Source organism: Glycine max, chromosome 15 (assembly GCF_000004515.6).
Source record: "Glycine max cultivar Williams 82 chromosome 15, Glycine_max_v4.0, whole genome shotgun sequence".
Lineage (NCBI taxonomy): Eukaryota > Viridiplantae > Streptophyta > Magnoliopsida > Fabales > Fabaceae > Glycine > Glycine max.
Window position 1 is genome coordinate 52,916,148 of NC_038251.2, and position 72,089 is coordinate 52,988,236.

Below are 72,089 nucleotides of genomic sequence, written 5' to 3' on the forward strand. Positions count from 1 at the left end.
CTAAACACGTGCATACTAGTGCATCTGATCATAGGTTGATTTTATCATCTTTCATTACTGTTCTTTCGCATTATTTGTTTGTCAGGCGAAGGTGTTAACTAAAGAGAGTTAACTACTAGTATCATTTTTGTTTTGTCATCCCTCTCGTTCCCCCAATTAACTTTATGTACCTCTCCAACTATTATACAAAATTATAAATTGGAAATTTAAGTTTCAAACTTATTTGTTTAGTGTCCTGTACATCAATTAATCCATCTTCAACACTAATTAATAGAAGACCCTTTTAACTTATCAAGTAATCTCCAATTCAAATCTTAGAAATTCAACAGCGTTTTAATGCTGTAGACTTTTGCCACACTCAATAATCATATTCCACTTAAATCAAAACACCTGTTGCAGTTTCTCCCGAAAGGCCTTCCTAAATTGCCTAATCACTTGTTTTTTTATTTATCATCTTGTATTACATTTGATAAAACATCTTAATCATAATCGTCAAATAATCATAATCGTCAAACAATAAAGCCAAGTTCCCCATTTATTATCAATATCCAAGACTAGGTTTCCCGGATTAAACAAACCATATACACCATAATATCCCTGTACCACTTCATAATATGCTTGCGATACAAAAAACATGTTCCAAAAGCTCTGACAAGTAAAAATAACCAAAAACCCATTATTCTTTGGCGGATAAAAATGCGATTGAAGTGAACATTACCCCTTCCCCCTCTTTTCTCCCCCAAATCTTAGTTTCAAAAGACTACAAGCACTGCAGCACACAATAAAAACCCTACTATCAACACACCAGTTCATCCCACTTTGTAAAAGTTAACTTTTCCTGAAGAGTTGCACAAAGCACCCAATGTCAAGTTCAGTAATAAGCCTTGCGAGGATTGTTCTGCAGAAACAAAAAACCAAGGCTTATCAAAACTAAGAAACCATGAAAGCCATCGAAACTCCAACATGATTTAAAAAAAAAACATTATAAACATCATTGTTTACCAGGGGATTGGGTCTGTAACGGTAGCCAAGCATCATCCGCTTTTTGTACTGCTCATATATGTCATCCTCAGCACTCACCTCTCCAGGTTCCTGAGCCCCAACCCCCAGGTTATTCTTCTTAACATTACCGGCCATGATAGGATCCGCAATACCCTTCCTGGATCCACCCAGACCCTCACCTGGGAACCAATGATTTGTTAGCACAAGGAATAATAATGTAAATTTAATATATAAATGTAATATTAAACAAAACTCTCCCAACATTAAATTTAGAAACAATTATGGTACTCAGACAAGACAAAAACTTGCAGCAGATTCCTAGTATTCATATGTTTTACATTGCACATCAAAGAAAACAACTAAAGCTCAAGGCTTGACTCAAATCCTTCAAGGCATGTTCAGGAAACCAGAAGAGACCGGCTGCTCAAAACAGAAAACTGGTATAGTAGTTTAAATAAACCACAAAACTAGCTTGGAGAAAAAACTGGTTCATGGCAAATAAATAAAAATTGTTTGATATAACATTTTGAATTTTTCAATAAAAAATAAAAAAAAGTAACCTAAAGCATTGTTGTGTATTTTTTAAACTTAGACCTACGTATTATGACATTTGGTTTAAACTTTTTGCATGTACTTTGAATGTTAAAAGCCTATAACCATGTTTTATAGTATTATAAAATTATGATATTATGTTTTTCTAATATAAACTCTATGAATTATTTAATTATTATTATTATTACTTTATTAATACTAGTTCGACTAGATTGAACCTTAAACCAGTTGCCTTGACTAGTTAAATGACCAGTCCGGTTTTTAAAAACAGCAAGAGCTTGAAAACAAGACTGGGAAAAAGCACAAAGCACCTTCTTTCCAACCCATTTTTGACAGGAGCCTGTGGCCTACATTATCAGCCTGAATCTTAGCCCTCTCTGCGGCCTCCATAGCAGCTTTCTGCGCTGCAGCATCATTACAGGTAGCCAAGAACTTTTCAAGTTCTTCTGGAGGAATGAAATCACCCATGTGATGGCCTTTTTTGCCTGGCAATGTGTCACCCAAAAGGAAGGAATCAAAATATTATTCCATTATGGGAGAAATGTATAAAAGGAACAGTTTTAACAAAATGAATATTATAACCAAGAAACAGCCAGTAAAAATCAATTTTAACCTAGAAGAGAAGCAGGAGGGGGCATCTCATCTTTTGAATGCTTAGGTTGTTTATACTTCTCTTCCCGTGCAGCTTTTTTCATGTAGAACTCCATTAGTGCCAAAGAATCAGCATTTGATGAACCACTGGGCTCTTCTGCAGCAGAAATACACAAAGCAAACAACAACAAAAAATGGTTGCACACGCAGTCCATGAGAAGAGCTAATAATAAATGATAGTTAATGTGTAGCTCAGATAGCTTATCTCCCCATTTTAGGAGTCAATGAAATACAATGGAAAAAAATTATGATTTGCTTCAAACACCTTGAACTTTATCAAATTCACAGACAAATGGAGATCAAACAGACAAACTGTCAAAACAATAAACATAGATACAACAATATAACAATTACCACTGCTTCCTACTGATGATGTTTGAATTGAAAATCCAGAAGCTCTTGGATTGTCAGCACTTTCATATAAAGCAGATGCAGGAATTTGGTATGTATGCTGCTGAGATGATCTCTGATGACCATTAGTCTGTTTGGAAGATGAAGTGCTTGTACCCCCTGAATAAAACCATCACATGCAAATTAAAATATAAAATAGGAGGTAGATGAGAAGGCATATTCCACACATCAGAGTGAACAAAACTTCTCCAATCCACAGGCTGGTTGATGAACTAAGCAACATTACTAAGAGACATATCACATATATGATTAATGCTTCAAACATCTATCATATAGATAAAATGCAAATCAAAATCAACATATATACTCCCAAAACCATTGCAGATATGGGTCTTTATCAGTTATCACGTGACCTCCAAAGAATTTAAAACTAATCTTAAGATATCATCCGCTACATCAATAACATCAATCAAATGACCCATAATTTACTGGGACCCACTATTAGATTGACTTTATAACAGACTGTTTAATCACTTATGGGTTGTAGTAAACAGGGAAAGCCAACAAATGTAACTCTGAAAGACTAGTTGTTTAGCCTCTCACTGCAGTGTAAAATACTTCTGAAAACATGGTTATCAGTCTTGTTGGCAACAAATAGTATTTTTCAAGCAACAGTGAGATTTCTTACCCATAATGAAACACAAATGCATGAAAAATATAATTCTTAAACCTTAACACTTTTCAGGGATGAATAACTTTATAAAATGGGAACACAATATAAAAATCCCACCCACTTATTAATCAATTACCTTTTTCCTTAACCATTATCAAAAGCAAAATCAATACCAAAACATTGAACTAAAAACAAACATATGCAAGGTAACTTAACATCAACTACAATGAACGTAACCAAAAACTTGAAATGGATTAAAACTTTGAATAAAAAAAACAAAAAAAGAAACAGGGTTTACAACTTCTAGACCAATAAAGCAGCTAAAACACCAAAAGAACTTGGTTTAAAAACATGCAAATATATTGAGATACGTTGAATACTTGAAAATATAACAATGAACATTAACCAAAAACTTGTATTTAAATGGATAAAAACTTCAGATGAATAAAACCAGGGTTTACAACTTCCAGACCAAAAAAGAAGCTAAAACACCTAAAAGAACTAGGTTTAAAACTATGAAAATATATTGAAATACTAACCATTACGAGGCACCTGTGATTCCCTTGATTGCACAAGAGCATTTTCTTCTTGAGCAAGCCGATATTCATAATACTTGTATTCAGCACATCTCTCATCAAACAAAAATCTGCAAGTTAAACATCCACCACATATAATCATAAATTGGGAAGTACGAACAAAGGATCAATAGACAAGGAGTTGACTCCATACTTACTTGAAAGGTGTATCCCCAGGATTTTTTTGACGTGTTACATCCTCAAATTGCCTTCCATTTTTAGCCACAAAACTTGCCAATTTGTCAGCAACTTTCTTCACTGTAGGATCACTTGGGGAATGAGGTGCTGCATATATCACTTATAAAACTGATTAATACCGAGAGCATGAACAAGGGAATGCAAAATAGTCTTGTAGCAGGCCTGCCAATACACCATTTCTTGATAGGTACTTGGGGAATAAGCTGCATTCATGAGACAAAAATATTCAAGACATTTTCTACTCTTGGCTGCATGCCACTTTAATGAGCAAAGGTATACACCGAGATGACCTCTTCAACAATGAAACCACACGTAATGTAGAGGATGACTCTATTTTCATGTGAAGGAAAAAAGGAAGGGGGAAATGGTGTAATCGCAACTGTATGCCAAAACTGGCATTTTCCTTCACCTAAATATCTGCAGGGGAAGTTCTGAACATACACACAAAGAAACCTGAGCTTAAACCATTCTTCCTTCTCCATTACTTCCTTTGTGTGACCCAAAGGATGAGTAAAAATGAAATGGTAAGTTCGAATTTCAATGCTATTAAATTATGTCCCCCTTTGTTCCATTCCCAAGAGAAGAGAATAAGGGCCTGTAGTTTATTTATGCTTTTAAAAAGCTGATTTTAAGAATGTATTGTATAAAATAGTGATTTTGTCTTTTATAAATCTTATGAAAAGCCAAAGATTATTACGTTTGGTTAAAATTATAAAAGCATTCTTTTATTTTAAAGGTTGTTATTATAATTTCAGTGCTTTTCTAGAAGCTACTCAAAAATAGTAAAAAAAAAAATGGACTTGGATTCTTTTTCAAAGGCTTAGACAAACACACTAAAAAAAAATTAAGTGATTTTTCATGAAAAAAGCTGAAACAACCTGGCTAAGTCACATTGAAAAAAGAGTTTATCAAAGTCATAAAAAATTAAGAAATTCTTAATGATGCAAACAATGTTGCATTCTTATTAAAGGCAGGAAAATAAATATTTAGTTTTCAGAGTTGAAAAACAGCAATGGAACTGTCAATAACCAACTCTCCTAAAAGCATGGGTAATGCTATAATGTTTTTTATATCTAATTCCCCCTCCAACAAGCCCTTGGGACCTGGTGATGAACAATGCAAAGGCCCACCTTACCATGTGTTGAAATGGAACTTTTAATTAGAATTGGCAAGAACTGATCTCGCAATCACTCGATTACTCTGATACAATGCCAAGGACCATAACTCCCAAAAGCTCAAGCTTCTAGGTAAAGCCTCATGAGTTGTTTTTGTATCTAATAGAAAGTTGTCATAATTTGGACACAGAACAAAATAACAAGAAATGTAGAGAAGGAAAGAGAATCAGAAGACAGGTTAGCATTATGACATACTAACATACATATATGCATTAATGAACTAAATTTTTTTATTAAGGAAATAATAAAGATAAAATAAGATCTTAACGAAAAATTAGCATGACATGTAAAGGCATGGCATAATATCACATGCTGAACATAAAAGAATTAATTATGCTACTACTTGATTACTCCGACTTAAAAGCTGTAATCAGCAAGAATAACAATCATGAGACAACACTGTCAGTAGAAACTAGAAAGTTTAAGAAGTAATTACCAACATCAAGTTGTCTTGATGATTGGTCAATGCCTTCCTCCTGGCCTAACTTTTGCCGTTTTAGTGGTGCATCGTTTGAAACATACCCAGCTTCTGTTTCTTCTTCATCCTCATCAGCACTCAACTTAACAGGGGGTGGCACCAGCTTTGACTTTTGTTTTAAACTGAAAGCTAGCTTTCCACTGGAACCACCCTGGGATATTTTCCTTGTGTCATTAACCTTCAAGTCCACAGGCGTTTTGGTAAAGGAAGGATTGGGAGACAAAGACCCTGAAATAACCTTAATTGGTTTAGAATCCTCCAATTTGACATTCTTCCCTTTATCCTGCTCTTGTTGAAGTTGCTTGAACCTCTCCATGAAAGAACCATCATTGACGAAGAGGCTAGGAGGCACCCCCTTGTCCATTAGCTAATGGCCAAATAATGCACTTTACAGCAATCCACTGTTTGACAAGCAAGCTTTAAAGCCTTTTAGATGATGCAGTTGACTTTTAAATCTGACTTTGTTATTTTTAATACATGGGATAATTCAAGAACATGTTTGGTTCAATTTATTTTAGAAAACTAATTACTTTCTTTTGTCAGCTTCCAAAGAGAGCTTTTGAATAATAAGCCATTTTTTTCCTCACAAAAAAGCTGTACCCAGCCATACTATAAATGAATAAAAGATTAATTTTAAATTCAATGTCAAACCTGATATCGTCAACAATAACACAACCATAAATCATTCAAAACAAGACAGACAAGCCCATAGAATGGCAAGGCAAGTAGCAGGTTTTACTGAATGTATAACAATAACAAATATATTCCATCAACCCCCAAACAAAACAAAGAGGGGCCCTTCCAATGAAAAACATTTGTTCATAAGAAAAAATACTGACCCACAACTTATCAATATTCCCTTTCAACAACATTCTTAACATCCTACATTTTTCAAATGTTCATTGACCTGAAGAACTGGCACAGATGACGAACCAGATGAAAGATGAGTGCGTGAGAGAAGCAAATCTCAACAATATAATTAAAAAGGATGGCTAAGATAAAAAAAAAAAAACCTTGACCATCCATCCATATACAATTATATGACCAAGATTTACTCTCCTCTTCATCTTACACTCTCACCATAATAGCTTCTCTCTTACATATGTTGAAATTTTTTGCAGAGTTTTCAGCATTTAACTAGGGTGACTAAAAGTGTGGACAGAACATATGAATCCCTATAACATAACAGAAGCAAAACCACTGCCACACCAATTACACAGTTGCCACCATATATGATCCACAGCAAACCTAAACTAAATCTCACATAACAGACTCGGGGAGAAAATAACAAAAAGAAGCAATTTTTGGGGTCCATTACATGTGAAAGACAAAAACGACGACGCAATGACACCATAATATAGAGGGGATCGATTTGATCGAAAACAATTCACGACAAGGAAAACGCACCGAATAAAAAAAGCCAACAACTCCGCCTAACAGAATCGATTCACACGAGACGATCCAAAAACACAAACCCTAATTTTGAGTCCAATTCCCGCAAACAACCCCCCTCAATCCTTTCAAATCGAACCGCATCTATTGAAGAGAATAACAATTCAGGAAAAGGAAACCCTAGATTGGATGCAGAAGCATAGAAGACTGACCAAATCACGTTGTTCTCTGTTGAAATTGATGCAAATCTGAAAAGGCTGAACTTTCGCCCCAAACCAAAAGATGTACAAACCTACGAAATTGATAGGTGTCTGTCCCCTGACTCGCTTCGTTTATATATGAGAAAAAAAAAAAGGCTACAGAGGACGAGTGGCGAATAAATATTAAGTAGTAAACTTATTTGTTTATTATAATAAATAAATACTTTTTTATTTAATAATTTCTTTAGTTAAAATTTTAACCTGACATTGTGATGAACATTTGGATATATAATTTAGCATTTGGACCTGTTTTAAGTATTTTTAATAATTTCGAAAAGGAGTAACTCTGTGATAGGACAAATTTAATTTTAAATAAAAAATAAATATTATTTGTACAAATTTGGGGTTTGGGAATTTTTATGATGTGACCGATATGATTTGAACCTTATCATAAAATTTGGCAATTCAATAAGTTAATTTAATATTTATGGAACCATTTGTTGATTAAATATGTTCTATTTAATGTTAATGATTGGTATGACCTTAAATGTAATTATTGTATTGTATCATAAATATTTTTAGATAATGAAATTCAATACAAAAGAGTCGACACTTGTCATTATGATGTGACAACAATATCATATTCATATTCCTAATTATAATATTTTTACCTAGGTATATTTAACTATCATCTAAGACCTAGAGAGTGAAACTCTAGGTATTGGATTCTATGTGTATGATCAATTAATTGTTTTGATTGATAGTGTGGGGGAACGAGAATCTAAAACTCATGGGTGCAAATAAACTTCATGAGAAAGACATTTGCATTTATTAGTAATAATGAGAAGGACATTTGTATTTATTATTAATAATCAATTGTTGAATTCATTGTGAAAGCAGTGAATCCACTAATTAAATAGAGTGAGAACCTTAGAATAATAATTTGGCTTAATTAATGAAGATGCTTAAGGAAAGATACATGGACTTAGAGACTTATTAGGACCTATGCATTAACGAACTTTTACATCATTGAACTTAAAACTTGAGCATTATAAGAATTGCATAAAACGAATAAAATGTGTAGTCACAAAGTGGGTTTGTTATGGGAAGTGTGCTAGAAGGCACTCATGTTTGTGGATGTTTGTGTTATCATACCTTTTGATTGTAAGAATAAGGAAAGGGAAACCTTCTGTGATGGGATTACACGTGATCTGAAAAGATGAACAATGTTGATACGATGAAGCATGTCGATCGAGGATCAAGGCATGTGCGACGTGTGATCACAAAGATGACGTGGATCATGTGGGATGTTTGACTGTATTCTTTACTTTGTGAGAGACGTGTTTGTGATGGGGAAATTGTACTTATGATTGGATAAGAGATTGTCATAAAAGGATCCTATAATATGTCGAAGCATTATCTCGTATTGTGGCAACAAAATATCATTGATCCATGGGACAATTCAAATAGGGTGTTGTCAGTCCTTAGAGTAAGGATAACCATAGCGTGGTACCTGGGAGATGATTGCATGGCTTGATCGTCCTGGGAGTGTGGTGTTGAGTCATGATGTTACATCACATAAGCCAACTCATCAACCCTTACATAGTATTCGAACCATCATCAGTTGGTGAGAGTCTGTCATATATCATGGCAAGGGTGTACTCCCAACCATCATTCAACTTAAAATAATGTAAGTCCACTAAATTTTGGAAGTTCTAGTGGCAGCAGGCCCGAGTATTAAAAGCATTTGAATTGGATTGAGTTATGATGAGGGTAACGAGTGGGACTAAGAAAGTGTCTCAACTACCACTTGGGGGGCACATGATGTTGTACCTCATCCCTTCTCACATATATAAATTAATTAGTATTTGAGGTTATTCATTAATAATGTTAGACTTTTATAATTAATTTTTTAATAAATGAACGTTTTTAAACATATAAATTATATTATAAATTTCAGATAAATAATTAATATTGTACTATAATATTATTTTTAATTGCTGAAAATTTATTTTAATTTTTTTTATTGAAATTCAATTAAAACTAAAGCTGATAAAGATAAATTGAAAGAAATAAGTTGTTGAGAAATTTAATTCTATTTTAAAAAGTAATTGTGAAACTATTTTCCTTTTACTTTTATCTATATACTTATTTTTTTTAATTGTTTAACTGTTTTAATTTAAATTTTTTATGTTTACTTTTAAGTTGAGTTTTAATAATTTCAATAATTTTTATAATAATTTGTTAATACTTGAAAATAATATGATATCACAATATAGATTATTTATTGTAAATAATATTATTTACATGTTTAAAATATTTATTATAAATTTTAATTATAACATAACTTATATTTTTAATAATATTCATTTATCTCCTTAAAAAATAATATTTATGTATGATAAATATATAATTTATACACACACATATGCTAACAAGAAAGTAATCCTACCAAATAGTATCAACTTCAAAGTTACATAGCATTTTGGATATAATTCTAACTCTTAATCCTATCCATTTAATATAGATTTAAAGGTTCATAATAGGTTGATTCGAAAGGGCTGAAGCAAGGTTATTAAACTCGAGAGTTTACACAAATTCGTGAGAGTTTCATAGACTCGACTCGTAAACTTATAAGAGTCTACTTCATATAAAAATAATAACAAAATATCTATAAATAACATACTAATTAAATATTTCAACAATATAATAAAGCAAAACAGTAAATCATAGAGTTTATAATATTTAAATAACCAAGTCTAGTAATAATACATCGCCACTAGACAATAACTTGTAAAGATTATAATAGTGGTAAATCATTCAAAAGATTATAATAATGGTAAATCATTCTCATCAAGAATTTGATGTTATTAGACAACAAGGGTTTGATATTATTAAAGATGAGAATTTTGTATTTGAGAATAACACACTAAATGATTGTATGTTGAATGCTAAACAAACAAAAAAGAATAAAAAATGACTTATATTTTGTTCTAATTTTTTTAACTCGCTAACTCGTTGACTCGGTGTTAAACTTAAGAGTCTACTGAGTTTACTTAGAGTTTATCCAAAATCTACTAAAAAAATAATTTACTCAAAAATCAATTCGTAGAAAACAAATGAACTCGTAAATTCATAAGAGTTAGTGAATTAACTCGAGAGTTTGATCATCATGGATAGAAGGAACGATATCTCTCTTAAAAATAGAATGTAGTGCATTTCTGCATGCCTTTACTCTACCAAGACATACCCTAAATTGGGTCCAATCATTTCCAAGAAGAAAAAAAAAAAAAAAAGAATTCTTGGACCCCACCTTTCCCTTCCCCTTCCCCACCCCACCCCTACTCTATGCATGTGAATTGATCCTGCACTTTCCAATGCCTGACCGATTGATTGAGGACAAGCCTATTAAGTAAGGATGATGATCCAATCAGCGTAAGCAATTACAACCATCCTCACTACCCACGCCAATGTTTACTAATGTTATTCCCCTTATACTATGTGTGCTTGGTTTTACGATTAAAAATTAATTTTAAAGAAATGTTTACATGTTTCATGTTAGAAAAGAGTTTGAAATTAATTAAAGGTTTAAAATTGATGTTAAATTAAAGTAACTTTAAATAATAATTTTTGTGTTAAATCTAAAATGTTATATTAAATTTTATATTAAAAACATTCTATATAAATCGTATTCAAAATTAATTTTACAACACTCATCTAAATATAGTTATATATGTGCTTTTTGTAAGAGGATAAGGGTGAAGCCGAGCAATAACACTGCGTTGTTTGAAATGCGATGGACATATATGCTACCTCTATTTAAATTAATAAAATTATGTTATTCTTTTTTTTTTTTACCATTAGTACAACATGTTAATAATTTTGTTCAAGACTAATTTTTTGAGTGGAAAATTTGGCAGGTATCTCTAAGTAGAATCTCCTTTGTGGAATCTCCTAATCTTGTTTAATGTTACTCTTTATGAGAAGATTAGGGTGAACATAAAATGTATAAAGGAGAAGGAAAGGATTTTGCAATATATATGATACACGATATAGAATTGCAGCAGCCCCTGCCCCATGGATACCTTTTACCAAAAAAAAAAAAAAACAATTAAAGGTAGTACAAAATAGTCTTTACACAAAGTTAGCACAAATCTACTTGTTTAAATATGTTTGGACAGATATTAAACTAAGAAAAACAATAATGAAAATTAGAGCTTTGACAGAAGCTAAAAAAACTAGGAATTGTTTTGGTATGGTTATTTAATTTCGTCCAACACGAATTCACACAGACAAGCATTTTTGAAGATAATATTGAAGTTTATTCTAGATCTATTAAAGGATCACCCACTATATTATTCACGTACCAAACTCAAAAGTGTTGGGTCTAAGAGTGTGTATTAAAAAAAATTCATGTCCCAAATCAACCAGAGGTAAGACAAAGATAAAATATATAAGTGTAAGACAACTATCTTTCTATAGATAAGACCAAACTCACATTCTAACATGGAGTCTTTAAGTATTTTAGATTCTTATATTTTATATTCAAATGTTCAAGTGAACCACCAAACATGCTTATTAGCTTTCTTAGAGTCACTATAATTCAAGTGACTTGTTTGATTTTTAGGTTCTAAACTTTTTAGTTTCATATAAAGTAGTTACACTTTGATGCATGGGAAGACCATCCATCAAAATGACCTTCAAAATCGGTGTGCCAAAGAACATGCCAAAAACTGGTTGAACCGATCAAGAACTTAGATTTGACTAGAGGGATTGGTTTGGCTATATAAACATCACTTTTTTCCTTTTTAAAAAAAATAAATTACAATTCTTTTGACTCAAATGGTATGCGGTTGTGCAAAGTCTATGGATACGGGAGATTGAGTTTGAGTGAACAATTTTGAATTTTTGACACATATTAGATATAAATATATAATAGTTAGAGTAACATTGTTTAGTTTAATGTCCCACAATTAAATGAATGGGAGAAGTGATGGCAAATGAAAAATAACTCAAAATAATTTAGTTATGATATTTTAAGTTAAGTTTAACTTCTAATATTTTGAAGATTTCAATATTATATTATTTTTTTAATATTATACTTAAAATAAAATAAAAATTATTTAATTATTACCGGTTCAATCACAATTAAATTATTAAACCTTAAATTAAAGTACCTTACCTTTTCTGGTTCAATGACTAAGCTAGTTTTAAAAATATTGGATTTTTCAACGAAAGAGTGGGTATATTTTTCTAAGGATTAGAGGGATGTTTTTCCTATTTTAAAAACTAGAAGGTGCTTATTAAACCAGAAAAAAATATTTTAAAAATTATTTTATCATTACCGGTTCAATCACAATTAAATTATTAAACCTTAAATTAAACTACCTTTTCTGGTTCAATGACTAAGCTAGTTTTAAAAATATTGGATTTTTCAACGAAAGAGTGGGTATATTTTTCTAACGATTAGAGGGATGTTTTTCCTATTTTAAGAATTAGAAGGTGCTTATTAAAAATTTGACTGTGAAGAAAATCAACCGTCTTAGAAATAAGAATAAATCACAATTGTCAATTTATAATTCTACGAAAGTAAAGTAATAGTAAGACATTGTTGGATGTTCTATAAGAACATCTACAGTTGAGTACTTACATGAAGTATTTAATTTTATGTAATGTTGTTTAATTTTTTTTCCATTTAAATACATAACATAAAAAATAACTATTGTTTAAAACATTTATTGTATAAATAATATATTTTTTAAGTATTATACGACCTATAAAAATAAAATTAGTCACTCATTTTAACATTCTTAATATTAGAGTGAATTTTTGTGTAAAATATTTAAATTTATGTAAAATTATAAGACCAATAAAATTAAATGCTAAAGCGAGTTATCTTTTTATACATTTCCTTAACTATTTTAATTATCATATAACTTTAGTCTATTTTTATCCCCATTTTCTTAACTATTTGATTATCTTATTCGATATTAATTATGTCAGTATATATTGAATTAATTAATCATATTACTAATGTATAGTGTGAGATGTTAGAGTTATTAATGTACAGAAAAGTAAAATAATAAATAAAAAGCCTTTTAATATCCTCGGAATCGAATTGTACATAAGTACTACACTTGGGATACAGTGTGATTTATACGTAAAATATAATACAGTAAAATAAACAAAATGAGAGTCAAAGCTTGAGGCCCATATGATTTATTGTAACATTTCAGCTGGGATCAAAGTAACATCAAAAGTTATTAGTTACCGCACGTTTGTTGGGGTCAGACGCACGTCACCAAATTAAAGCAACAAATAGTTCATTTTGGTGTTTTATAACGTGAAAATCTTGATTGAAACGAGGATCACAAATTAAGGAGAATCCAAACACACTTATAACTGTCTATACCTGACAGTTAGAAATTAGTGATGTGATGACCAGGTCCAGGTTTAGATCCTTGGTTATGCGACGGTGAAGGAGGTGGACTTGGCACGTCACCCAATTGAAAATGACAAGATGTTAAATGATGTACATGTTTCTACATTCATGGATGTTTAATTTTTATAAGTCATGACAATGGGACAAGATGAATACTAAGTTTTTAGATTCTGATTTATCAACATATATATTCCTCCTTGTCTCTCAACAGGTTAAAATTTATTTTTCCTTTCACATCCCATGTTTAAATTTGTACAAAAGTTTTTAAAAAAAATTATATTAAAAATTTGATTTAAAATAAATGATTGTTACATATTTATTATTTGTAATACATTTGTTTATAAAAATCATTAAAAATATATTAAATTATGTAAAAATTATAAATAAAAAATTAATAAGTAATTAATGAAAATTTAATAATTTGATCAGTGAGACGGATACATGAATACTATGTATGGTGACATTCCTATTTCCAATTAAAAAAAGTAAATTAGTCTCTGAACTCGAATATATACTTAGTCAACAATATTTTTCATCAAAATTGGGATGAATTTGAGCAAATCATAAACTTTCAAAAGAAACTAACATAATATATTAATTATTAATATTTATTGATAAAAAAAGATTTAAAAAACTGCATATTAAACCCTACATGGACTAAACCAAATAATAAATATAAGGGAGTGGAACTTCGAATAGTGATTGTGATTCTACAATTCTACACACATGCTTTTGTACATGTTTGAATGAGATAGATCACAAACCTGCACTAACTGGAGCAAGCTGTGCAAAGAAAGTAAAGGCAAATATCAGCAAAATAAAAAATGGTATTGATATAGAAGAAAGACTAGTCCGAGCCATCTCTTAAAGCAGAAACTGAAAGCCTCAAATCAAAATAATATACATGCATGCCCTGATTCATAGTCACCGAAATTAAATTTATAATGTCCCAAAAGCAATGGAGTCAACGTTAGTTTTATTTGAGCTTTCAGTGAAATTTCCCAAAGAAAACGACGCCATGTACTATCAAAAAACAAAAATAAAAAAAATCAGGTGGGAAATAAAATCCAGCTATTAATTGGAAAAGTAATCTACGAGCTAATATGTACATATATATGACTTCTCTAGAAATTTTGAGCTTCCAAGCAAACTTGTTTGACGGGAATCCTGATATGAATTAGTCATTTCTTAGACATTATATAAAAATAAAAAATATAAATATAAATGATTATTTTGATATTTAAATATGTAAAATAATGATAATTTAAGTTTTAAAAGAATAAATTTTTTAATGTAATCGTTAAACATGTAAAAGTGAGACAATTAACTTTGTTACAAGTAATATATTTTAAAATATTTAAACAAAAAAAATCCTAGCAGTGCTTGCGCTATTTTAATATAAAGACAAAAATACAATTTTGGTCCACCTTTTAAATAATTTAAAAATTGGACACTAAAATTTTATTAATTTTATAATTAGAAAAAAAATTGTATGATTTATATATTAAAATAAATTTACATAATTTGTATAAATTGCATAAAATAATTTATATAATTTTTATTTATATAATTGGAATAAAAATTAATTACTAAATAAATTTTTATACTTAAAAGTAAAACATGTAAGTTTTCTAAATAATTTAAATACAAAAAAAATTAAATTAACACACGCCGTTGGTCTAATTAAAACTGAGCTCTAATCTCTTGACGAAGGTCTTGAATATGATTCTTATATATAAGAAAAACATGATTGATAAAAAAGATCCACTGTCAGTACAAAAATTTATCATCGATATATAAATAGCTTTACATGAAAAAAAAAGAGAATTTCACTGTTTGTAATCTCGTCAAGTGCAAAAGCATTGATTCAAATGAAAAACAAAAATATTGATAGATACCTAAGTTTATGTAGTTGCAATTTTTAATTAAAAATGTAAATAACTATGGCTGAAGAGTTATTTTTTATAATTGCTACAACTAGTTAAGTGTATACGTAGTTATTAAGGATAAAATGAAAAAGAAAAATGTGGAGATCAAGAGTTATTTCTTTTATTTATAGTATAGAACTATAAATTAATGATCCTAATTGATTATCCTCCAGTTTGCCACCTTTGATTTGAATATATGACGTGATCACCGAGCAAAGGTGCCCTATATTTGTACTCCACTCCTCCCATATTAATATTGGGTCTCTCAATTAATTTTTCCTCTAAAAAATATAAAACTATAATCATTCGGTAAAGATTTTTAAACATTTTTTTATGTATTTCCAAATTTTAACGTTAAAATTTTTATACTTACAAATAATCATAAATATAACTTTGAAACAAATATTGTAAACTTCAATTATCTAATGACTACTTCAAAAAGGAATTTTATCTTATCATGACAATTAATTACAAGATAACAGGATTAGATAACAATGGACAAGATTTAATTGAAGATTCTTCGATAACAGTAACTAATAAGATATAGTAAATTGAGAATAAGATTATATTTTGTTGACATAGAGATATAAGATAAGATATTGTAATACAAAAAAATTGTGATAACCGATATTCTTTATCAAGTGAATTTTCAGACCTGTCGCACTTATATAAGGAAATTATTATCACAAGTTGTCTTAATTTACACGATTAAGTTTCTGATGAACAACATGAATGTTATTGTGACTTTTCAGCAGCATACCTTCCTCAAAGAATGAGAATTGTTTTGGATATTCGTGCCCAGCAGATGTGTATCAGTATATGATGGCTGATTCTATAGTTTTACTGTGTTTTTTCTTGTTTCTGTCGTCTTAATTCTGACGTATAAAAATTAAAGTGTTTCATGACCGGTTTTGAATTTTGAATTTAAACTTTATAAGAAAAAATAGACTCATTTGTATAGTCACTGACCATGAACACTTTCTTGTGAATAATATGAATAATGTGACATATTTTTAGGAATGACAAGTAATTCAAGACTTCATCTAGCCTTTGCCTGAGACTCTAGAATCCTAAAATTATATGCACTTGTCATGCTCATGTTCATCTGAAACAGATCCTATGTGTAATTCTGGTTTAAAGTGAGATCAACTAAAGAATGATGACCATTACAAGCGAAGCAAAATTGTCTCGTTCATAACTGATATCAAAACTTTCTTCAGGTACTTTGATAAGTGATAAAAAATTCATAATAGACAATTGGACCCCTTTAGAGCACATGGAGTGGTCTCCAAATTCACATGTACCAGTCCAAATAACTCAATTTGAGAAATGCAGCTAATTACCACATTCTGATGAGGGTGTTTACAGAAATGCAGCCTTTATCATTTGTGTCACAGTTCCATCAGAATCTATTCTATTCTAGTCTCTAGACCACATTCATATAAGTCAATCATGAAACGTTTATTTGGTCTAGACCTCAGGCATGGAAGTATAAAAATTTAAAAGGGATCTGAATTGCAAACCCCTACAACCAAACCTGTGTTTGCTGCAAGAAGAACAAAATCCCTCTTTCTTTTCTTAAAGAACTTGTCCAATGTACCTTCCTCCATTACATACACCTTTTTCTTGAACATATAAATCCTTAGTATCATTTTATCATGACACTGTTCTTCAAAACAAAGGTTATTGCCTCAATTGTTTAAGAGAAAAATATCATTTTCTAGATGTTTCAGATTTTTTAAAGTCATTCTTTGAGGAATGAACATTGTCAATGATGGAAGATACAATCATATACTTTCATCTAAATCATAATGTGTTTATTTGTAGATAATAAGAATTCATTCAAGCAATTGTATCATGAGAAGCCGACTATCAATCATCTTATGGTTATAAAAACAATTAACATGAAATTTCTTACATGTTGTGTCTCTTGTCACGTATATATGTTTATAAGAGTTTTGATATATATATCAAACAAAGTGTCACACATACCTTTTAAAATGTGTCCCATGCAAATATTGCCATAATTATCTCACTTGTTTTTTTCTAATAGGTTTTAACAATGATCTCATCTTCCATGTATAACACTAACCTTCATGTTTAGTTTGCCCCACCAATCTCTATATAAATTGGATGCAATATGGTGTCTTGGCAAATTCCCTTTAGATACAATGAAGTTCTTTGACATGATTTGCACACATCCCACATCAACTAGGGCATTTTACAAAATAACAACTTCCTTCTTTTTGCACACAAGGAAGAAAGGAAATGATTTTGTTTATGTACTCAAGTCTTTGTTTCTGCGGCGTGTAGATTGATTTTATATATAGATCATTTCATGTGTAAAAAGATTTAACCTTTCGAAGAAATATATATGTAGGTGAGAACTTACATTTCACATAATCCTATGTGAGAAGTCACATGTCATGTTTCTTGGTGAAGAATCAGATGACTTTAAGTGAAAAGTCATAATCTTTTGATTCAAAAATAACTCAGAGGAAGTCAAAAAAGTATGTACAAGGCTCTTATTCTCCTTTTTTTTTTTTTTTCAGTTCACCCCAATTTTTATAAAAATAAAATGATAAAAATACTCTTGGGTCTTGAGAATTAAGTTTTGATTATATATATATATATATATATATATATATATATATTGACAAAAGCAACCTCACGGCTGATTTTTGTTTGATTCTTTAATTTTCTAGTTATTTAATTTATTAATGAACCAATAAAAAGTTCTCATAGCCTCCTTTGAATTCGTGTAAATTCGTGCATGGTATTGCCATAACATAAAGCACTGCTCCAATAGAAATCTATGAAAAATTGCGTGGTACTCACCAATATATAGTTTTTTACAACACGTGACACAAGATTTGCATGAGACCAATATGTTTAGGTTGTTCCATGCAAAATTCATAGGTCCTAAGTTACATCCACAAAAAACTATAACGTTCCAACTCTTGTTCCCTCCCTTTAAATGTTGTTCCCTTCTCTTTGAAACCTCTCTTCAGTTTTATTTCATTTCATCATATCGTCGCGACCCTCTTCTTTCCACTCTACTCCTTGCTCTCAAATCTTCATCTTCTGTCTCCTGCTGCAGGGTCATTCATGCCCGAGTGATCAAATCACTGGATTACAGAGATGGGTTTATTGGTGATCAATTGGTTTCGTGTTACCTTAACATGGGGTCCACCCCAGATGCACAGAAGCTGTTTGATGAAATGCCCCACAAGGATTCTATCTCTTGGAACTCATTGGTTTCTGGGTTTTCAAGAATAGGAGACCTTGGTAATTGTTTGAGGGTGTTTTATACAATGAGGTATGAAATGGCATTTGAATGGAATGAGCTTACACTCTTATCTGTTATCTCGGCTTGTGCCTTTGCGAAAGCCCGGGATGAGGGCTGGTGTCTTCATTGTTGTGCAGTGAAATTGGGTATGGAGTTGGAGGTTAAGGTTGTTAATGCTTTTATTAACATGTATGGGAAGTTTGGCTGTGTTGACTCTGCTTTCAAGCTGTTCTGGGCACTGCCAGAGCAGAATATGGTGTCGTGGAATTCAATGTTGGCTGTTTGGACACAAAATGGAATCCCTAATGAAGCCGTTAATTATTTTAATATGATGAGAGTCAATGGACTTTTTCCCGATGAAGCCACCATTCTGAGCTTGCTTCAAGCCTGTGAAAAATTGCCTTTAGGAAGATTGGTAGAGGCCATACATGGAGTGATCTTCACCTGTGGTCTTAATGAAAATATAACGATTGCAACCACCCTTTTGAACTTGTATTCAAAGTTAGGGAGATTGAATGTGTCTCATAAGGTCTTTGCAGAGATAAGCAAGCCTGATAAAGTGGCATTGACTGCCATGCTTGCAGGGTATGCCATGCATGGGCATGGGAAAGAAGCAATAGAGTTCTTTAAATGGACTGTAAGGGAAGGTATGAAGCCTGATCATGTTACATTTACTCATTTGTTAAGTGCTTGTAGCCATTCAGGGCTTGTCATGGATGGAAAGTACTACTTTCAAATCATGTCTGATTTTTACAGAGTTCAACCCCAATTGGATCACTATTCATGTATGGTTGATCTTCTTGGCCGCTGTGGTATGCTCAATGATGCTTATCGTCTGATAAAGAGCATGCCATTAGAGCCAAATTCTGGAGTTTGGGGTGCCCTTCTTGGTGCTTGTAGGGTTTATCGTAACATCAATCTTGGGAAGGAAGCTGCAGAGAATTTGATTGCACTAAATCCTTCAGACCCTAGAAATTATATCATGCTTTCCAACATATATTCTGCTGCAGGTCTGTGGAGTGATGCATCAAAAGTGAGAGCTTTAATGAAGACTAAAGTTTTTATTAGAAACGCTGGATGCAGTTTTATTGAGCATGGGAATAAAATCCATCGTTTTGTGGTAGATGATTATTCTCACCCTGATTCAGACAAAATACACAGGAAGCTGGAAGAGATTATGAGAAAAATTAAAGAGGTTGGTTTCGTGTCTGAAACTGAATCCATTCTCCATGATGTTGATGAAGAGGTGAAAACAGATATGATTAACAAGCACAGTGAGAAGATAGCACTTGCATTTGGACTTTTGGTTAGTAATGCTGATATGCCATTAGTTATAATAAAAAATCTCAGAATATGCCTGGATTGCCACAACACCGCAAAATTTGTCTCACTGATAGAGAAGCGTACAATCATTATCCGAGATTCAAAGCGATTTCACCACTTTTCAGATGGATTATGCTCTTGTGCTGATTATTGGTAGTGATCTCTGAAGGAGTTTGGTGTTGCAGGAATGATACTGTCATTGACCATAACTTATACAAACACGTAGTAATAAACTTGATTCTATATCATGAGCATAATTCATTCTGTATATTCATATTCAGTTCTTCCTTCTAACCTAAATGTGCTCCCATTTTGTAAGTTGCTTACCCAATACTACATGAGAAACCAACTTGAAAGCTTTTAAATCAAATTCATTTTCTATTTGGTAAATTATAAATTAAAAACACTACGATTAATCATCACGTTCCCTTAGTTTTTCTTTTCTTTTCTCTATGACTGTTTTATGACCTTTTTATACGTTGTTATAATTTCAAATCTTTATTGAAGTTTCACATCTTTCAGAGAAAGTCATGGAAAAGGAAGTGATAAAATCTCAACTTTGTAATGAGTTATCCTTTGTAGACTATTTATGAGAAACAAACTTTGCCAAGGATATGACATTTCTTTGTCTGGAAAATGGCATACAAAAATCAATTTTCTTCCCTATTTATAAAGATTTATGATATTTTCCGGAGAGTTTCATGGTTTTCAGTCTTCGAAGACCATTGATTCTGGCGGAATTGTGAAGAATTAATGCATGTGCAGAGGTATTTCATTTTTTTTTAGTTGTGTGTTTCTATTTCCTCTTCTTTTTCTCTCCTTTCATCTACACATTCTCTCTTTATTCCCAGGAAATAAAAGGCTTGTGGTGGAAAAATGCAAAGCAGATGGAATAGTTCTAAATTCTAAATAGTGTAAATGACGAAAGATAAATTTCTTTTGACTATTTTGAGAAGTTGTAGTAGTTAATGTTAAATTTAATGAAATACATTGTTGTTGAGTTTGAGATACACATTACATTAGAGAAGTGTTGAGTTACTTTACTCAGCCACACATTGTATATATTTATATAAAACAGAAAGAGTACAATAAGAAAGAAGAAACGACACGTTCAGAATAGGGAACCTGCTCCTAGTTAGGCTTTTTAGAATACACACTAAAAACAGTCTTTTCTAAACCTTTCAAGACTATTCTTACAAAGATACAACTAGCTTATATTGTAACAAATGTAACCACAAACAGCTATAAAGCTTGAAGTTAATATGTAAAAAAAAATAGTTTAGAGAAGTGGAGAAACCAGTTTATACAACACCGTAGTGGCTAGAGTAAATTGAAAATTGATGATGTGTGAACTTCAGATATATTTTTTAAAATAGTAAGCTATATTCCCCATAAGGATAGGATTACTTACGAGTTTTGATAAGAAGCCTATTCGGTATTTGCTTGATCATCTGCCCACCTTCCCCAACTGGGGAATTAAAATGTGTGCATGCAGGATGTACCATCACTATTATGTATGAGACATTATTTGTAGCATAGTGCATATCTGGAACCTTTATACTTGCCTTTGTTTATGCTAATAGTATACTGCTGATATACCTTTATCTGTTATCTGGTCTTACTAAATATTTAAAATTACAAGCCACATTTATACGCAGTTCCAAACAAAACGGGAAGATGTCTGATGCTGTTTAGCCTACTGGACCTATCTTGTTAAAGCCTTGAGAACAATATTTTAAGTATCCTCATATTTTTGTACATCAAAAGTTATCTATGCTGGATGTACCATAAAAAAATTCTCTCTTGTGAGATTTTCATATGACAAGAACATGTGAAGAGATAAAAGCAGACACCATGTCAAAATTTATGGGACCTTATTTAAGTTTCTTGTATTTATCTTTTTCTTCAGTCTTCGCATGACCTTGTCATGTAAAAATGTCACATGAGAGGATTCATTTCCCTTTGTTATGCAGGTAATTGTTCTGTCTCGTTCTTGACAAACGAGCAATACTAAGCAGAAAAAAATTGACAGATGATGGTAGTTGGATATGTTAGAGTGGAGGGAGCCACTCACTTGCTTTGAATTGATAACAATGTCAACTCATTATGGCAAAAGAATTCTGGTTAATAATTGTTTTCCTCAGTAATTTTGCAGAATGCCAGTGCAGCAGTTGAACCACAAGCAGAAAGTACTCACAATCATCTTCAGTTTAGAACTCTGGAGGGCCAACAAACAGAATATCCATGTTAGTATGTTACAATTATTACAGCGTGATGAAAATTGGCAATGGTTAGTTAATGGTTCGTATCTAAAATGGAACGGACTCTGAGCTGTGGCCTTATGGCTACAAATATGAAGTTTGACTCAAAATACTGCTGTTTTTGGCTCTTTATTCCAAAGCATTCTCTTCCTTTCTTTCAATTTTTCCATTTGTATGAACTAGTAAAACATGAAAATGTTAGGATTGGTAGTCAAATTTGTACAGTAATTTACATCCTCCTTTACTTGGTCCTTGTAGGCCTCTTATTAGCAGTTAAGAATAGATAATTTGACTGTGCTATACAAGCAGATAACCAGAAGTATTGATGAAAAAAAATCAAATTTTTGGGACCTATGAATTTTGCATGGAACAACCTAAACATATTGGTCTCATGCAAATCTTGTATCACGTGTTGTAAAAAACTATATATCGGTGAGTACCACGCAATTTTTCATAGATTTCTATTGGAGCAGTGCTTTATGTTATGGTAATACCATGCAAGAATTTACACGAATTCAAAGGAGGCTATGAGAACTTTTTATTGGTTCATTAATAAATTAAAGAACTAGAAAAATTAAAGAATCAAACAAAAATCAGCCGTGAGGTTGCTTTTGTCAAAATATACAATCAAAACTTAATTCTCAAGACGCAAGAGTATTTTGTCATTTTATTTTTATAGAAGTTGGGGTGAACTTAAAAAAAAAAGGAGAGAATGTGAGCCTTGTACATACTTCTTGTGAGTTATTTTCACACATGAAATGGTCTATAAATAAAATCAATCTACACGCATAAACAAAAACCAGAGTACACAAACAAAATCATTTCCTTTATTCCGTGTGTGCAAAGAGAAGGAAGCTGTTATTTTGTAAAACGCTTCAGTTGATAACATCTGCTGGGCACGAATATCCAAAGCAATTCTCATTCTTTGAAGAAGGTATGCTGCTGAAAAGTCACAATAACATTCATGTTGTTCATCAGAAACTTAATCGTGTAAATTAAGACAGCTTGTGAGGATGAGTAGCCTCACAGCTTTTAGAGATCAGATCCAAGGCAATGTTATGGAGTCAGATTCTCATATCAATTTGTGTAGCAAATGGACTAAGCTAGATAGAACCATAATAATTTCCTTATATAGGTGCGACAGGTCTGAAAATTCACTTGATAAAGAATATCAGTTATAAGAAAAATTTTGTATTACAATATCTTATCTTATATCTCTATGTCAATAAAATATAATCTTATTCTCAATTTACTATATCTTATTAGTTACTGTACTGTTATCGAAAAATCTTCAATTAAATCTTGTCCATTGTTATCTAATCCTGTTATCTTGTAATTAATTGTCATGATAAGATAAAATTCCTTTTTGGAAGGAGTCATTAGATAATTGAAGTTTACAATATTTGTTTTAAAGTTATATTTATGATTATTTGTAAGTATAAAAATCTTAACGTTAAAATTTGAAAATATAAAAAAAATGTTTAAAAATCTTTACCGAATGATTATAGTTTTATATTTTTTAGAGGAAAAATTAATTGAGAGACCCAATATTAATATGGGAGGAGTGGAGTACAAATATAGGGCACCTTTACTCGGTGATCACGTCATATATTCAAATTAAAGGTGGCAAACTGGAGGATAATCAATTAGGATCATTAATTTATAGTTCTATACTATAAATAAAAGAAATAACTCTTGATCTCCACATTTTTCTTTTTCATTTTATCCTTAATAACTACGTATATACACTTAACTGGCTGTAGCAATTATAAAAAATAACTCTTCAGCCATAGTTATTTACATTTTTAATCCTTTTTAATTAAAAATTGCAACTACATAAACTTAGGTATCTATCAATATTTTTGTTTTTCATTTGAATCAATGCTTTTCCACTTGACGAGATTGCAAACAGTGAAAATCTTTTTTTCATGTAAAGGTATTTATTTATTTTATCGATGAGAAATTTTTATCGAAAAATTTGACGGTAAATCTTCTTTTTTAATCATATTTTTCTTATATATAAGAATCAAACTCAAGATCTTTGTCAAGAGATTGAAGCTCAGTTCTAAACGAAATGTGTTGGTTTAATTTATTTTTTTTGTATTTAAATCATTTAGAAAACTTACATGTTTTGCTTTTAACTATAAAAAATTATTTAGTAATTAATTTTTATACCAATTCTATAAATAAAAATTATTTTATGTAATTTATACAAATTATGTAGGTTTATTTTAATATATAAATTATACAATTTTTTATTCTAATTATATAATTAATAAAATTTTAGTATCCAATTTTTTAAACTATTTAAAAGGTGGACCAAAATTATATTTTTGCCTTTGTATTAACAATTTATATAAATAATTTACATATTAATTTATAAATAATTTACGTATTAATTAATTTATGAAATTTAATTTTAAATTGGTACATCTAACAGAGTAATTTATGGATTGATTGTGATTCCTATGTTGTTATCCAAGCCTTTAAGAGTCCCTGCATTGTTACTTGGAATTTGCCAATGGGCGTTAGCGCAAGCACTGCTAGGATTTTTTTTGTTTAAATATTTTAAAATATATTACTTGTAACAAAGTTAATTGTCTCACTTTTACATGTGTAAGGATTAGATTAAAATTTTATTCTTTTAAAAATTAAATTATCATTATTTTACATATTTAAAGATCAAAATAATTATTTATCTTTTAATTTTTTATTTTTTTTTTATTTTTATATAATGTCTAAGTAATGACTAATTCATATGAGGATTCCCGTCAAACAACCCATACTGAGATTAGGGGTTCACACTTATGACTTGATATTTTTTCTGAATTGTTTAATTCTTTTCTTATCCTTCTTACGTTCCTACACAAAATCTTTCAAATAAGTTTGCTTGGAAGCTCAAAATTTCTAGAGAATGATTTAGTCATATGTACATATTGGCTCGCAGATTACTTTTCCAGTTAATAGCTGGATTTTATTTCACACCTGATTTTTTTTTCTTTTTGTTTTTTGATAGTATATGGCGTCATTTTCTTTGGGAAATTTCACTGAAAGCTCAAATAAAACTAACATTGACTCCATTGCTTTTGGGACATTATAAATTTCATTTCGGTGACTATGAATCAGGGCATGCATGTATATTATTTTGATTTGAGGCTTTCAGTTTCTGCTTTAAGAGATGGCTCGGACTAGTCTTTCTTCTATATCAATACCTTTTCTTATTTTGCTGATATTTGCCTTTACTTTCTTTGCACAGCTTGCTCCAGTTAGTGCAGGTTTGTGATCTATCTCATTCAAATATGTACAAAAGCATGTGTGTAGAATTGTAGAATCACAATCACTATTCGAAGTTCCACTACCTTATATTTATTATTTGGTTTAGTCCATGTAGGGGTTTAATATGTAATTTTTTTATATCTTTTTTTTATCAATAAATATTAATAATTAATATATTATGTTAGTTTTTTTTGAAAGCTTAAGACTTTAGGCATGACAATCAAACTTGTACTCATGGGTATCCGTTCTAATTTTGATAGAGAATATCCAAGTTGATCAGGTGCGAGTTTAGGAATTATTTGACCTTTTTAATTGGGGTTGGAAACAGGGATGTCATTACCTGTTCCATACTCATTTTCGTACCCATCCACTGATGAAGTTATTAAAATTTTATTAATTACTTGTTAATTTTTTTTATAATTTTTACATAATTTAATATTTTTTTTCTTTATGCTTTTTGTAGATAAATGTGATGCAAGTACAAGTAGTTAAAAATAAATGTGTAACAATCATTTTTATAATTAGATTTTTAATATAATTAAAAAAAACTTTTGTACAAATCTAAACCGGGAACAAACGAGGAAGGAAATACCCAATACCGAACGAGTAGGGAGATGGGATAACAAATTTTAACTATATATTAGGGATGGACACGAATATAGGTTGGGAAGCCATGATCGGAAACGAGAGAGGCAATACCCGTCCCGATCCCCGCCGTTGCCACATCTATATGACTCCCAGCATATAAAAGTTAAACACTGATGAATGTAGAAACATGTACATCATGAACAGGTAACATTTAACATCTTGTTATTTTAAATTGCAGATCCGAGAATGAGAAAATTGGGTCCCGGGCCAAGTCCACCTCCTCCACCAGGGCGTAACCATGGACTTTCACCTTTTTTTCCAAATGCTCCTCCTCCTCCACTCATTTAAACTAATTTTTAACTGTCAGGTATAGACAGTTATGTGTGTGTTTGGATTCTCCTTAATTTCTGATCCACGTTTCAACCAAGATTTTACGTATAAATCGCACTGTATCCCAAGTGTAGTACTTATGTACAATTCGATTCCGAGAAAATTAAAAGGCTTTTTATTTATTATTTTACTTTTCTGTACATTAATAAGTCTAACATCTCACACTATACATTAGTAATATGATTAATTAATTCAATATATACTGACATAATTAGTATCGAATAAGATAGTCAAATAGTTAAGAAAATGGGGACAAAAATAGATTAAAGTTATATGATAATTAAATAGTTAAGGAAATGTATAAAAAGATAACCCGCTTCAGCATTTAATTTTATTGGTCTTATCATTTCACATAAATTTAAATACTTTACACAAAAATTCACTCTAATATTAAGAATGTTAAAATGAGTGATTAATTTTATTTTTGTAGGTCGTATAATACTTAAAAAATATATTATTTATACAATAAATGTTTTAGACAATAGTTTTTTTTTATGTCATCTATTTAAATGGAAAAAAATTAAACAACATTACATAAAATTAAATAATTCATGTAAGTACTCAACTATTGATGCTCTTATAGAACATCCAACAATGTCTTATTATTACTTTATTTTGGTAGAATTATAAATTGACAATCGTTGTTTATTCTTATTTCTAAGGCGATTGATGTTCTTCAGAGTCAAATAAAAAAGTTGTTGCATTATTCCGTGATGGACTATTTGCAAATAAAAAAGTTGTTGTGCGATGAGTTGATATTGCGAGTGTTAGTGTATGCTGGGCCATGAAGAAGGGTGGGACATTTTTGTCCATTGAGCTTTCTATGGGATGTGCAGGAAGCAAAATAAAGAGGTGCAGGAAGCAATTACCAATAATTGATTGAGATTTTGTATACAGAAGCCACATTTGTAATAACCCAAATTATTCACTCCTCTATGACTCACTAGAGCTTTGAGAGCGTTTTTTTTTTTTTTTTACAATTTCTCTTCATTTCTTATCTTTTTAAACTCTTTTGTAGTATCTTAAATTTTAATTTAAACTTCATTATATTTTTAAAAATATAAATAATTAAGAATACATTATATTATAATTAAATAAATAATTATATCATTTTATGTCACTATACATTTATCATACAATTTATCAAATACTTTCAATTTAATCAATTAACTTATAAGTTTTTAGTTTTTCAACTCACTTATCAGCTCTAAACAAGTTAGTTTTATCAAATACACTCCTAATTTATTTTTTAAAGAATTCAATGGCTTGATTCATTTAAATTTTTTTATCAAAAAATAACATATTAAAATTTTATTTTGAATCAAAATCACTCCATATTTACATAGAGTTTTAGTTAATCAACCAAGTTGTTGGTCCAAGTAGAGTTATTAGTCTTCTTAAGCAATGTCTCATAATGACATATATATATATATATATATAATTAAAAGAAGAAATTCTACTAAAAATAATTAGATAATTTTTTTTACCAAAGCTTAATTATTAACAAAAATAATAAATGCTCAACATTGATATTACAGTGACAAAAAAGTGTTTTTTTTTAATTAACTTTTGTTTGTTTTTGAAATTTTGGAAAGAGATTAAGCACATTTCTAATCCCGTAAAATAACACTTTTCTAATTTAATTTATTGTGATTAAATTAATTTATTCACTTGTTAACATAAAATCCTTCCATTATATCAGCCTATTATATTTATCTATTTACCTATTTATATTGTTTTATCATAAGTAAATTATAAAGATGATCAGTTAAATTCGAAAATGAAAATAATTAAGAGAAAAAAATTATGTATGATAAATTTGTTAACTTTTAAAATAATTATCTTAAAGCAATTTAAATAATGATTTATAATTATCTTAAAACATTAAACTTAATGAATAATTGTTAATCCTCCAACCATATTCTCCTACAAATTCCCCTACTATCTTTTATACTAAGTTTTAAATATATTTTATACTTCCATCATAATAAATGTTTTTACTTTTCATTTAATACTTATCATAAAAAATAATAAGACAATTTATAAGAAAATATAATCGAAAGATTAAGAATTAAAAAAATCATCGCAAAATTTAGCGCATGTAACGATTGAAGAACTCAAAATTAGGGAAAAGTTTACCAAGCTCTATAATAATAATACCGTAAGCAAAGCAAGGGAAGCATGCGTTTGCTCCCATTGAAGTGGCACATCCAATCACTACTGATTCCCACTTCCATCCATCTTCGCTTTCAAATTTTCCCGAAGCTGCAAGTTCCGTGATTGCATGTGGGATGTAGAAACCTTTTTTCTTTATTTCTCCACCGTCCTTTCTTTCTGAAAACTACATCCTCTTCCCACTTATGTTGTCCGCCTCTGTCATGTTTGTACCAACATCAATGCTGTCCTTCTTCATGGTATAACATTTATTGAATTTGCTACGGCTCATTTTCGCAACAATCATTTACTTATTTACAGAGTCTACCGTGCGAAAGTGAAACTACTTTCACACCGTAAGTTAATGAATTAAATGATTTTTTAATTTGGTGATGATTAATCTAAGTTGTACATTTGGTTTTTAAAAATATCAAGGGACATGATATGGTCACGGCTACCGGTTTGGTCAAGTCTCCTAGCCAAATTATTATCATCATGAAGGCGACAAAGGCCATGCTGGAGAGGAGCACTCGTAGCGAGACGAAGGGGCTCTTGTGAATGTGGCTGTTGACGTCGACGGCGGCGAGTGCAATGGCAAGGGCAAGGAGGATCCATGCATCAACATCGTTGAACGCTGCGACGGCCATGGCAGTGTCGCCGACGCGAGGAGTGAGGAGCTTGAGCTCGGTTAGGATGCATGCTAGGACGGGGAAGGGTATGATGGAAATCGTGACTCCCATGAAGATGAGGAACCGCGAGAAACCAAATTCGTTGATTCCGGCAACGGTCTTGCGAAGGATTAGGGCAAGGCCGATGCCGAAGATGTAAGGGAGGGACATTTTGCCGACAGCAGGGCTCAAAGCTCTTTTTCCGCTCCGGCGAATCGTGACCAAGTCGAGCTCGAGAATAGAAGAAGAAGAGAAGACATATGCTTGCCATTGATTCCAGCAACAATGTGCTCTGCGGTTCTAAAAAAAATAAAGCAGGTAACAAACCGGTAGCCGTGACCGTATCCTGACCCTTGATTTTTTTTAAAAACCAAACGTACGGCTCAGATTAATCATCACCAAATTAAAAAATTATTTAATTCACTAATGTACACTTTCGCACTGTAGACTTTGTCTTACTTATTGGGATTGACTTTTTTTCATTAGAAAAAGATTATTATAGTATTTTTGTTTTCTTCTTTATTTTGTGTATAAAGGCAATATAATGTTGTCCATGATTATTGAATGATGCTCAAGGACAAAGTGTTGAATGACTTGAGACGTGTGTTAGACACACCGGTCGAAAGGATTTATCTGCATAGAGCACAAATCCCTTAAGATATAACAGGTCATTTTCATAAGACAAGGAACAGAAACCAACAAGCAAAAATATAAAAAGAAAGAGAGCCCAAAGAGAGGAGAGAAAAGAGTTTTTGGTGTGTCGAAAGCTAATGCAAGGGGGAGGTATTTATAGGACTGGAATGAGTAAGAAAACGGTAAAGGAATCAAGAAATTAAATTACCATTAAAATGTTTTTAACTGTAAAGCAGTCACAAACTAAAAAATGATTAGTATAGATAAACGAAAAGCGTGGCATTTTTGAAATTAGGTCATACTAAAATCTGGGGCATTAAAATTGCCATATAAAATATTCCAACAATCCCTTTTACTCGTGTGCAAGGGGGGAACCAGACGATTTGCACTACATCGAACCAACATGGTCCGATCTCATGCACACAAGATTCATGCCTCTTGTTAGCTAGTTTAGACTTTCTCATCACATGTTGATATATATACTTTGTAGGAAAGGCTAAACTATACAATGTGGGACATGAAACCTTTTGAAATACCTCACAAAACCACAACAATCCCCCACATATTTCAAAATGTTTTTTTAAAAAGATTTTTAAAAGGAAAAGAATAGAAGAAATAAAGTTTTTGGGTTTTCATTAAGGATATAATGTGTCAGACCTAGTGTTGCAAGCTATATGAACCAGTCCTAGACTAGTAGGACTTAATACATAGTGTAGTTGGTGTAGCAAGTTATATGAACCAAAAATGTTTTATGTGTGTTAGCGGTCTACCAATCACATTACACCTCCACAATTCTTGTCGTTATTGTTGTTTTGCGCTAATAAGTCATGCACACGCCTAGTATTCATGAGTGCTCTAGAGTTTTTGTCACAATCTCATGCAAGCAACCCCACTTGACACTTATATAGTTGATTTCATCAAGTGTATATTGCAGATCATACACCACCCATAAAGGATATGAAAGTCATTAAAAGCTTCAAGGTTAGCCTCTCTCTAATACAATATCTAGCACTTTTCACACCATAGGAGTGGACTAAAATTAATTTAACTTTAGCCTTAGCAAAACTAACAAGTGACTTGTTCTTACCCATATGAACCTTCTTCATGGGATCTGCAATTACAAAGGTTGGGTTACCATCACTTGTTTGTTTCAAGTGGTCTAAGTCTCATTCCCCTCAATGTTTTCTATATCAATTTCTTCCCTAGGGGTTTCATCCAAGGATCTGCCAAATTTCCTTCTAACTTCACATAGTCAATGGAAATTGCTCCATCCTATAGCATCTGTTTTACCACATTATGTCTCAATTGTTTATGTCTATTTTTTCCATTAAAGGTTTTGTTTTTCACTATGGCTATCGCTAATTGGTTATAATTATGCATTGACACTAATGGGGTTGTTTCATTCTCAACGAAATTAAGGCTAAGAAGTTTTTCAAACACTCAACCCCATTACCAGCCAACTCCAAAGCTACGAACTCCAATTCCATAGTTAATCTTGCAATGATAGCTTGTTTGGCTAATCTCCGTGCACCGCACCACCACCAAGTGTAAACACATAACCACTAGTGAATTTTATCTCATATGAATCAGAGATCCAATTAGCATCACTGTACCATTCTAATAAAGCGAGAAATCCACTATACTTAATACCATATTCCATGGTACTTCTCAAGTATCTCATGAGTCTCACAAGAGCTTCCTGATGGTCTTGATTAGGACTATGATTATATCGACTCAGTCTGCTTATTGCATATGCAAAGTCTGGTCTAGAAAAGTTCATTAGATGCATAAGACTCCCAATAATTTAGGCATACTGAGTTTGATCAACAATGTTTCCTGTGTTTTTCTTCAACTGTGAGTTAGCATCATAAGGGGTATTCACTAGGTTAAGGTCATAGTAACCAAACTTATTAAGAAGTTTCTCAACGTATTGAGTGTCTTTGGAATAGGAGAATAATATCACCATTCCTTACAATTATGAAAGTTTTAGTCCTAAGGACTATATCAGTACAAGTACTAAAGATCAACATATCATCCACATATAAACAGATAATCACATAATCAATATTTTCATATTTTGTGTAGACACATTTATCAGCTTCACTATATAAAAAGTTATACTCAAGCAAACCAGGGTCATATTTATCTTGCCACTATTTTGGTGCTTGTTTTAGTCCATACAGGGATTTTAAGAGTTTTCACACTTTGTCCTCTTGACCAGGTATAACATAGTCTTTAGGTTGAGTCATATAGATCTCTTTCTCCAGATCATCATTTAAAAATGGAACTATTTTTTATTAACCTTGACCATGGCATTTTTTTTTTGGCTTACATCGGCTAAGGTTATTTTTGGTTAACCTTGACCATGACATTTTTTATCGACCTTCAATTAGGGTTAATTTTGGTTAACCTCTGCTAGGACTATTTTTGGTCGACTTGATAAGGTATTTGTCAACTTAACTTGACTAAGGTTAATTTTGGTGGAACTCGGCCATAACTGTTTTTGGCCGACCTCGGTCAAGGTATTTTTGGTTGACCTTGGCTAGATTATTTTTTATCGACCTTGGTCAAGATTGTTTTAGATTGATCTGAGTTAGGGCTAATTTTTTTTGACTTCGATTAAGATTATTTTTGACCGACCTCACCAAGGCTCTTTTTAGCCGACCTCGGTTAGGGTTGTTTTTTGCCAACCTCAGCTAGGTTAATTTAGATTGAGATCAACTAAAGTTATTTTTTGCCAATCTCGGTTAGGTTGTTTTTGGTTGACATTGATTGGGGAAGTTTTCGACCAACTTCAGCTAGGGTTATTTTTTGTTGACCTTGGTTGAGATATTTTTGACTGACGTCTATTAGCATTAATTTTGGTCAGCATTGACTAGGTTATTTTTAGTTGACCTTGGTCGTACATTCTTTGACCAACTAGACCAAGGCTACTTTAGACCAATTCGACGAACCTATTTTTGACCGACCACAACTAGGCTTTTTTTTGGCTAATCTTCATCAGGGCAGTTTTTGGTTGAATTCGATCAAGAAAACTTTTGTCTGATTTGATTGAGACTATTTTCGATCAGCCTCTATAAAAATTATTTTTTGCCCACCTTGATCGAGTTTATTTTTGGCTAACCACGATCTAAGTATTAAAAAAATATGTCATAATATTAAAACTTAAAGACACATGAATCAATCCTAGTCCAAAGGCCTTTGTGGCCTTTTTGGCTATGTGGACTTTTAATGCATACATTCATGATTCGTTTGATACGAGAGGAAGTAGGAGAAAAGGAAAGAGAGAAAGAAGAAAATACGACTTAGGAAGTATTTTCTAATAATAAATTGACTTCTAAAAACAAAAATTTTAAAATTTTCCTTTTTTTCATTTTTTTTCCAATTCAAAATTTCCTTCCATCTAACCAAACGGACCATCAAGAGTCTGCGGGTGTTTAGCCCCCGCGCACGCTGGCCAAGATTGACGAAACAGTTTCTCCTTCTGTTATTAAGTCTATACTTAGCCTTAAATTGGGAATTACTCGTAAGTCCAAGCAACGGCGCAGTACTCTCTATGTTTATAAAGGATTATTTAAAAATTTAGAATGCGTACGTATTCAAATTTAGAGTATAAACTATAAAGTCCTATTATATGATTATAGTTTATTGAATAAATACATGATTAAATCATTCATCTAATTAAACTCCTATAATTAATTTTAAACTCTTAATCAAACAGAAACTTAGTCTTGACTCTTGACTAATTGGGCAATAATATGAATATACATTACCTGTAATTAACGCATAAACATGCTTCTTTTGGTAATTAAGAAGAACAAAAAAAGGGAAGATATTTGCGTCTTACCGTATGCATACGTCGTATTTTGGTATTTTGCAATACACTCCACGTCTTATTCTTGCAGTCTGGCTACCCTTTTCGTGGGGACTTCAATTCCTCTTGAGTTTTTAATTTCATTGGTGGGTGCCTTTTCATTGCAATGGAAGGACAATAAAATACCTTGCCACAAGTTGCGTCCTCCCTTTCATATACTTACCTAAAGTCACAGCACACCTTTATTATGTTTCTTTTACTTCCCCTAAATTAAATTTCATTCAGAACATGGTCTACCTGCATTTATAATCCTGGTAAAGGAAAATGTTTATTACAAGAAGAATTACACACTATAAAAATTTAGTGTACACTTATTAGGAGTGTTTATGGGTCTCGTTAACTTAGGATCAAACTCAATCCAATCTCACATGATTATATTGGATTAAGATTTTAAAGTCTTTAATGAAATCCTATTCAACCTAATTAAGATTCAATCATAAACAAATTGAATAACGCGTTCTATTTTTTTAACCTAATTCAATTTGATCCAATTCATACCATATAATTAAATAATATATATATATATATATATATATATATTAATTATTAAATAAAAAACACACTATTAATTTTTAGCTCACATTTTATTAAATTAAATCACACATATTTTTTCTCTTTTAAGTCGTTTTTAACTTTGTCTTTGATTTTATTTATGTTTTCGCATATTAATATTATACTTTATTTCTTTCTAAAATAAAAAATATTATATTAACATGAAAATTATTAATTCTATTAACTATTAATTCACAAAGATAAATCTAATTGTGTAATAATTAACTAGTATGTGACATTTTTTTTCATAATGTTATTATATTAAAAAGTTTGACTGTTTCAAGAATCACATCAAAACTTGCATTTTGTTAATGATTTGGCAATATATGATCAAGACATAATGTAGACAAATATTAAAAATATATGAAAATTAAATAAGTTGTCTATGACAATGTGTGGATTCTTAGAAAGAGTTTCAACAACTATATAATTTGTTAAAATTAACTAATAATATTTAGTTAAATAAACATTTGAAAATGAAAATGATGTCCACTTAATTTAATTACAAAGGACGACATAAGAGTGAACCCCATTGAAGAATTTGTCCAAATATAGGCACAAGTCATAGCACATCCAAACCCCAAAATACAAATAATATCAATTATATTTGACACTCTGTAGTTTACATTCGCAGCAATATATGAATGGTCATCAACCACCAACCACAACCGTTGGATAATGATAATCCTCATGATCAGCTCATCTCATCTTGCAGACTACTTATATATATCAACAAATATTAATTATTAATTTATTAATTTTTTATCAAATAATAATAATCAAATCCATAATTTTTTCCTCATTCTCTTATCTCTTAACTAATTTTATATTTCTAGAACATATATGCTTCACATCCCCTTGGAGGTGAGTTGTAAATTTGATCTGCTATGAGACAGGGTAGCTGCAAATTTAGGTCAACTTGCCACCACCATCTAAATAAATATTATTCAATTTTAAGACAATTATCATTTATAGTTTTGTACATTAATTTAATTTTTAATAGTTTATATATACACACATATTAATGTTTTTATGTTATTTTACTATTTTAATAAGAAAAATAAGGATCTTGTTAAGTGCTAATTAGTGTCCTAAATATATTAGTTAAAAAATTAAATAAACAAATATTTATTATAGAAATTGTAAAAAGAGTGTAAAGAAATTATGAACACTACAATTTAATGCATCTTAATTAATTAAAAAGCCTCTATGCTTAGCATTTGCCTAAAAATAAATAAGATCAGAATTGAAAAGTGTTTTTTTTGTTTAATCTCTATATTACAATTAGTTTTAAGAACTAATAAAATCTATAAATTACTTTTTTAAACAAATAACATGTCACCTTTAGTTTAATTAATAACGAACTTAGTTCTATTAATTATCATTATTTATTTAAGTTATTTTTAAATTTATGTGAGTGGATAGATAAAGTTTACAAACAAAAAAAAAACCTTGAACAATTTTTATTGTTAATTTTATTAATATCGAAGTTTTATTTTCGATAATCAACATCAACCCTTAATTCTAATATTTATTACATAAGTGGTCGAGATAAAACTACAAAAGTACTTTAAATATTACACCTAAGTTGTGTATATTAGAATTATAATAATTACAGTATTATATAAATTTAATTCGAAATATTTATAAATACAGACAGAGTATGTTAAGTGTGTGTTAACGCGGAATTTTCATTCCTTAAGACAGAAGAAGAAGACCGATGTTGCGTTAAAAACACGTGTCCCATGGCTAAGCCTAATGATTCTTACAAACAACTGAAACACGTAACTTTTTAAGGAAAAATTATTTTTTTAAAGGGTTCCCATTAATTTTTTGACTTCACAAAATATAAATTTTTACCAGAGATACGTAACAATTTTGATCTATAAAATACTGATACGGACATTTGACATGACACATACGCATAAATATTTGAAGTATTCAAAATATAATTGATCTATAAAAAATTGATACGGACATCTCACATGACACAGATACGTAAATATCTGGAATATTCAAAATATAAAACGTAATATGAGTGTCGTATCGGTATCAAACAATAATACAGATACGTACATAAATATCTGGAATATTCAAAATATAAAATATAATATGAGTGTCATATCGGTATCAAACAATAATACAGATACGTGTCATACACCGAACACAACAACAAATAACTTGAGTGTTCGTAGTTGATAGATTTTTATATCCTGAACAGGCGAATTGGCAAGTTCAAATGTTGCACGTCTTCAAGGAAGCAAATGTTTCGGTCAATATGGCATGTGAATTGGGGTCTAATCTAGTGGTCTATGAGCAACCTCTTGCTCAACTTGAGAGCTCCTATTCCCAATTTAATTTCTTTCTAATCCTCTTTCTTTGGGCTTAAGCCCGTTGCTTTCTAAAAAGAGATTACCTGTATTTTAATAGAGTTTAATGATAATTACAAATTCTACTAACTCCAACTAGATACACTTCCTTATATCTCCCTTTTATAAGTCAACCATTCATCTTAGTCATATAGAGACTTTCATAAGTGTCCCAAAGCTCTATCCCCACAAACTTAGAAAAATCAAAAATGATATATGGAGTTGTACAAGTCATCTTACCAGCAGGTGGCTAAATATTTCGTTATTTTTACATTTAACCAATAACTAAAAGCATATATAATTTTGATTAATGGTGAGGGAATTTATTTTCTTAAATGCTAATGCTAATCCTCATCTTTTAAGCAAGATTTGTGAAATTAAATTAGGTTTTAAATCTAATGCTGTTATTTGGGCATCCATATGTTATGTGTCTTCTATTCAAATACCTAATTCTAATCTAAATTTAAATTTTAAGATAATATTAAAATCTATCCTAATATTTGTATTTGTTTGAGTTTCTGTTATTTAGGCATCCATATTTGTCTTCTCTCCAAATATCTAGTTCTAGGTGTAAGAAAGTGTGTTAAGCTCTCATATAGTTAGAGTTATAATTAATATAATTTTTCTTCTTCTAATAAGTTTTAAGTTGTCCTCAACTCCTCATCTTAAAACAAATCTTATTTAATTGAGTTAGATCCCAATCTAAATTGTAAGACATTATTTAATATTTCTCAATGCAACAAAATAGCTTTAAATTAAAACACATAATAAATCAAATGAAACAAAAAAGAAGAGAGCAATCGCTTTATTACTTATTTTTCATTGATAATTTATTAGAAAATAAATATTCAACAGATACTAATTAGATAACCCTTTTTTTTAATACAAGTCATCTTCCTACCTTATTTATGAGCACCAGAACAATTCCTGAAAAGAAAAGAAAATCAAATCAGAATCCAATAGACAATTCGCTTAGCTTCCTTATCCGCAATATATGACATCCTCCCCACAGAATTTTTTTATTTTTTTTTTCTATTATTCAAGATTCGTTTTTATTTTTATTTATTAAAATAAAAAGAAAATGCTTCATGTCATACGTCACATACCTTTATGCAGAAAACACCTGGCGATACTCTATTGGGTCACAAAAGGCACCAGTCACTGTCATAAAACGAAAAACCCCACGATATTTCGCACGCTAACTCGCCATATCGCAACCCAATATATCGTCACATGTAAATTCATGTGGACCCCACACAACCTTCAATCATCGCTGTTACCGAAAATTCCATTTTCAAAGTGCAAGGAAATGCCCAAAATACCCCCACAACCACCACCGAATTACTCCACCACCACGCCGTGTGTCCCTTTTCTGAGAAATATCATCAAAGCGAGAGAAATTCATGGCCTTCTTCCAGTTTCAGAAATTGGATTTAATTCAAAACTTTGGTTCATCAAATCACGTGTTTAATTCTGAAAATTTTATTTTGAAATTATAAAAAAAATTGGCTAAATTTTACTATACTAGATCAAAAGTTTTTCACTAATTTATTTATAGAATAAAAGCATTCTAATAATAATTAGATTACTTGAAATTAGTTTTATACAGCACAATTTCCTTCTGAATCAATTTAGCAAACAAAATCAACCACGCAGAAATCAATATCCTTGGAACAAAATCACACAATTAATCAGATCCACGAAGTGGGATTATGATAATAATGGTAAATCACAATAATTTATCATTTCAAGATCAAATCAGGAAGAAATCAAACATAAAAATTAGAAGAGAAATTAAATAAATAAAAAAAACGATCAGAGTTTGATCGATGAAACACAAGAGAAATTCAGATAAATTCTTCTTCATCTTTTATCAGCAACAATCTCTCTCTCTCTCTCTCTCTCTCTCTCTCTCTCTCAATCTAAAACCTCACACACGCTCTCTCTCTCTCTTAAATCTGTCATCTGCTACTTTTTTTTTTCCTTCTTCTCTATATATATAAATCTGAGAAAAAAAAAAACACGAAACCGCGTCAACCGTCAACGACGTCGTTTTGAGATTCCGTTCCGTTCGGGTTTTTCCTTTTTTTTTTTTTCTTTTTTCTTTTTTCAGACTTTGACGATCTTCGCAGCTCTGATCACCGGATTCTCCCTCGCGATGGCTTCTCTTCCGGCGGCTTTGTAGTCATAGCTGCAGTCGTGGCGGTCGGAGTACCGGTGCTCGGCGCAGAAGAGCTCGCCGCACCGGCACCGGAATCCGGTGAGTCCGACCTTCCGCCGGCATCCGGAGCAGCGGTTGACCACGCGCTTCGCCTCCGACGGCGTCGTCTGGTCCGAAGAAGGAGGATCCGCCACCGGCGAGGGCTCTTCAGGAAAAGATCTCTTCTGAGGACGCGCGGAGACGCCGGATCTGGTCGCCGGAGAAGCTATTCCGGCACCTCCGGCGCCGGAAGTGGTGGCGGTAGAGGCAGTGAAGCACTTCTGGCACATGTTATTCGTGGCAGGGTTTCCGGTGACGCCGCAGTTGTTGACGCAAAGCGTAATCGTTTCCGGAACTTTGAAGTCGGTTTCTTCTTTCTCGGTTTTCTGAGCCATGGAGAACGATAAAACAAAAGAGCCAACTGGTTAGGACTTCAATTTTCTTTCAGAGAGAAAGAAGCAAGAAACTTAAAAAGAGGTTTTTTATGAAATTGTGATGTGAGAGAGAGGACGAAGAGATGTGAGAGAGAGAAGAGGGGAATTTGAAGATGTATTGATGTGCTGTGAGGTCGGTAAAGGGAATGGAATATGGGCCTCATAGAGACGCGTATCAAACATTTCTTTCTTTACTTTTTTTTTTTTGCCTTCGTGGTTGTGTGGCGGGGGAAATTACCAAATTGTCCAAGTGGGTTCGTTTTGCTTGCAACTTTGCGTTGCAATTTGCCTCTGCTGCCCCCCTTTTCTTGTCTCAGAGGTTTCTGACGTGTTCGTGTCAGTGCATCATCCAAATCATATGTCTCTGTCTTTTTGCTTTTATTATTATTATTATTATTATTATTGCTATTATTATGGTTGTTGTTGCCCCCTAATAGTATTTACTATTCAGATTTATTTTATTTTATTTTGTTAGGTTGGGTGGGTTGGAATTACGCCTTTTTTTTATTGCCATCATACCCTGTAAATTCTAAGGTTGTTGTCGTAGTTAAAATGAAATAATTGTTACCAACATGATGGTGGGGTTTGGGTTGGAAATAATTTTATCTCTTCAACAACATGTAATTAAGATTTAAATTTTGTTTTGTGCATATATGAAAAAATATATATGAAGAGAAATTAATTTTTTAAATAAATTTTAATACAATTGGACAACTTTTGATTAAGTAAAATTATTTGTTATTCAAGTCGTGTAATGATTCTTTTAAGTAAGTCAATTCTAAGAGTTTCAATATGTTCTTGACATCTTGTTAAATAATATTATTTTTTTTTCATTTTACATGGTTAAATAAACTTTTTAGTTAAAAAATTAACTAAAATAGTGTGCCAAACATAGCCCATGTTTTCCGAAAAAAAATGTTCTTTTACAACAAAAAAAAAGAATTATATATTAATTAAAGGTTGAAATTATAAAATATAAATTAGTTTAATGTTTGATTAAGTAACAGTGTTTAATAATTTTGAATATTTAATTAATGTTTTTTTTTTATAATTTTAAGGATTAAGTTGACTAACAACTAATAATATGTATTACTTTTTTTTTTTACTGAAACTTAATGTATTACTTATAAAATAAAACATCGGACAAGAGAAAAGTAGAACTATTTGAATCATTTAAAACGAAAAGCAAGCTGCTAAAAATATACCACATGAGAAAAGTGAAACTATTTGAATCATTTGAAAAGAAAAGGCAAGCTTCTAAATCTGTCCTTAAAAGTTACACGCATCATCATTTAGCATTTTAAAATTTTCTTTACTAGGTTAGTAATCCCAAAATCTAAAACATAATTTAAAAAGAAAAAAATTTGTCGTTGAATATATTTCTTAACGATTTAATTTATCACTAAATTTTTAACGTGTTATCTAATAATTTACATGGAATATATAGCCCTATATAAGTAGTATAATTCAGTAAAAAAAAAAAGAGTATAATGCAAAGTCTGTAAAATTACTCAGTTCACAAAATAAAAAATGTGGTCGTCGAATTTAATTAGAACAAATACATAGATCCAAAAATGTATACTAGGCTTACTATAAATTCGCCTGCTGGATATAGGTTCTTAAAATAAATAAAGGGTGTACAAAAATTTGAGATTACTAATTTATAATTATAAAAATGTGATCGCATTTTGTACACATTTAAGACAATCTTTAATTAATAGATAATTAGATACATATACCACTAAGTTTTGTGGTAAAGTTAACGTGTTACTGAATTTTCTTATCATGTTGATTAGAATATTACTGGAACCCTGCAAAGAGAATTTTCTCATCTCATGTTTTAAGAAACAAATCAAACTTTTATAAAGCAACAAATCATCAAACATGTGAATTTATTAGTGTGATGTTATTTAAGAGAGAGTCCAAGAAATCTAAAGTAAAATTTAGAATAAATATTTTACTTTAAATGTGATAGAAATATAATAGTTTTTTTTTGTCAACATAGGTGGACTTCTTCCGACCTATGAGGCGTCTTTGTTTTATTAAAATTAATAATAAATATTTTTAGTTACCTTAAAATTTAAGTTTTAATTATTTTATTTTTAAATTAGATGTTATTTTGGTTTAATTACTCTCAAATTCAAATTTTAAATATACAATTATATTAAATAGTCAAAGAAAAACTTTATTATTCATAAAAGTTCTATTTAACCGGGTCAATCCTCATATTTCATGGACCTATGGTAAAAAATTAATTTGGACCTTTTATATTTAAGTATTCAAAAAATAAATATATTATTTAAAAAAGTAAACACAGTTTAGTTAAAAAATGTTTTCTTACATTAAACAAATAATATAGATTTAATAAATCGTAAAATGATATATCACATTTTTATTTAATTTATTCTTATGTTATCATTTATCATTCAATTTATTCTTAAAAAATTACTTAACATAAATATTTATGTATAAGGTAGACATAACAAGTTTGACTCTTCTATCCTCATTCTTGCATAAAACATAATATGTTCACATTTAAAAAGGTAAACATATATTTTTAAAATCCATCTCTATTCTCATTTTAGTGTTTTACATGTTTGATTTGGATAAAGTTGTGAGGAAACTCATCACATTTTTTATAAGGTATACATATATTTTTAAAATCCATCTCTATGTAGGGGACAATGAACTAATAGGTGTGCTATTATCTTGGTTTAATCATTGATCTTAAGTTTATGTCTTGATTTGTAATTACATTAAATATTTGAAGAAAAAATTTCAACCCTATATTGCATGGTTTTCAGTCTGAATTATTGTCGCACAAATTCTGAGTCAAATTCAACAAACTAGCGCGAAAGAAAGAGTCATAATTTGTTGACGAACTTTCAATGTTTAACTAAACATACTTATAATAATTTTATCCGACTCGAGCAAGATTATCTCATTACATAAATGATAGATGTTATTTATTAAGAAAAGAAGCATGAAAGAGATAAAGAAGCATGTGGGGGACGTATGGATTCGGTGAAGGGAACAATGAACCTGAGAAACAAAAAATGTAGGTGATGAATGATCATGAGCTGATGACTTCACATGGAAGTGGTCCTGTGTTACTGTTCCGAAAGAACAGGGTTGGCAATCACGCAGACACAAGTTTAAATATTGCTTTATATCACAGCTCGTTTATAACAAAGTCCAATGCACTCTCAGTGGTTTAGTTTTGCTTTCCATTAACCAGCAATGTGCCCTTTTGCACGCAAAAACGGGATCCAGTTTCAACTAATCAATTTTTTTTATATGGCTCTTTGTATCTTTTAATCGTGTCGAATCATGTAATCGACCTCACATGTATAGTAGAATAAGATTTTGTTGTTGTTGTTATTAGTGGTGGTGGTGAATTTGTAAAATTTTTTTTATGAATTATATTGCTCTCTGTATAGATCATTATAATAATTCTCTTCATAACTATTATTATTAAAGGTTAAATTAAATTTTCAATAATAATCATGATGTTTCAAAAAAATCAAAAATGAAAAGTCCTTGTTTATTTTCAATTTAATTCTCATATGAAAAATATCTTTCCTCACTATATATATGTTGTGTAGTTTTTTATTATCAAGAAGATCTAATTTAATTGGTTAAATAGTGTGTGTGAGCTGATATTTAAGTTGGTTTTTCGTATGAATAAAACAAACAAATAAATTTTCGTCATTTGCTAACGCCCATAACTTTGTAAACCATTAATTATTAGGACTCAGATTATGTATACGACAAATTCTTTTTATTCAGCTAGCACTTACTTCATAGTTTATTTGCTTAATTATTGGAACCATCAAATTATTTGTCAGCACCGGAGCATTTTTAATATAAGGGATACACAAGACTATGCAGTATGCACAAATAATTATATGAGCAGTTCCTTCTATAGTCCTTTTTTTTTATTTTGAGAATTGATCCACTCGTTTGCTTGCAATTTTTATAAGTAATTTTACTTGACTAGCTAGCTATATGCGAATGGACGATTAGGAATAATTTCACAAACGTAGAGGGCCAGTTCTTTTTCAAAAGTAAAGCCTCAGAATTTAAACTCATATCGAATGTTTAACGAACTTGATAAATGCTTATATAGCTGGGTAAGTCATTCTCTTATGAACAGATTTTTAAGGAGACCTTTCGGATGCTTTTGCTGCACTATAAATTTAATATGATATCAGAGCCATATTCTGTCCCGGTGGGTGCAGCTTGTGGTAGCTCATGGTTATGCAGTTGGGGTTATTGTGTTACAGAATCCTCCATCTGAGTGTTTAGGCTATTTTTCCTTGTATGTTGGCATTCAAACAATGCTTTATGTTGAAGTTTTTTCAGCTATCCTAGTGATCGAAATTGTGAAAGACAAAGGCTGAAATTGAGTTTGACTTGAATGTGATTCGACCTTAATTAGTCATCCAAAACTTTATAGGTGTGATTTCTCTCCTTGCATCTCAATCTCAATTTTATATATTAAAGGTATCAAGTTGAACATAAGTAATTTCTTTTACACGAGCATAAAATTTTAATTTATACATTATTAAAAAATAAACGCACAAGCAAGATGTTTATTAAATCCCATAAGTCGTTTTGGGGACAACTTAGTTGGGTTTTCCTATTGTCTCCTGCATCCCAACCTCAATTTTATAAAAAAAAAGGGTACCAACTTAAAAACAAGTAAGTATAAATTTTTAATTTAACCATTATTAAAAATAAACACACATACAAGATGTTTATTAAATCCTATAAGTCGTTTTCATATCAATGAAATATATTTTTTGTTAAAATTTTGGGCGAAATTATGATGAAAATATTAGCCACATATTATCATTGAGATGATAACTGATGTCTATGTAGCATTTTTAAATAATATTGTACGACAACAGTGTTCAACTTTAATAATTCATCAATTTGATACTTTTCTGTATGTTGTTTTATATATCGATAAATTTACATAGTTATAAAAAAAAGTTGTCTCCAGGCTAAACACAGTGTGTTATGTCGAGAACCATCTATTTACAAATTGTACTAAATGCCTAAATGGAGTGTGAAAATTAATTATTAGTACTTTTAAAAGAAATTTATTACAGTATAATTTAAATTTTAAAAATGGGACCAGAGATCAACATTGTTAAAGTTTTAAAATTACGTTTAAAATAAAATAATTCATGTTTAATTTATTTTTTTTGCATAAAATTTAAATCGATTGATCCAACCGAGGTTGTTTTTGATCAACCTTGGTTAGGTTAACTTTGACAAATCTTAGCAAGGATTATTTTTTGGGCAACCTCAGTGGAAAATATTTTTGTTTGATCTCAATTATGATTATTTTTTTATCGAATTCGACCTAGATTGTTTTTGATCGATCTCTAGGGTTCATTTTGGTTGACATCAACTAGAACATTTTCGACTAACCTCACTCGAGATTATTTTCAATCAATCTCAATCGAGTTTGTTTTTGGCTAACCACAACTTGAGTATTAAAAAATGTTATAATATTGAAACTTAAGTCCCATGGGCTAACCCTAAACCACAAAGCTTTGTGGCCTTGTTGGCCCTATAGGCTTGTTAATGTTGTAACATTGTGGATTTTCGTAATGTATGTCAAGTTCTTGATAAATACTCTAAGAGGAAATTAAATTTAGATTCATGATATTTATAGTTGAATTTAATAAATAGATTGTTATGTTATGTGTTGTAGAGCTATTTGTAATGTCATGATTTTATTAATTGTGCGATTAAGTGTTTAATTTATTTTATATTGCAAGATAGAGATTTGAGTGTGTAATTATATCAATTAAGATGTTAGTTTATTTAAATTGCTCTAATTTTAAGTGTTAGTAGGCTTAGAAATCTTTTGGGACCAAATATCTGGTCACAAAAACACGTAAGGGAGGGGTGAAAATAGAAGAAAGGGGTAGTTAGATAGCAATGCAGGATAAGACCACTTTTCCTAATCCCCTTTGCACATTCAAAGCTTCAAAATCCTCTCCAATCTTCTTTGATTTTTCTCTCCATTCCCAATTGTGCTCAAAACCCTTCACTTCAAGAGTTAACAATGGTTAGGTCCACTCCAAGGAAACCTTGTTGTTCTAAATCCTAAAGCTTTGTTGGATTCCAAATGACTACATTAATTATTTTCAAATCTTAAGCTGAGAAAGGTATGAGAGATTCACCAACTTCATACTCTAGCAATGATCAAATTAGTGAACAAATGTCAACTTATCGATAATAAGTAAAAGTTTCACATAGATTGTAACTTTAGGCAAAGTATACTTCCAAACTAGGTCTTAGGATAAGCATAAATGTTGGAGATAATCTTCTTAGCTTTTAAACGGGACAAGAATAAACTTAATTAAGTTAGTGTAGATTTACTTATCATGTTTATAAGTTATTAAGGCCATAGACGCATAGTAGGAAACAAATGAGATCGTACTCCAAAAACTTAATAGATGTTATAAGAACCATAAATATGAGGCAGAAAGTCATTATACTGGTAGAGTGATTCATATTTATAATGTGTGGTTTGGTCTATGATGTTATTGTTGATAATTATCTTGTTGTTAAATTAATGAATCATTGTATGAAGGGTTTGTCATTGTCATTGTTGTTGTTGTTGTCATGGTATACAGTGTATGCACAGTTGGTGCACGAGCATATGAGTAGGCACTTAAGTTGAGGGTGTTAGGTGAGCTCTCAACCTAGTGTTGGGGGATTTTCATGATGGCTAACGGGAATGTGCCTATGAACATACTGGTGGGAAAATCCCTATAGATGTATGGTCTTGAAAACCTACAGAGGTAAGTCAATACCCACACTTACCTATATTCGATAAAAACTCACTTTCTTTGTAGGTCCAGCCCAAAAGACTCCTTGAATGATCTGAGAGTGAGACTGTGTTAAAGGATGTGGCTCATAAAAGATCACCCATATTGCATTGAAACTCCATGGAGTAGAGTCAGAGTTTATGTCTAAGTTTGGGGTGGCCAAGTTGGTTGCTAGTAAATGTCAATAGATGACTTTGGTTTAGTTGGCTATCAGTATGTGTCAGTTGTGATGATTGTTTATGGTGAGAATTTGTGATAGTTGATGCCAACAATGGTTTATGTGATGTATGATGTTTATGACTCCTAATGATGAATGGTGATAGAACTATGTTGTTCTTGATGGTTTAAGGAATATATTTTAAGGTTATGTTATATATAGTAATTGAGATGGATGATTTGATGTCGATTTATATTGATGTTTATTGATGAACAATAAAAGATATATGTTCTATGAATCGGGTTTTGAGATAAACGCATCAATTGGGTTTTATTATAAATCTTTGACTGAGTGGTTTGAAAAGTATCTACAAAGTATATAACTTTTAGTATTCCTCATCTCTTTATAGATTGTTTTGGATTATTTGCATATGTATATTTGTTCTGGCGAGCTTACCCTTGCATGTTTCACCTGTGGTTTGTGCCTGTGATGATCCCATACCTAATATACATGGGAAGCATATGGTTTCTAGGGTGGATCTTTTGTTTGGAGGTGTGGTAGATGTAGCGAGCAAGAGATTAGAAGTTGTGTCATTCTCTTCCTTTTCCTTAGTTTTAGTTTTGAATAGAAATGACCAATTTAGGTTTGTCTTATTATAACTTTCATGAGTTTTATGTAATCAAAGTATGTCTTCCATTATGGTTGAAGTGCCATGAGCCACTGATAACTGCGAAATCTAAGCTAAATTGATAGTCATTTTTGGCTAATAATGATAATAGTTTCTTCACTTTAGTATTGTTTCTTCCATACGGCTCAACCCAGGCTCAGCGTGTGACACTTGCTTAGCGGGAAGTTCCAAGCTTAGCGCGATGTCTTGCTCAGCGTGTAGGACCAGCTTAGCGTGAGAAGGCACACGAGGAAAAGCCTAGTGTACGCTTAGCGCACAGATGCGCGCTTAGTGCTAGGTCAGCGTGAAAAGTAAGCTACCTTAGACCTATAAAAGGAGAAAGAAGCAGAAGGAAAAACGACACCAAGTCTCAGAGCTATCCATTGTAGAAATCCAAAGCCTGAGTCTATCCCTTAAGGGAAACCCTCTGTCCTTAGCCATTCTCCCTCCTTTTGTTATTAGTCATCTATCACCTTCTTCTATTAACCCCTGAAGTGTAAAGCCTCTCATGGCTATGAGAGGCTAAATCCCCATTGTTGGGTGCCTAGAGGCCAAAAACGCTTGTAATGTAATTCTCTGTCTATTATCTAATGTTATTTTGTTTCCATTATTCTTCTTTGTGCTCATTTATTATTATGGTTTGATCATCCATATAATGTTTACAGGGTAATACATTAAAAAATGGTTATTTTCTAAAGAACTAGGGAAGGGTAACTTAATAAATTCATTGCTAGAAATAGATTGACATTTATTTTGCCTATGAAATTTTGCATCTCTTATCTTAATGCAATTTGTTATTTTATTTCTGCAAAGAAATTTGGAGGAAAAAGATAAAGAAATTAGGTCCTTCGTACGGGGAACCAAAGATAGGGTAATCCAGTAGATGCGGGTGGAAACATAGAATTCATTAATTAAAGAAAATATTTTACATTACATCATAAGTAATTTTGGCATATTAGGCCCTCAACATTATTGTATTCTGATTCTATCTTTTTACATTGTTATTTATTTTTCCTATTAATCTTTGCTTTGCCTTATTCCAAATTTCACATTTACAATTCATTGTCTTTGTCTTCTTCTCTTTCTTTTCATTGCTTAATAATTGAGTTTGCATCACTTAAGTACAACCAAAGTCCCTGTGGATTTAACACTTGGACTTCCATTTTAATCTTTATTACTTGTGATAAAATTGGTACACTTATCAATCTGTTAACAACCACCAATGTTGATTTGGTTATGTTTAGTAGATGCATGGTTTTCGTTATAAGTTTATTGGTTTTTTTTGGAATTGCGAAAAGTTCACACAGTATTTTCATAAGTAAATTAATGGAACAATTTTTAATTAAATAAATAATCCAAACCTTAGTTATATTAGTTATGTAACGAAGGTGGGTTACTACAAATGCGAGCCCTTTTCTCCTGATCCACGTGGACCGTTATTGGGTCGAGCCTGGCCCGACCATTTTTTATGGCTCTAAATTTAACATTATCATCACCTCACCAACATCAACATACTCACCTCATAAAAAATATTCATATCATCCATAATCAACAACTCAAACCATTCATATTAGTTAAATCCATCACAAATTCATTATGCATTCAAATTGGAAAATTTACTTAAGGAAAATGAACATTAATCACATTCACATCAAATTGATTTCTAGACTTAAACTAATTTTGGACTTAAAACTGATCTCTAGATTAGACACTTGTCATCAAACGCAAGTCACTGAACGCAAGTCATTGGATGCAACTTGTGGATGTAAGTCACTAAACACAACACGTTGAGCACAAGTCGTTGGATGCAAATACTGGATGGAACTCACTAGATGATTGGACGTTGGTTAAAATCTACAACGAACAAAATGTTGTAACAAGGATTTTTTGCTGTATCCAAGGCCTTCCAAAGGATCCGAAACATCCAAAATCATATGTCAAAGGTTCAGGGACAATGTTTAACACTTACAAAAAATTATTTCAAGGCAAAACATTTTAGTCACAAGTTTGCAACAATCTTATTTTCTTCTAGTTGCTTTGTTCAGAAGACTTGATGATCTTTCCAAGTTTTGTGTCTCTAAATATTTGTTGGTTTTCTTCAAAGCTTGCTGCTACTGAATCAGTGCTATGAGCACTCTACATGACTTTTGATCTTATTGTACTTATAGTATGTGCTTCTGAATAGTTTAGACTTTAGTGTCATGTGCTTCTCTACTTAACAATACTACTTCTAATAGTACACGAACCATGCGTAACTTCTGATATATACCCATTGACTAAAGATACCTTCTAATGCTACCAATCTTTAATTCTTCTCATAATTTTTTTGATAGTTCTGTGCCTAATAATGCAAAATCTATGTTTGGAGGATTAACATGTAGATTGATGCTCCACACTATCCCTCATGCTTCTTGATCAAATCCTATCTTAAACTTAAAACACTCAATGGAAACCATTAGTAGCTTAAACTTGAAGACTTAAATTTCCTTCTTAAAAGTTTGTTATCATTAAAAAATTTGATTGGAGAAAGGGTTTTGCTTCATCAACATGTCAATCTTGTATGCTTCTAGTTAGCATTCCTTTTTGGTTGTCTTGCATGTAATGGGAAAACCCATTATTAGAAGGCTGGCATCTTTATCATCTATAACATAGGGATATTGACTATGTATTAAGGACAATATACTATTTGACTTGTCCTAATTTGAGTTTTCGTAACGCTCTTTCTTATATACTTTTTTATCCAGTGAGATGAGTGCTTGAGACCAATGAATTGTTGGCATTAACTACTAAATAGTATAGTCCCTCACAATCGTCCTTTGGGATTTTTGTTCTAGAATGACACATTTGGAATCATGGAATGTGATGACATAATTCAACAAAGTACAAAGTTTGCATATTGAGAAAGCAAATTAAAAGAAAAATCTGAAACCTATAGTACAATATTTAAATATAAATCGAGGGAAAAGAACAATAGTGCCAACAAATTTAACTATGGAAAAATTTCCATTCAATAATATAACGTTCACAAGTTTAATTTTTAGCAAAATTTTGAAACCTATGCATGGATGAACATATGATCACTAGTTCTTGAATCTATGATCTAATAACTTGAAGAATAATTATTGTAGCAAGAAAAAAAAAAAAGGTTGCTATTTGATTTGGAGTCTATAGCTAGCGTGTATGACCAAACTAAGTATATGCGCTTATCTAATTAGTGTATGAACAGAAGCATGGTCTCAGTCTTCTTGGTGATAGAAGGATTTACGATTATGTTCCTTCCTTTATTGCTTTTTATGTGTTTGCTGATATTGATTTTGTTTCATAATTTCCCTCGTGGGAGTTATTTTGGGGTTAGCCCCTTTTCACACCATCCCTCCTAGTATATGAGCTTATCTACTTAGAAGTGAGTAATGTGTGCTAGTTTATATTGGTTCCTTGAATTAGAGCAAGAATTTTTTCATACTGTTAATCTTCTTTATGATTATAGCTATCATTCATTTCACTATTTGCTACAGGTACACCACTCCTTTGGAGATGTCGTGGAAATCCATGTTTATTGTAACAGGTTTCAACCGTATGTTTTCTACAATAAATGAACATCTTGTTAAAATCTCTACCACTTGATCCTTTGTTATATCCTCTATTCCTCAAACTTGCCCATCTCTTTCTATCAACAACATTAATCAAGCCATTGCTCTCCTCTTTGCTGAAATATGTGCATCCAAATGTTTACTAAGGTATAATTGTTTATGCCTCAGACACTAAAAATGTTTTAATTGAACTCGAGCCTAAGGTGCAACAATGGACTTTCCTCCAATGCTCTTCTAAAAGAATAACCATCCAAAGCTCTACATAAACAAAGTTGTGCCCAAAGAGTTTTCATGCATCCAACACAATGTTTTTGTCCAACACTATTAAGAAAACTTACACTCTTGATTTATATCTTCATCTAAGTTTTCTTCATCCAAAACAGACACGTGATGACTGATGAGCTCTTTATTATATGCTTAACTGCTCTTATATTCTCTCACTCATTTGGTATTCCCTCTATTTTTTTGAATATACTATAACGTTTAATTTTCAAGCATTTAATGAAAAGTACAATTTTCTGAGTATAAGTAAAATCTCTATTCAAAAGCAAGCTACATATCGACATTCAATACAAAGGAAAGACTGAAATGAGTATAAGCAGAAAAACAATTCAAGCCTTCAAAGTGTGTTAGTAATTTGTAAGAAAGCAAAAGACACCTACTCCTTTCTCCTCCTGAAAAGTGTCATAAGTTATAATGTATCAAGCTTTCCATACATTAAATGAAGTTCAGAACAAGAAGAAATTCAAGGGCTCTAACACACAAAAAATACTTCACCTCTAATCATGAAGAGAAGATCAATAGTAACAAATCTAACATATTAGGAAAATAAGCGATATTACAATATAAAGCCTTGCCTTGCTATGCATGTCCAATTTGATACACCATGTTGCTTTTGCAGTTAGATTTTTTTATGGGATAGAACATGCAAATTTCATTGGTGATATTCGATCCTATTAATGGCCGTTTACCAAAGTTGAATAAATTATTTTCTATGATTATAAAGCGAGAGAATACATTAAACCCAAAAAAAATAAAAACTGACAATCAATTTCTACTTTTGTTGTTGTTCAAGTTTGTATTTTATTTAGTCATATTTAAAATTCTTTGTTTCTCATAAAAAATTTATTATGTAAAATGTAAAAAAATCAAACCTAAATCTTCTCCTCCAAGTTCAATATATATGTCAACAACTTAAGCCATTTCCATTGAATTTTGCTATCCCTAATCTATCCACTCATGTGTTTGAAGTGAATTCATATTCAACCAACGGATTGAGGACACGTGATCACATGACATAACAAAACTCACGTACACGTGACACAGAAGTGATGAACCGAACAAGACTTTTTTGTTGGGAAGTTTTGGACACCAAGCTGTAACAAACACAACATTGTGTAGTTTCTCTCCTCCTATGTTTTTTACCACCATCCAAATCCAATTTCCCATCTTTCCTCGTATTTCCATTCCTTTTATATCTCTTTGCCCCCAACACCACCGTTTCTCTCGGGCTCTCTCAACCTTTTCTTAATTTAAGTGGCTGCAAAGCCCCACGTGTTGCCTCCTTCACTCTTTTGGCTGCCCCCACTTTTTTTGTTCACCTCTTTCGTCAACCAATAATTCCTTTGGAGGTTTAGGGTTTTGATCCTTGCAGCTCTCTCTTAATTAAAGGATATTTCTTTCTTTCTTTCTTTTTTTTTTTTTTCTCTTTTCAATAACCGCCATGTCTAAGAGGTGAGGTTGATCATCCTGTGTTTTGTATTGGGTTAATTGACTTTTTCTTGATGTGGGTCTTCAGTTTTGTGTTCTGCAGTTTCTCCAATTTATGTTGATTATTGATTTTTATATGTTTGTGTAAATTATTGTTCTTATAATCCTGCTTTCTTGATCTTTGAACCCGAGAAAAAACTATTGTTTTTGTTTTCCATCTGGGGTGTGTCATTCATTGAGCAGAATTCAGAAAAAAAGGGTTGAAAGTTGATACTTTTTTTCTTGCCCCTTTTGTTATCGAATTTGGAAAATCTTTATTTGATTTCGATAGCTTTTGTTAGTGGAAACTCAATCAAGTTATAATTTTTAACATATCATTCATTCCAGAGACTTCTATGGTCATGACAGACAATAAACCTTTCGTGGATGTTATAAAAATGTTGAATTCTGTAAAAGCAAAATTTGGCATTGATATCTAGTCTGTGGTTTGTAGTTGACACTTGATACGATTTAACTATGAAATCATTTGAATTGAGCCATTTGTTTTGGTTTGTGGAAATCTGGATAAAAGGTTTTAATTGGGGACCTTGGTTTTTGATTCTTTGGACAAGTGTTGTGTGGTCCTTTTCTTTCTCTGTTAATATGTTCTCTATTTTCTAATGCATCTTGAAGATTATTTTAATTTTTGTAATTTCTTATCTTCTGAATCATGTAGGGTTCTTTGCAAGTTTTTTGCTCATGGAGCCTGTCTGAAAGGGGAGCATTGTGAATTTTCTCATGACTGGAAAGATCCTCCAAATAATGTTGGTGATGCAAACTCTTCTTTGCTGCAGACCCTATTAATTAATTGATAATTATTTAGATTTCTCTGATAATTTTTTCTTGTTTGTCTCGTTATGACAGATATGCACATTTTATCAGAAAGGAGTCTGTGCTTATGGTAGTCGCTGCAGATATGATCATGTCAAAGCTTCTCGAGAGCAATCTTCTGCTCCATCTTCTTCAGTAACCGAACCCCAGACCCCAGTTTCAGATACTGTTGCTTTTGGAAATACTAGAGCTACATTTAATGGTGTTGCTACAGCTGCAGAGTTTTCTCTTTCCAGGAGTCCTTACTTTCTTCCTAGTGAACCAGCTTGGAATCAAGAACCGGTTTGGAATCAAGAGTTTGGGTATAATGAACCTTTAGGAGAGGACAATGTTGGTCAAACCATAATCACTTCACCTTCTGAGCTTTCAATTTGTTCATTTGCTGCTGCTGGAAACTGTCCACGAGGGGAAAAATGCCCTCATATTCATGGGGATCTATGTCCCACCTGTGGAAAGCATTGCTTGCATCCTTTCCGACCTGAGGAAAGAGAAGAACATATGAAGAGTTGTGAAAATAAGCATAAGCATCTTGATGCATTGAAACGAAGTCAAGAAATTGAATGCAGTGTTTGCCTGGAGCTTGTTCTGTCAAAGCCTACAGCAGCTGAATGTAAGTTTGGGCTGCTGTCTGAATGTGATCATCCGTTCTGCATATCCTGTATTAGGAATTGGCGTAGTAGTAACCCAACATTGGGGATGGATGTTAACAGCACATTGAGGGCCTGCCCTATTTGTCGTAAGCTATCATACTTTGTCATTCCAAGTGTCATTTGGTACTCAACAACTGAAGAAAAACAAGAAATCATCGACAACTACAAGGCAAAGCTCAAGTAATTTCCTGATCACTTACAAAATCTTATGACATCTTTTGCTTTTCCTATCCAATTAATCCGTGATCTAATCACAACTAAAGCGCAGAGAGTTTTAACTTTGGGTTACAATTATATGCTGCCTAGTTGATGAGGGACGATCCATTTCCTTTCCTCCTTCTCTATATTGACCGGCGCAGCTGATGCCAAGCCATATAGCATATATTTCACAACAAGAAAAAGAAAAACCTCAGCTGAGTGAAATAGTGAATGGCTATCTCTTTTTCTGATACTCTTTTGGTAATTGTTTAATTCATTTGTAGGTCAATTGATTGCAAGCACTTTGACTTTGGGGAAGGGAACTGCCCTTTTGGAACTAGTTGTTTCTACAAGGTAATTCTGTGAATATAACTAGTTCTAATGTGACTCCCCCTCTCCCCGCCTGGGCCATTTTTCTCTTTTCCTGCTAAGCACTTGTAATTATCTTTTCTTGAGGCATATAGATGTTTTCTTATACACTCTTAGAATTCATTGCATTAATAAATTATTTTTTCATACTAGTCTCCAAAGTGTGTACTAAATTTGGTTTGCTATTAAGCCAATTTCATTTGTCCTAATGGCTTCAATTTTCTATAAAATTAGCATTATAGCATTGAAAACAATGGCTGCAACTTGTTTCTGCCTTTCTAGTACTCAAGTCTATTAATATTTGCAGGCATACAGTTTCTATTCCCCTACCTTGTGTTGAATTATGATGTCTAGATAGTGGTTTTGGCCATTGAACTGTGTTAAAAGTGAGGTTTGATTAGTGTTTTGAGGTATCTATTAGCAAAATTGACTGAAGATTGGTTTCTTCTATCTTTACTTGCAGCATGCATATCGAGATGGCCGTCTGGAGCAGGTAGTTTTGCGACATCTAGGGGCTGCAGATGGTGATACCGTAATTGCAAAAGACATCAGGTTGCTCTTTTCCTTCTCATTATCTCTGGCCTTAACCTTTCCTTTTCTCTTTTATTTTGTTCATTTCACTAACCTAAAACATGATGCTTTCAGGTTGTCGGATTTCCTTTCTAACATGCATTTAAGATGAATGGTGTTGTTCGTATGTTCCAGTAAGTTTCAAACTTGTGTTTCCTTTTACTTAAATCAAGGGCGACTTTTGTATATGGATTAATGTATAATAATAATATTTCCTTTGTATCCTTTGCTTCATTATGGTGCTTTGGTTTGAAGAATCTTATGCTCCTCTAAGGAACTCCCTGTTCTTAAACCAACCAACAAAATTACTTAGGCCCTCTTTGAAGAAGCTTATCCATAAACACTTATAAAAAAATATGTGTGTAATGGAGAAGCTTATCCAAACATGGCCCTAATGTGATTCTCGAAGTTCTGGATACATGATTACTTTTGTATTTGGTGCTTAATTTTTTTATTGTTAATTTCTGTCTTTGAAGTCTCAAATATGATAGTTCTTTGGGAAGCATCACCATTTGTTCTATTGTTGATAAGCTGAGCCAAACTTTTATGGTATTTACCCAAGTTTGATGATCCCATGAATGGTGATTGGTTTTATGGGTATTTAGAGGCCATATCACATTTAGTAGTCTGGTCATATTATCTTTGCATAAACATGTTCTATTTTAGAGTTATTCTGGGTTGGGGTTTAAGAAATGAATGTGTTTAGTGTGCTTCCTTATAGCCTTTTGAATGTGAGAGTACATATCTGCCTTTTAAATTGTTTAAACCAAGTTTCTCCTTTTACATCTAGACATATGATATGGAATGGAACAGGTGAAGAAATGAATCGACTAGTATTTGGTTGCTACTTAGTAAAGGGTAATCACACTGCGTAGAAGGAAGCACCACTTCTTTGGGGCCATTTTAAGCAATCTTAGATTCTTTGGGCCTTCCAGAAAATGGGAATGATGGACATTAAAAGCTTATGAACTTTGTCCTAAAATGATCAAAGAAAGAGAAGATCAAATGATCTATCTAAAATTGGTGAATGATTATGCAGGGTTTAGTTCTAATTATCTCACTTTCCAACCATATAGATATTGCCATCAAAAGTGGAAAGAAAAATCTGTTTTCATCTTTCTTTGTTTTTTTAGTTAAACTAATCATTTGGTCCTTAATAGGTTGCACTCATTTAGGAATCAGTTCATGTATGAGGAAAGCTTAAGTTTTAATCACCATACACCCTTATTAGTAAACATTGGTACCTGCTATTACTATGTTTCAGTTTTAGTCTTAAAAAACTTAAGTTTTAGTTCCTATACGCCCTTATAGGGATTAAAGTTTTAAGTTTTCTTTTCCCGGTACAGGGACTGATTCCTCAACGAGTTTCACCGATGAGGACCTAATGTTTAGTTTAACCTTGTTTCTCTTCCTCACTTTTTATTCCCAAAACATCTAGCCCTAATGCCTACTTTTTTTTACATCTATGCATAGTTGTTTGAATAGAATTGTTGTTAAGCTTAGTGCCTCTGTTTTTCTTTGTTATCCCTAGTTGTGTTAATTGCTTCCTGTGTGTTATCTCTGCAGGATACTTGCTTAAAATAGCATGCTTCAATGTCAAAAATTATTTTTATATTGCAAGTCAAGCTCCTCTTCTTGTTTCTGTGATAGGTGCTTTTTCAGTAAACCATATGCACTTGATAACCCCAAGTTTTCTGAAATGTAAGTTTTGTTGGTCTTGATTTGAGATTTTTCTTTAAATTTGTCTACTATTTGATGTTGATACCCATAAAGTATTATGTATTGCTTTCAATCATTTTCTATTATGTGTGCATTATTTTCTCACTTTCTCTTAGAATGTGGGTTTGGGCCTAACTCAATCCCGAAAGCTAGTTCATTGGGTGAGGGTCCCCCCCCACTTATACACTCTATGTTGGCCTTATTTCTAGCCGATGTGAGACTTGGGTTTTCTCCGATACTTTCATTGAAATTGTTTGTGTAAGCATTTGATCCTGTGGCCCCACCACAAAAAGGAATCATATATTCATTCTTTCTTTTGGTCTTCGTTTTGTTGCCATTTGTCACAAAATTTATCAATGTTATGTTGGTAGCTTTTGTTAAGAGATTGTAAAGGCAAATATTACAAGAAAGGGAGTTGAATTGTGATTTTAGTAATTTTTAAGTCTTTTCACAATTAAAGATTTTTTATCTGAAACAAAAACTTTGTAGAAACAAATAACAGATCTTTTGAAAAAAAAAAAAAACTTAGACGGAACAAAACAAATACATGAAACACAACATGTTTACAAAAGCCTAAAAACCAATTTAGACCTTGGGTTAGTTGAAAGCAAAAGGAAAGCAATAAAAATTAGACACAGAAATTTATATTGATTCGTCTCTACCACCGAGACTACATTTACTTCTTAGCAAAATACCAAGTTTCACTAATTTCTCACGAGTTACAAGTATTGTATCACGACCACTTCTGACTTTACATATCAAGTTCTACCCCAAGCTTGATCAACACCCAGTATTCTTTGACCTACCAAGCCATTGTTGGCTCTATGCAAATCAAAATAGATTTGTGGTTGAGGTTTGCTTAGAGACTAAATCTAGAAACGTCTTACAAATGGATACTATCAACGCTTAGTCTTTTTCTCTCAATATGTTCAAAATGCTTTGAGAGCTTTTTCTAACTTTACAGGAATACACATAAAGCTTTTTGCAGAAAGAATAATGAATGTTTTTAGTACAAGGTTTTTTAAGTCTTCAAAGCTTCTGGTTTATATAGGTCTCATCTTCAAGTATTCGTTGTCTTACAATGGGTAGATTTCTTCACTTAATCTTCGTGTAATGAATATGACCATTGGGAGCATTTAATGCTTGCATTAAATGCACATCCTTCCCTCATACAGAAAGTTCACTCTTCAAAGCTTGCGTGTTTGAGAATTGCAACAGGTAGTCACTTCTTTGTGTCATAGCAGGTCTTGTGTAGCAAAACTCTTCTTTTGATAACGATTGAGGAATTTCAAACCTTGACTTCATTTATTCTTCATAGGATTTGACAGAACCTAGGAAAATGTTTCTGCAAAAGAAATCTCAAACACAAAGCATTAAATGAAGTCTTAAATGTCATCTCAAATGTCATATCAAATCATGACTCCATCTGCCAATCGTCTGAAACATCAGACACAGATTTCTTAAGACATGTTCTAATAAAGCATCAGATATGAAACATCAGACACTTGTTTCGCATAAGACACAATTTTTAACCTTTGCATTTGTTTACATCTAATCAAAATAATTAAGGGTCTTGATTCGTCTTAAGATATAAATGTCTTTTGACTCAACAGAGATGTAACATAATACCATTCTTTTTTTTTTTTTTTGTGTTTTGGGATTGTTGCTTCTTATTTTCTGGACTTGGTATGAGAGTCCCAATGACTAAGTGATGGGGTGTCATTGAACCATCTCCAACCTCACCCATGCTGTTGAGCATTAGCCAAATGAAACGGTTTTCTCCTTACAGGTCCCCATGGCTTCCTCCCCAAAATTTTAGCCTCCCTTTTTTATAAATTGAGCTTGGTACTCTTAAATCAAGGAAGGATCTCGAGCATTGCAATATTTCCCGACCTCATCTCTAGAAGTAAAATCCTTGTATTTACCTCATTCAATTGTAAAGTGGCCCTCTACTTCAATTGTGGCCAAATGTATTAATAGTAAACTGACCTAAAGGATTGGTTGGTTCCCTTTGAAGCATGTCCTTCTTTTAGGATAGACTCCATGTTTTCCTTTTTCATGACCCCCATTCCCTTTCATTAGTGAGTTGGGCTTGACCCATTATGTATAGAAAATAGTTTCCTTTTTCAACATTCTAGTCATTCTCTCTACTGATTTGGGCCCATAGGTCAAAACTGGGCTTAGGTGCTGCAATTCAAGTTATGTCCTTCCTTTTCCATAATACTCATGCTGCTTTTGGTTGTAGTGTGTAGCCATCTTTGCCAATGTCTTGTGACTCTTGTCTAAAATAATCCTATTGGTCTTTGTAGGAGTTTGGGGTGTTGTCAGAGTAAAAAAGAAAGGTGGCAACAGATAAGACACAAACAAAATAAGAAACCTGATCATGAATCCATGCAAAAGGCATAAAATGTGTCGAGAAAAACGAGTGAACATGTAAATGAATCCTTGTGTCTTGACTCCGCAACAGAGACTCTTATTTATAGTTAAATTGATAATTGTTATAGCACACAAAGGCTACAAAAGGCTGTGGTGTTAAAATGATTTATTTGATTTGAATACTGCTTGTGGATTGTCTTAGCTTATATTTTTATGTAAGTTTATTGTTAAGTGGCGTTCAATTTTTGAGAGTTGACTAGTAATTAGTAATATAAGAAAGGGTGCAAGTATCAGCACACTTTCAGGCAAGCTGTTCTCTCTTTCCTATAACATCAAGTTGTGGTGTTGGTGTTTTCCCTCGAACCCTTACATTTTACTTTGGAACAATCGGTTTCTTGAAGTTGTAATTGTGAACTGTTTTTTTTTTTTTTTGTGTGTGTTTTATTGTAAACTGTGTTTGCTAACATTGGTTTCTTTATTGTCTTTTAATCAAAATTTCAGGGGTACCTGAGAAAGAACCTGCACTGTGCATTCTGTCGTTGTTGTAATAAAGTGCATGTGTTAAATGGTAGATGGACATGCTATGAGGGTATAAACTTAAAATAAGTTCAATTTTTAAAGCAGATAAATCCAAGTATGGATTGATGGTGGTATACTCTATTTGAAGCATGGTGGAAAGCACTCTTTTAGCCATCAGTGAGACTTTTAGAAGCATTTCTTTTGTCTGGTGGATTTCAATGTTAATATGCAAATATTGATATTGGGGTGATGAAGTTTTCCTGTTCACATTATTGAGATCTTAAGATATACCTTTTTATTGTATACTGGGATTCCCTTGCTGTGGGTGGCACTGCACCAAGAGTCTTGGGAAAGGGTTCAACATATGTATCGGTTTTGTTATCTCTTATAGGACTTTGTCATGGCCCTTTAGGGGCTTATATTGGTGACCCGTTTCCTTTTGATGAATATACGAGTATAATCGAAGTTTCACCCATTGAATATACGACTCCTAGTGAAATTTCATTCAATTTAAGAAGCCAGTATAGGGGGAAGTTCTGTTATTTAATACTATTAATTTAGTTTTACTTGGTCAAATTTTGTTCATCTCATTTCAATTGCAATAATATTAAATCAAATTTTTAGAAGAAATGTTAATTTATTCTAAAAAATTAATTGAACAACCCTCCAAATTAGAAATAAAAGCCTACATGAATGAGTATTGTAGCATTTTACATCCTCATTTTGGGCCATGTAAAGTGAGTAGATTTCCATTTTGGTCCTTCTAACTCTCTCTCTCTCTCTCTTTTTAAATTTCATTCCTAGAAAATTTGAAAAAAATGTTTTTGATTCTTATTATCAAGTGACATCCGTTAGATTCAATGAAAGGTCATGTTACTGTTTATGTGGTACTATGTTAACACGTGGCACTTTAAAAAAAATGGATATGAAAAATAGAGATTTTTGAAGGATGAAAATAAATTCTTTTACAGGAACCGAAACTAAAATTTGTTTATTTTATAAGAAAAAAAAACAGTAATTTTAGGGCTTGGGAGTATTACTGTTTTTTTTTTTTTTTCTGAATGAGAACATATTAAAGCCTAGGAACCTTTATGAAAGAAGATACAAGCGAGATTCGCCTATAGGGCATCAGAAATGAAATCAAGAATTACATTAAAAATTCTTAATGGCACCTGAATGCCTAGACCATTTGCCAAGACGCTACTTCACCATAAGTCAAGATAAACATTGTTTTGAAAGGACTCTGCGAAATCGCTTAACACTTTAACAAAAATGCACTTTTGATTTAACTTTTCACCTGCCGATGTATCAATTGTGTTATGCTTTTGCAAAAGAGCGTGAGTCAAAGTATTGTTTGGAACAATACATAATAGGTCTTTATACTGGTTTGTATGAGACGTGATAGGCTCCTTTGTGCTGGCTTCCTCTCCAATTGAAGAGAATGGATTCGAATGCTCAATCAAGCAATAGCAATTCGAGCTACAGCTAGGGAGTCTCACTCAATCAACCCAATGGCATGATGTTCTGCTTAATGGGCTTGTTTTGTTCTCGCGGATGGACTGAAGAACCCTAAATAAAGGGTACCCTCGTAGGTCGGTACACAGTTTTGTGTATGACATAAATAGGTCTATACACAGTTTTGTGACATAATCAGCTTATAGAATAAGTAATGGGCAAGCATTAAAATTGCAAGAAATAGAAATTGCAAGACATAAGTTTTTAGAGGATTTCATTAAATAATTATGATAGTGGTGTTCCTTTTATATTGTGACCTCAGTGCGCCTTGCTAAAACCTCTTCAACCAAAATCCATTATTTTTTACTTGGGAAAAATGACTGAAGTAGAAAAAGAGTATGATACATGGTTTTAACTGAAGTATGGTTTCAAATGTGTTGCATTCTAGGTCCTTGGAATGACCTTTCCAGCAAGCTCTTCAAGTCAAAAAGCATCATTCTATAGTATTGCGATGACTCTAAAGGGTCTTCTTAGTTTGGGGTGAGCTTCCCTTTATTATAGTCTTTTCTTGCTTCTCCCTTCATCCTCCAAACGAGATCTCCAACTCAGAATTCTCCCCTTTTCAGTTTTGACCCGTGCTTCTGAGTTGCTCTCCTTTTGCAAACTTCCTCCTCAATATAAGCGTGATTTCTCACCTTGTCAATCATGTACAATTCGAAAGCAAGGTTTTCATTGTTGAGTGCCTCATCAAAATGGGTTCTTCTTATTAAGGGTTCATCAACTTCCACAGGAATTATGGCATTAGTGCCATGTGTCAATCGGAAAGGAGTTTCCTTCGTCGTGGATTAAGGAGTGTAGTGATATGCTCACATAATACTAGGCAATTCTTCAACCCAAAGTCCTTTTGCTTTCTTCATCTCGCTCAAAATGATCTTGTTCGCTGCTTCTGCTTGTTCAATGGTTTGAGGGTGTTAGACAAAAGACAACAAATTTTTTATGCTGAGCTCCTGCAGGAACTGGTCATACCCCTTATCTACGAATTGTTTGTTGTTATCAATGACTTTGGAAAAGGGAAGGCCATGTATGCAAATTAGCAACTTCCATGTGAACTTCTGAATTTTTTGGGCAGTGATTCTTGCAAGTGGCTTCACCTTGATCTATTTGGTGAAATAGTTTATTGCCACTGATAGGAACTTTACCTGTCCCTTCGCAATTGAGAAAGCTCCTAGGATGTCCATGCCCTAGAATGCAAATGACCACGTTGGGTGTATGTTGTGCAACTTCTCAGGTAGAGCATGATGGAGGTTGCTAAATTATTGGCATTTTGTACATTTCTTCGAATACTCCATGTAGTCAGTTTGCAATGTCGGCCAATAGTAACCAACTTAGAGGACCCGAGCTGCCATGCTTCTTCCTCCTGAATGAAAACCATAAATGCTTTTGTGTATCTCCTCTATAATGCATTGTGCATCCTTTTTATCTACGCATTTCAACAGTGGTGTGGAGACTCCTCATCAAAAGATTTCTTCATCAAATACGGCATAGTAGGCTAATTTCAGCTTCACCTTCCTGGCTTCGCTGTTGTCACTTGGTAGTTGGTCATTTACTAAGTATTTCCATATGACGTTCATCCAAGAATCTATGCTTGGGGCAGCCAGAGTCTCCTGAATGCATGTTCTATGCAGACCTTGCCTCTTAGAGCTTGTCAATCTTGACAAGACATCGACTCTATCATTGTCTTCCTGAAACATGTGAAAGAGTTCATGTTCCTCAAAGAAGTCAAGCAAGTGCTTTGTTAGATGGTAGTATTTTTGCATTTGTGGATCCTTGGCTTGGAATTCTCCTTTCACCTACTAGTGACGAGCTCGGAATCACTCCTACATCGTATCTTTTTCACTCTAACCTCATTTTCCAATTTAAGGCATGCGATCAAAGCCTCATATTCAACTTGATTGTTAAAGGTTTTAAAATCGAACCTTAATGGCTGCTCAAGAGAGATGTCTCCTGGTCCTTCAAGTGTAATTCCTGCTCCACTGCCCTTTGTATTGCATGCTTTGTCAATGTAGAACATCCACCAGTCTCCACCATCAATGCTACTGGGATCGGTAGAGGGGGAAAGTTCTACAATGAAATCAGCCAAGCATTGAGCTTTGATAGGCCCATGAGCCTTAAACTTTAAGCCAAACTCGAACAGCTCCACAAACCATGCAACCATCCTTCCAATTAGTTATGGCTTACAAAGAATTGGCCTAATAGGGTGATCGGTCTTGACTTTGATTTAGTGGCTTTGGAAATGCGAGCGCAACCTCCTTGTGGATTTCACCAACAATGAAGCCATTTTTTTTTCTTTTGATATCTTTTCTCTGCCCCATGTAAGACCGGCTAGTGAAGTAGATTAACATTTGTCTTTCGGCACCCTCCTACATCAATACTGAACTGGTGGATGTGTTAGAAACAAATAAGAAAAGTAAAAGTTTAGCACCTGATGTAGGTCGGGTTAGGATAGGAGGAGTCACTAGGAAATTCTTGAACTTTGTAAACATATTTTTTCACTCTTCATTCCAATCAAACTCATCTTGTGATTTCTTCAGCAGCTTGAAGAATGACTTTGCTTTCTCTGCCATCTTGGGTAAGAATCGAGAAGCTAGCTTTCTAGTTAACTTCTAGACTTCAATTACATTTTATGGATTTCTCATTGCTATGACGGCTTCACATTTATCTGGGTTTGCCTCTATTCCCTTATATGTTAGCATAAAACCAAAAAATTTACCTCTTTCAACCCTGAAGGTGCATTTCTTGAGGTTGAGCCTCATGTTATGCTTTTTGAGTTCCGTAAAGATCTTAGCTACGTCACCAGCATGTTGGTTGGGAAAGGATGACTTCACCACCATATCATCTACGTACACTTCCACATTTCATTTGATCTGCTTTTTGAAGACCTTATCCATGAGCCTCTGATATGTTGCACCTGCGTTCTTGAGGCCGAAGGGCATAACTTTGTAACACAAGTTAGCTGCATCAGTGATGAAGGTTATCTTTTCTTAATTGAGAGAGTACATTTTCATCAGGTTGTAGCCTGAATAGGCATCCAAAAAATTGAGCAGTCTAAAGCCACATGCTCCATCTACTAATCTACCATTGCTTAGCAAACGATAGGCATCCTTGGGACAAGCTCTGTTGAGGTCAGTGTAGTCTACACACATTCTCTACTTCCCTGTTGCCTTCTTTACCATGACCACGTTGGCTAACCAAGTGGTGTAGTTCACTTCTTGGATGAAGTCAGCCTTCAATAATTTTCAGGTTCTGCTTCTATGGCCTTCTACCTTTCCTCTCCAATTTTGCGTTTTCTCTAGGCCACAGGCTTAGCCTGAAAGAAAATGGCGAGTTTATGGAAAATGAAGTTTGGATCAATGTCTAGCATATCAAAGGCATTCCAAGCAGACAGGTCGGTACTTGCAAGGAGCACATACTCTATTTCTTTTCGTATGGTATCTTCCATTTGCTTGCCAATCTTAGTGCACTGATGTGCCTCCTTGCCAATTTGAAAAGGTGTGACATCTTAAATCCGGGTGGATCACCGATCTTCAAAGTCTACACATGGGTCTAGATCCTCTAAAGCACTGATGAATGCATTGACACTAGAGGTTGATGCCTTACTCACGTCCTCCCTTACGCTGTATAGTTCAATCTTGCAACTCTTCACATAACATTCTCTTACATCCACTTGATTAGCTTTAACGATGATGATCTCTCCTGTTAATGATGGGAATATCATGGTTAGGTGCATTGTGGAAATAATGGCTCCAATTATGTTTAGAAAGGGTATCTTAAGAAGAACATTGTATGAGGTATCTGCGTCTACTAACTCATATGGGACCATTAAGGATTGAGAGAACTTGTTTGAGCCGAAAGTTGTTAGCATATCCACTTTACCTCTAGTATGTACGCAATCACCTAGAAAACCTATCATTGGTTTCTCGTGAGGTTGTATAAGATTGTGAGAGATACAAATTTTTTCAAACACATACCAATACAAAATATTGGCTCCACTTCCCTGGTCAATAAGTGTTTTTCGGATTGCCCAACTAGTAATAACAATCATTGCCACCATAGGATCATCCGAGTGGAATCACTTCCAATGAAGTTCGCGTTTGTGAACATAATGGCTGGTAGAGATTGACATGGTGTCTCCTCAGTTTGTACGAAGTTGATGCTCTTGAGTGCTCGTAGATGACATTTCCTGGATGAGTTCGTATAACCTCTGCCAACGAAACCACCAACAGTTATGTTGATGACTCCTCAAACTTCTCCTTGGGGGTTTTCTTGTTGTCTTTGTTCGCCTTCCTCGACTTGTTGTTGGTTGTTATTACCACATCTTCTTGCATAGCCACCCTTGTAACCACCTCTACGGCTACTTCTTCCTCCCTGCTATACACCACGATTATAATTATTTCCTCGAATGAAATCATTTAGACATCCTTTTTGGACCAATTCCTCGATTTTATCTTTCAAAACTATACGTTCTTCTATAGAATAGCCATAGTTTTGATGATATCTACATTGTTTGGTGCGGTCTGCTTGACTGTGGGAGCCTGTTGGTTGGGGGAATGCAAGTATTTCTGCATTGAATGCTTCTTCTAGTATGCATGCTCAGCCATAGTTTCAACTGTCTTGGTTGTCTCTTAAAGTCTATCTCCTTAACAGGTGTGAGCTTTTCTTTGTTGGAATCAGGCTTCTCTTGATCTCACCCTCTGACCTTGTCATGGTACTCGAACAACTCTTCCATTTGGATAGAACCGATTGCACGATGTCCCAGTTCATCCATTTTTCTGGGTCATTTCTTGCACAAACTACCTACAATTGCTCTAGGCTTGAGTGTTGCTATCATAGAGTGAAAGGCTAATCCAGGTTCGAGGTCTTGGATTTTGACTGCAATTTGTGTAAATTTATAAGTTATATCGACGTCGAATGATGCAGCTGACATGTGGCATACTGAGCATTGAAGCATTCGACTAGTGTGTTGAATGTATTGATCGTTCGGGGAGGGAGTTGATGCCACCATGTCAGAGCGGGTCCCTCCAAAGAACTCGGGAAAACCCTGCATAAAATGGTATCATCGTTAGTGAATAAGTTTACCTACGTAATATATGCTTCTGAGTGTTCATTAGGATCCGTGGTTTTGACATATTGATTGATGTTCAGAGGCTTCCATCCCAAGGGTAAAGGAGTCTCGATAATTCCGTTGACAAAAGGATGTCGTCGAAGCAACTCGGCGGGCTAACTATGGGACCTCTCTGGTGTAATCGCCCCATGGTGTTTGTTTGACGATTATTGTTATGTGATGAGCATTTTATCTTCGATGCAGCGAGGTGGGTTGGGATCGTGTTCTATGTATTTGTGTTCGAATTCTGCAATTGGGCTCGGATGAGATCATTCTCTTCACATAAGGCTTGTAAGTCTACCTCCTGCTTTTGTTGCAAGGAGGCCATTTCTTCTTCTGTAGTGCTTCTAATTGCTCCTGGAAACCTTGTTTTGTTGAACTCTCTTCCATGTAGTCAACCATAGTGTCGAATTCCTGATCAATACCATATATTTGGTGTCCAAAGAAAATTTCACTTTGGCCCCACGGTGAGTGTCAAATGTTCTTATCACTCTCAGAATGTTCTGACTTGTACTCTATCTTCCTCGTCTCAATCTGAGCTCCTTCTCTAATGGTGGAGGAGCACCACCTGAAAAGAGATTTTTTGGTGAGTTTAGCGAGAAAATAAATGTTACTTACTTGTCTTTGCTACTATTAACAGGAGAGGACCATTACCAAGTTGATAATGGTTCACCGGGACCCATACTAGATAGTGGTGGGTTGGTTAAAACCATGGTAGATAGTGGTGATTGAGGACCCCCTTGTAGTGGGACCCATATGGTACAAGATTGAAAAAATTAATTATGGACATCATTTTTTTTACTTACATTAAAGTTGGATTAGAGCCATTCAAAAAAGAATGAAGTTGGATTATAAATTAAATTCTTAATTAAAAGCTAACTATACTATTTTTAGTGTTTTCAATTTTTATTTCAGAGAGCTCTATAGCCATCTTGTGTACGTTTTGATCTCATAACCTTAGATTTCAATTTCAAAAAATTAATCAATCCTAAAACTATATCACACACTGAAAATAAAATAATAATGATAATAATATATTAATAACCAAAGTCGATGGACGTAACAAGGATATCAAAATCAAATCCTTATTTCTCACTAACACCTACAAAATAACGATTCAATATTTAAATAGCATAAAATATCTCTATTGGTATTCACATATCAACTCATAATAATCACCACTCCATAACGTAGTATAAAAGCAGAAACAATGAATGTATGTGCTGAACGAATCAATAATATGTTCACGCGAAATCCACAAGAAAATGAAAATTCGGAATCATTAGATTCAGTGCTTGAAGATGGCGAACATTGACAACACGACCGAAGCTCCAATCACGGCCATCGAACTCGAAACGGATCCGGCAACTCCGACATCGGGTCCCTGCGCAGGCGCCGGAGACAAATCTTGAGCGGTGGCGGCGGCGAAGAAAAGCGCCACAATAAGAGCAATGACAAAGGACTTGAAAGAGGTTGCTTGAGATGCCATTGTGAATAAAAAAGATGATAATATAGTGAATATGTAAAGAGGAAGAGAAAACAATGAAGAAAGTTTTTGAAGATGTTAGGGTTTTTTCTTAATGTGTAAGAGTCAAGGGAGAAAAGGGTATTTATAGAGATTGTGAGAATGTGTGTGGGGCCCACGGAAACGTGGGCAGCTGGAAGGCGAGGAGCATGTGTGGGTGTATTGAGGTGTGAATGAATGGTGGTGAGTTGGTGGAGATTCGATGTTAGGGTTTCACAATGCTTTACGATTTTTCAAATGATTGGTGGTGCATGTAGTAAAGAAAGAGATCTAGTTTTAAACAGAAGACATTGGTTTCAAGTTTCAATTCAATTTGGTATCAAAGTTAACAGCTAACGTTTCTATAATTAATTAGGTGTTTGGTGAGCGAAGATTTTAGTGTCCAGATGGTAATGTGAATAATAAAATATAAAGCACAAATAATATATTTGTAAACTATAAACAATTAAATTAATTATGTATGTTTAGTTTAGTTGGTTAAGCAATATAATTGAATGTTTGTAATTTTTTAAGTATAGGGTTTCTTCTCCTGCTTTTGCATAAAAGAAATCGAATACAAAAATAAGAAGAAAAAAATTTAAAATTTTAAGAATACAAGATAGAAGACAGAGAGAAAAAAACAAAGACCCATAACTACCATAGTGAACTTTTAATTAATAGGATAAAAATGAAATAGAAAAATAAGTGAATTTATGATTATAATTTTTCTAAATCGACTCGTAACAGTAAAAAAAAAAAAAACTTTAGTATTTTTAGTGTCTTCATTTCTAGGAGATTTATAGCCATTTTGTGTGATTTAATTTCTATCTCAACAAATTGGTAGCGGTTGCTTGAGCTAACCTTCCTAATCAATTGAATTATTAACATGAAATTGAATTTACAAATAACGTCCAAAATTTAATACTAATATTTCAATAGAGGAATAATTGCAGCTTGAAACCATTTTATCATTAGAAAAAGTAATGTTTGCACTGACCGTATAAATGACTTTTACTCTATCATTTAATTATAATTAGTCATATATGATTTTTTTTATTTATAAAAACTACCTTAAAAAATATCTCAACTATGATGTTTTTTTATATGGAACTATGATTGTTAATTGATTCAAAATATAAAACTTTTTATTCTAAGAATGCATAACATTAAACTCTTTTCACAATTTTAATAAAACATTGTTTACCTCAATTTAATTTCTTCGTTCAACTTGTAAACATTAGACATTTCTTGAAGCTCGATCTTTCTCCTGATGGCTAAGAGATAGCATGAACAATAGAAGAACTTGTTTCATCCATCAATAAATATTTCATAGTACATTTTACATCTTTTCTTTTATATATTTCTAGATAGTAGATAAAAACAAAAATAGGAAACTTCTAGAGCTTCAAAAATAGTTATTAAATTGTTAGGACCATATAAAAACATTTTTCTTAAAATTGTTGTTAATATATATATATATATAACGAATAATAAATATTTTTTTATAATCATTTATGTAAATTCAATATATTCTACACATACAGAGGAACACATAAAGTTGTACATGGTAAAAAAAAAATTGTTGAAATAGTTTGTTTGCAAATTTCCTAAAACTATTCATAGCTTCTTCTCTCCATTGAAATTATAGCTCATTATCGAACTTCTTGAAGAGATAAAAGAGAACCATGATATATCTTTTTTATTAGAGGTTGAATCAATCATCAAAGGCTTTTCAAGTTCTTTGTAATTATTGCCTCTAATTCTATCTATCTAAAAGAAACAAATACTTAATTTGTCAATATCAATAAAAGTAATTTACTTAATTAATTTAAAATAATAATATCATCAATTTAAATTTTATTAAAAAAAATATTCATAACATTAAATTATTTAAGTGCAGAATAATATTATGCCAATTAATCTATATATTCATTGGTAAGTGGTGGTCGGGGTTTGAATGATGGGTCCCTTTCTTTCTTTCTCTTATTCTCCCGATCATTGGCGGATGCACCTTATAATTGCCCCACAAGATTTTTTTTGTTTGATAATGTATATAAAAAATATTTGCCCTCATAAATTATATATTGTCTTCATTGGATTTTTTTAATCCAAAATCCAAACAAACATAATACATTCAATATAAAAATTACATGCTTAAGCCCAAACCATTAAGCCCAATTTTCATTATTGTTGCAGTAACAAAAAAAATACATCACACATTACATAAAACACATCGTTTTTCATGTAACATCCCAAAAATAATCTAATAGTTATTTAGATAAAGATTATCTAAATATATATTTTAGTAAAGGAAAAAATAGATTAAATTATTTGAATATATTAAATTGTTATATTTTTTGAAAATATATTAGTATAGTAATATATTAGATTGGATAAAGATTATAAAAATAAGAGATAAAGAAATATTGGTTAAACAAGTCTAAAAAGATAATTTCAAATTACGTACAATGCTTATATAAGGATAGACGGTTCTTTTTCCTAGGCTTACATGAATAATTAGTCTCTTTTGACATTAGTGGGTTGCTCAAAGATTGAGGAGAAGAAAGAAAGCGGAGAAATTCTATTGAAACAAAAATAATGAAGAACTTGAATTACTTGTTTCAAGATTATACCTTTTCAAAACTTGCATGGTATAATTCTTTTAGGAGCATTTTTCTTTTATTGTGTTCTTGATATAAAGAATTTATACTTAATGATGTTTTAATGTTGATTATTTCAATGAAGGGCATTACATTTTACACACTAAATTAGTAACTTATCACTCACGTTTGATTGCAATGTGAATCGTCTCTTACTCCTTCTAACCCTCCCAATTCTCAAAATGACCAAACATTACTATCCCTCACCCTAAATCACTCAGTCACTCACTTACACTTTTTTTATTCATTTTTCCTAAATATAATTAGATTTAATCCTTAAACTTATTCAATTATTCATGTTCATGGAATCACAGTGATCTCACTCGTGGATGTGTGTGTTGGGTGCATTTGTAGCATTGTGGAGTTGTGGTCTTTGTGAAATAGCGGTAAGACTTTTATATAAAAAAAAAGGTCTTTTACTCTTTTCAAATTTTTAATATAAATTATTGATGAGATTTAACATAGTGTAGGGGGTTTTATTTGTAAGCAATAGAGAGATTAGCTTTATTTTGTTTTTTAGCTTTTTTTTTGTAGTGTGCTGAAAATGTTTTTTTTTTTTAAAAAAAAGGGATTCCACAACACCATTAGAGTCATTTTGCATTTGATAAGGAAAAGTTAATTTGTTTGGCTAAGTTTTATCCATAAGAATTTTCTTGTGTGGAACTTATGTGACTTGAAAGTCAACTTAAAATTTTTGTTAGAGATGCTCAGTCTGATGATCAGTTTTTAAAGTTAAAAAGGATTGTTGATCTTTCTCAAATGTTGGTGAAAACTAAAAAACATATTGTGTATCCAATGGTATACTTGTTCATGAAGTTAGCTTTGATTTTGACTGTGGCAACTGCAACAGTTGAAAGATGTTTCTATGCAATGAATTTCATAAAAAAATATAATATAGAATCGCATGGGGGATGAATGGTTGAATGATTGTTTGGTTACATACATAGAGAGAAATATTTTTGATAGTATTGACAATGAAAAAATCATAGAACATTTTCAAATTATGAAAATGCATAAAAGACAATTGTAATTTGTAGAAACTTAAATACTTTAGATTTCTTTTATCACAATATTATATATTTTGTAATATCTTTTGATATTTTACTTTTGTGAAAATATTATAAATTATTTCTTTCTCTCACTAAGAAAAATTTATGGATTCGTTAATGCTCGCAATGGTTCATCTCTTCATAGACTCAATGTCACTGCTACCAATAATGCCTCCAAAATTTGTCATAATCAATAATCTCTCCTCTTTGCTCAGCCAACTTGTTGCCAGCCTATCCAATTTCGACCTTGCTCTAACTATGTATGAGATCTTCATTGTAGTGTGTCTCACTTCCTCCAACAAGCTTCTTAGATCTGTCAGATCCAAGCCCAGATCTAAGTCTAGAGTTAAAAGTAGTATTAGAGGAAGTTGCTCAACTTCCCC

At 32.2% G+C, this 72,089-nt stretch overlaps 5 protein-coding genes and 1 long non-coding RNA gene across 18 annotated transcripts; 3 read left to right on the forward strand and 3 right to left on the reverse strand.

Moving 5' to 3' along the window:
- Nucleotides 1-517: 517 nt before the first annotated feature.
- LOC100786213 (SURP and G-patch domain-containing protein 1-like protein) lies at nucleotides 518-7,402 on the reverse strand. 6 transcript variants are annotated; one of them, XM_041009548.1, is made up of 10 exons: nucleotides 7,260-7,402; nucleotides 5,894-6,056; nucleotides 5,614-5,806; nucleotides 3,963-4,089; nucleotides 3,769-3,875; nucleotides 2,560-2,715; nucleotides 2,168-2,299; nucleotides 1,866-2,039; nucleotides 1,003-1,181; nucleotides 518-898 (listed from the first exon to the last, which is right to left on the reverse strand). In XM_041009548.1, the coding sequence occupies exons 2-10, from the start codon at nucleotides 6,017-6,019 to the stop codon at nucleotides 872-874; spliced, it is 1,221 nt and encodes a 406-aa protein (XP_040865482.1). In that variant the 5' UTR covers nucleotides 6,020-6,056; nucleotides 7,260-7,402; the 3' UTR covers nucleotides 518-871. The 6 variants fall into 6 exon arrangements, with proteins under 6 accessions (XP_040865482.1, XP_040865480.1, XP_040865481.1 ...); XM_041009546.1 differs by having other exon boundaries at nucleotides 2,168-2,302; XM_041009547.1 differs by having other exon boundaries at nucleotides 2,168-2,302; nucleotides 5,894-6,072.
- A 10,984-nt stretch (nucleotides 7,403-18,386) lies between these two features.
- Nucleotides 18,387-20,523, forward strand: LOC100786395 (pentatricopeptide repeat-containing protein At5g40410, mitochondrial). The gene has a single exon (XM_003545921.5). The coding sequence runs from the start codon at nucleotides 18,506-18,508 to the stop codon at nucleotides 20,384-20,386; it is 1,881 nt and encodes a 626-aa protein (XP_003545969.1). The 5' UTR covers nucleotides 18,387-18,505; the 3' UTR covers nucleotides 20,387-20,523.
- Nucleotides 20,524-25,073: 4,550 nt separating this feature from the next.
- On the forward strand, nucleotides 25,074-27,703 carry LOC102664158 (uncharacterized). The gene is made up of 3 exons (XR_418607.3): nucleotides 25,074-25,765; nucleotides 26,593-26,721; nucleotides 27,407-27,703. It is a non-coding gene; the product is annotated as an uncharacterized lncRNA (long non-coding RNA).
- Nucleotides 27,704-28,961: 1,258 nt separating this feature from the next.
- Nucleotides 28,962-31,686, reverse strand: LOC102670539 (cation/H(+) antiporter 20-like). The gene is made up of 4 exons (XM_006598593.1): nucleotides 31,653-31,686; nucleotides 31,270-31,310; nucleotides 29,357-29,866; nucleotides 28,962-29,009 (listed from the first exon to the last, which is right to left on the reverse strand). Exons 1-4 carry the CDS (start codon nucleotides 31,684-31,686, stop codon nucleotides 28,962-28,964), a joined length of 633 nt encoding a protein of 210 aa, XP_006598656.1.
- Nucleotides 31,687-38,815: 7,129 nt separating this feature from the next.
- LOC100787293 (zinc finger A20 and AN1 domain-containing stress-associated protein 5) lies at nucleotides 38,816-40,051 on the reverse strand. The gene has a single exon (XM_003546829.5). The coding sequence runs from the start codon at nucleotides 39,587-39,589 to the stop codon at nucleotides 39,104-39,106; it is 486 nt and encodes a 161-aa protein (XP_003546877.1). The 5' UTR covers nucleotides 39,590-40,051; the 3' UTR covers nucleotides 38,816-39,103.
- Nucleotides 40,052-52,247: 12,196 nt separating this feature from the next.
- Nucleotides 52,248-60,357, forward strand: LOC100787817 (putative RING-type E3 ubiquitin transferase C3H69). Of its 8 annotated transcripts, none has more exons than XR_418609.4 (8): nucleotides 52,254-52,630; nucleotides 53,322-53,409; nucleotides 53,510-54,306; nucleotides 54,609-54,678; nucleotides 55,157-55,245; nucleotides 55,339-55,397; nucleotides 56,914-56,964; nucleotides 59,860-60,357. XR_418609.4 is itself a non-coding variant. In XM_003546830.5 (7 exons), the coding sequence occupies exons 1-6, from the start codon at nucleotides 52,620-52,622 to the stop codon at nucleotides 55,373-55,375; spliced, it is 1,092 nt and encodes a 363-aa protein (XP_003546878.1). In that variant the 5' UTR covers nucleotides 52,253-52,619; the 3' UTR covers nucleotides 55,376-55,397; nucleotides 59,860-60,357. The 8 variants fall into 8 exon arrangements, 2 of the variants coding, with proteins under 2 accessions (XP_006598257.1, XP_003546878.1); XR_418608.4 differs by having other exon boundaries at nucleotides 52,255-52,630; nucleotides 56,830-56,964; XR_418610.4 differs by lacking the exon at nucleotides 54,609-54,678 and having other exon boundaries at nucleotides 52,248-52,630; nucleotides 56,830-56,964.
- Nucleotides 60,358-72,089: the final 11,732 nt, after the last annotated feature.

Coding starts and splice junctions, on each gene's coding strand:
- LOC100786213 (XM_003546827.5), bottom strand. CDS start 6,019: ATGGACAAGGGGGTGCCTCCTAGCCTCTTCGTCAATGATGGTTCTTTC. Junction 3,876..3,962: donor CCTGGGGATACACCTTTCAA/GTAAGTATGGAG, acceptor TTTAACTTGCAG/ATTTTTGTTTGATGAGAGAT. Junction 2,716..3,768: donor ATCACAGGTGCCTCGTAATG/GTTAGTATTTCA, acceptor GGTTTTATTCAG/GGGGTACAAGCACTTCATCT.
- LOC100786395 (XM_003545921.5), top strand. CDS start 18,506: ATGTTTAGGTTGTTCCATGCAAAATTCATAGGTCCTAAGTTACATCCA.
- LOC102670539 (XM_006598593.1), bottom strand. CDS start 31,686: ATGGAATTGGAGTTCGTAGCTTTGGAGTTGGCTG. Junction 29,867..31,269: donor TGGGTAAGAACAAGTCACTT/GTTAGTTTTGCT, acceptor TATTTTTTTTAG/AACCGCAGAGCACATTGTTG. Junction 29,010..29,356: donor TAGGAGACTTGACCAAACCG/GTAGCCGTGACC, acceptor CGGAACTTGCAG/CTTCGGGAAAATTTGAAAGC.
- LOC100787293 (XM_003546829.5), bottom strand. CDS start 39,589: ATGGCTCAGAAAACCGAGAAAGAAGAAACCGACTTCAAAGTTCCGGAA.
- LOC100787817 (XM_003546830.5), top strand. Junction 54,307..54,608: donor AACTACAAGGCAAAGCTCAA/GTAATTTCCTGA, acceptor ATTCATTTGTAG/GTCAATTGATTGCAAGCACT. Junction 55,246..55,338: donor GTAATTGCAAAAGACATCAG/GTTGCTCTTTTC, acceptor TGATGCTTTCAG/GTTGTCGGATTTCCTTTCTA.